The following is a 72,089-nucleotide window of genomic DNA, read 5'->3' as shown; positions in this document are numbered from 1 at the left end:
ATAATGTATAGGAACCAAGATGGTTTCGTTATCCCTCCTCTTCCGGACTGCCGAACAGTTGTACAGCAGTTGGGGCAAATCGCCAAACCAGCAGTTCATGCCCATCTGTAATTTCAACAGTAGTTCAGTTCTGACTTGATGGCGCAGAGCAATAGCAACTGGAGATGGGGGAAAAAACAGAACAATTCCTTGAAACAACAGCCAGTATCCTGAGACTTGGCAATCTTAACTTGGAAGGGAGGGTTATGAGCGATGCGGTCTCATGAACACATGGTGCCATCTTTCGGACAAGGAAACAATGGCTTCTGTGCACTTTGTGTTCAAAAAGTAAGCTACAAGGGATGAACTTCCCTGTGGAGGCTCTGCCATACTGTGCATCTCCATTATCAGCTTTACCGACTCGCTAGATCAGTGAGTTAGATATAGGCTGGGACTTTGATTCATCACTGTGCGTCCTAAGAAGAGTCAGCCTGTGTAGCCTTGGGCAAGCTGCACAGTCCCCGGATCTCCCACCAAAAGTGAATAACAAACTATGTCTGAGTACTGTTATACCTGGAAAACCCTAAAAAGAGTCACCGTAAGTTGGAATTGATGCCATGTAATTATTATTATTATTATTATTCTACAGTAAGAAGAGATGAAGCATGAATTTTCCTTATTAATATGCCAGATGTCCTCTGTGAAATGATTGCCTAGACTTTTTTGAAAGCAATTCACACACACACACAAAAGAATAAAAAGGAACACATCCATGCTCATCATTACCAGCCAAGCTACCACACTTTGAAATAAACAAAGTAATACCTAATCCTTTCTAGCTGCCTGCAAAACCTGCTGGAAAAATAACACTATTAGTGTTTCCTTCTAACAGCCTCTCTTTTGAAACGGAAACATTTCTTGATTTCATTAGTATCAGATGTATTAAGGAGTGGCAGGACCAACATATTTTAGAAAAGGGCAAAAATTGTTTTCAGAAAGGGCTGCAGCTTCTGCACAACGATTTATTGTATGGCAGCCAGAGACTAACATTACCAAATTGCACCACTACACAAGAAGTTTCATTGCATACACTCAAAATTCTTGATTTTGCATTAATCCCTCTTTTGACAGAATTGTATACAAAGGAAGCAGAGCTAGCAAATAAATATTTGAGAAAGCCTACAGTTTTGAAGAAGTACGGAAAAAACTTTGTCTTATGTGCTGTCAATTCACATCCAACTTGTGGCGATCCTAATTAAAGATGCGCCATTCAAGTTTTTTTCCTACTCCAATTCCCAGAATTCTTCAAAGTTTCCCTAGATACAATTCTGGGAGTCCCAGGCCACAAATACATATCTGCAGACATCTTCATTTCACTCACCTTGACAAAGCAGTGGCCTCCATCTAGGCCTTCACTTCCTGCTGCAGTGCCTTATGGGAGGAAGATGCCACAATGTTTCTTTGGCCTGGCAGATTTTCTACCCTTTCTGTTCAAAAGAGGGTGCTTTCTGAAGAACTACCGCTCCCAGGAAGCATTGCAGCAACTTCCTCCAGGAAACAGGAAATGAAGGCCTAGAAGAAGACCTCAACCTTGTCCAGGTGAGTGAAACGAAAGTGTCTCCAGGTATGTGTTTGTGGGTTAGAAGTCCCAGAATTATACCCTTGGAATTCTTGGATAATTGGTAGAGTTGGAGTCCAGAAAAATATGAATGATACATCCTTATTTATAATATGTTTTTAAAGATAGGTGAGATATTTAAAGAAGAGTTTATACTAGTGCCACTTTCCTGTGACTCTCCATGGCCAAGCAGGGGTTTGAACTCAGATCTCCTGAGTCCTAGTCTGTCACACTCTAGCTGCTACACCACACTATTCCTAAAATAATAATAACCTTTAAGAGCAGAAGACAAGGATGGTGGGAACTTTAAAGAGTCCCCAGAGGACTGATCGGTGCAGAAATGCTCCCTGTTGGATAAAGTGAAAGAGAGGAATACAGGAATTGACTCTCTGCAGGGGGAAAAAAAGTCTGGCAGACTGAAACACTGAACACGAGCATATTTTGCATGAATATTTTTGTTTCAGATCCCATTCATTTTAAAACTATATTATTAAATTCAAATAATTCCCCGCACTCCCCACCCCCACCCTCGCAGCTAATATTCCACGATTATAGGCGATTAATCCTGCCTTCCAGGAGCTGAATATCCAAAAGCAACACGTAAAGATTATGGCGAACAATACACAGAATGCATGGGTTTTCCGTGCAATAAAACGTCCTTTGTTCTTGCCTGTGTTGATATTGGCTGCGCTCATTAACAGTTAAGTGCACAGGCTGAAAAGACCAGCCAGTCCACGGACCCCTCATTTATCATCATTTTTAGAAATATCAGTCTATTTCTTTGGATCAGGTCAAAAACCAGGACTAACCCGTTAAGCTTTGTGGTGACATAAAGCAGGTTATTCATCTTAACGGGTCAGCCCATTAATTTGGGTGCGTTTTTGAAAGTTTCAGATAACTAGTCTGTAGCTGTTTTCCCGGGTCAGTTAATCAAGACACACTAGGTCTACAGTCGCTCTGGCTTTCTAAGAGATGTTTCTTCTCTCTGATGTTTATTCAACTCAGGGCTGTGGAATCTTGTTTGCAAAAGCCGGCTAATGTCTTAAGATGGGCCCTGAAAAAATCTACTTGAAACATGACACTATTAGTGTTTCCTTTTCATAAATTTCCTCTTGAAACAGAGAGACTTCTAGATTTCATTAGTAGCTCCCTAATTTTTGTCCGAACAATGAGTGGCCAAAGTAAAATTGGATCCTTTAAAAAAAGAAACAAAATGTAAAGGCCTGTTCCAGAATGAGCTGTTGCTTTTATACAACAATGTGTTGAGATGTTTTAATTAATGTATTTCTAATCCGCCCTGCGTCAACAGATCTCAGGGTGGTTTACAATGAATAAAATCACATTTAAAAAACCTTAAACAATTCAGATACAGTGGTGCCTCGCTTGGCAAGGATAATTCATTCCAGCAAAATCGCTGTAGAACGAAGCCGTCGTCAAGCGAAAGTAAAAAGCCCATTGAAATGCATCAACAACTGCTCAATGAATTCCAATAGGCGAAATACCTCAGCGTCCAGCGAAGATCCTCCATAGGGCGGCCATTTTCCAGTGCCTGTATAGTGAGGAGTCCATCCTAAAACACAGCGGGGAGCCATTTTGCACAACGGGTGGCCATTTTGAAGACCCGACGATCTGCTGTTTTGATTGGTGTTAAGCGAAAAATCAGTTCCCGAAGCAGGGAACCGATCGTCATTAAACGAAAAATACCCATACAAACATCGTTTTGTGATCGCTATAGCGATCGCAAAATACTCATCATTAAGCGATTTCCTCGTCTAACGAGGCAATCATCAAGCGGGACACCACTGTAGTTTGAAACAACTCAAAACACCCAAGTGATGGGCTTTACAACAATTTATCATAATTCTTGCTTGTCTTTTTTAAAAAGCTAAGGTCATTAGCCCTTTTTTAAAAGCAAAGGTGAATTTTTTCAACAGCATTACATTTAACTTGTATGCGACTTCTTATGTACTCTGTTTAGGGAGCGGGGAGAGATTCAGACCCCTCACTGTGCCATTAAACTTATGGAAGTGACTTCAGGGCATTCTTCCTTTCTCCCTTTGAGTCAGCAATTTCATGTTGGTGCCATAAGAGCAAAACGGGGAGATACAATCCCGTCAACACGTGTTGAACTTTTGGGAGAGAAGGTGAGGATTGAAACAAACCCCTCCGTTGTGCGTAGAATGGAAATGCAAAACAATAACCTCCTAGCTTTTCAGATTCCACAAGACTAAGCCTAACACAGCTACACCCATGGGACACTCCAAACCAGTTGTTGCTGTTGTCATGTGCTGTCAACAATTACATGAGTTTATTTTAGTTTGGACTCCAAACCCCAGAATTCTCCATTCTGGGAGTTCCACCTGGCAGATAGTTCCCAACAGCCACTGGGGACATCTTCCTTTTCCAACAGGAAATTAGGACAACGTTTACTCCATTCTGGGTCATGAGGTCTCCTAGCCTTTCTCCAGGTGAGCACAAGTTGGTTAATCACTGCCCCTATATGTTTCCCCAACCTGAATCGCAAAGGGTATTCATTCTCAACTGGAATAGACTGCATTGAATCAGCGTTGACCTTACTGTGCAACAGATGGAATCAACTTGTAGAGGCCCTAATTAAGGGTGTTCAAGGCAAGTGAGATATTTAAGGAGTGGTTTTACCAGTTCCACTTCCCCAGTTGGTCTCCATAGCTGAGCAGGGATTTGTACCCTATTTTCCAGAGTCCTAGCACTTCGCTCTATCCGCTACACCATGGTTACAATGCTTCCACACCAGGGCAAAGGGTTTTTGAAAGATGATAGCATGGTAGTTGGTTGCCTGCAGTGGGAGTCATCTGACGCATTGGGACGAATGGGCAATTTCTGAAAGAGAAAAGGGAATCCAAAGTTATTTCACTTGTCGGAACCCTAAAAACCCAAACGAGGCCACGTAAAATTAGAAATCAGTTTATAAAAGAGTAATAACTGACCTGTGCAATGTAAATTTCCCAAAGTGTGTGCTCATGTTGGCAACAAGTAATAGCTAATGAAGGGGCTTTATGGAGCTGATTAACAAGACCCTATGCATTTTATTAGGCTCATTTTGCTAATCCTGAAAATCAAGGCATTCCAGGTGTATGGAGCCAAGTATGCAAATGATTTCCTTTCGTCTAGCTGCGGATGTCATAAAAAAAAGAAGTCCGCCAAAACAGGGAAATAAAATGCAGCTTGGCTTAAGGTAGACAGATTTGTTATGCAATAGGGAGGGAAAAAGTAACTAAGATGATTCTGGTTGGTTGGTTGGTTGGTTGATTGATTGATTGATTGATTGATTGATTGATTGATTGATTGATTGATTGATTGATTGATTGATTGATTGATTGCCCATCTAGTGGCAAGCCACAACTCTGGGCGGACTCACAATGATATAAACAAATATTCCCTTCTTCTTACTTCCCAGCCATTACTTGTTGAGCAACAGAGTATGGCTCCTTCTTTTCTTTCAGCAGGTTTCCCAATTTCATAAACACCTCTCTTGTGTAAAAATGGACAGAAGCAGAAATCCCCTTTGTATCTGCCTCCCCAAACAGGGGAAGTTCAGGAACTGGATAAGTGAAGAAGGGCAGAGATGGGAAATGATTGTTTTCTTCACTAAAATGCCCAGAACTCCTCGTTTACCACTTATAGGAAAAAAATACTCTGGGGCAAGGTTTATGCATTCACTGTGGATTTAGGGCTTACCTTTAGAGGAAGAGGAAATAGAAACCAATTATGGGAACAGGATTCTCTTCAGAAAATCTTATTGTTGCTTCTCATGCCACTACTGCTGCTAATTATATGACTAGCTCAGAGAGTCAGAGGTTGGGAGTTCAGTTCCCCACTGTGTGTTCCAAGAGAAGAGCTGGTCTGTGTAGCCTTGGACAAGCTGCACAGTCCCAGAAGAAGGGAGTGGTAAACCACTTGTGAAAACTCTCCAGCTAGAAAAACACAGAGAAGGGCCACCATAAGTCGTAAGCTACTTGATGATGTGTTATTATGATTATTACTATATTGCACGTCTTATTCCTCCACATTGCTGGCACATGGGGATGGACGAAAGGGTCAGGTCTTCAAAATTTGCTGGTGGGATGACATGTTTGCCAACACATCGATCTTTAGATTTCAGGAAGCAAATCAGCAGTTATTAGCAATTGTTTTCATCATGGTAACCAATGACTTTGGAATGACTCTGGTTGCTGAAATTGCCATCTTTTCCATGTATAAGAATAAGAATTGAGGGTTCTCTTATACACGGAAGTACGCTGAGGAGAGAACAAAAACAAATGGAAGGGAAAGCAGGGATCAAAGTGATCCTACAAGGCTTTGATCCCTTTCCCCCTACACTTGCTAAGTCCCACTTAGATTTCTTCCTTTTAGGTTAGAAAAGTGGGGGGCGTCTTATACACAGAAAAATATGGTAGCAGAGGATGCTGTCCTGATTTTGTTTCACCATCACCATCTCCATTATTATTATTATTATTATTATTATTATTATTATTATTATTATTATTATTATTATTATTATTATTATTATTATTATTATTATTATTGACAAGGAGCGCTTGGCTTTTTGAGAAAAGTTAATTCGCAGGGCGTCTTAAGTGCAGATCTCCAATCTAAGATGAAGCGCGGTGCTTTCTCATAAGCTTTGGGAACCCGTTTTAAAAGCATATTGGTGCTTGCACACAGCAGGCAATAATGATCCATTATCCGACAAGCTGAGGAGCTAGAAGCAACACATAAATAAAAAGCAATTGGGCCATCTGCTTTGATTTCTGCAGCATCCCCAGAGGATGGAAGGAACGGCTCTGACTTGCGGCTCCTACTTCTTTCCATCTGCCCTTACATTATCAATAACTGTTAAATTATGTTGCATACTGCAAGGGCTGGCAGATATGGATGGGACAATGTAACACCTGAAAAATCTAGACCCCCCTCCAAAAAAAAGGAAAAAAAAGTGCAACGTTCCAAGCCAGCTGTTTATTTACAGGATCCTGATATATTTTCTCTCCTCATATTTCTCTCCTGCTGCCTTTTTTAAAAAAAAAGCGAAACCCAGATTTTCAAGAGACATTCCAGTTTAGCATAAACACAAAAAGAAATTAAGTGCAGCGCTATAGCACCGCACAAGTATTTTATTGTCTTCTTTCTTGGGGTATTTTTTTTTTGGTGGGGGTAGGTCGGAGGGTTGTGTTTTCCTTCCTCTTTCCATCTCACTTTAAAAAGTGATGGGAGCTGACCTAGAGCAAGGGAGAAGAAACAAAGAAGAAGGATCACAGTCCATGAAACTGAGCAGATTCAAAATTATGGGATGGGGGGAAGGTAGTGAGAACATCTGGGTCGGTGTTACTGCTCCCTATGTTTATAAAACATGCTGGAAGGAGAGAGGGCGATGCACTCTGTACCGTTTTTTGGCTGCTCTGAAATCCCGTGCAAAGCTGTAACTTTTATGAAAAGTTAAGTGTTTATGAAAGCTCAGGGAGTCGAGGAAGCCGGACTGAAGGTCAGGCAGCTCTGCTGCTCGGTTAGCAGGCACCGAGTGGAATTGTCTTACCACAAGCTGCAGGAATGTGGCGTGCTTTTCAGCCATGGAATAATTGCATTCTGAGTTCATTCAATTTTCGACCTGTTTGATGGATGGTTGCCAGTCATGCTGAATTGCACTTTGGGGGGTTTTCGAGCGCGATGGTGTGGCGACCATGAGAGAGAGAGAGAGAGAGATTTCTTAACTACTTTTCATTTGCCCTAAGTCTATGGGGAGGGGGTGGCAATGAAGGGCATTAATCAAGGGACATTTTGGAAGATTGCAGGCATCAAACATCAGCTTTATAGATTTTGAAGGGGAGGAAGTCATGAGCCACAAGTGCTGAGTGCTCATGTGGCTGTATATGCAAACTCTAGAAGGCAGGGATGCCAAATATTTTTGTGATTCATTTTTGTGGGAACGGGGGTGGATCTGCGTCTTTCTCGAAACTCTGCTGTGTTTTGTTTTCTTCTGTTTGATTCATGAGTCACCACCTAGTCTCCTATGCTTGTTGCTTTGACAACACTTTAACCTCCTCCTTCTCCTCCTCCTCATCTTTTTCATCATCTTCATCTTTCTCACCCTCTGTTTTCCTGAAGTACTGCTGCATTTAATTCCCCTCCTCTTTGAAAAGATGATTTACAGTCTTCTGACAGGCTCCTTCGTTTGCTTGCTTGCTTGTTTGTTGTTCGTTCATTTGTTCGTTCATTCATTCATTTGTTCCTTCTTTCCTTCATTCCTTCATTCCTTCGTTCCTTCCTTCCTAGGAATACACACTGCTATTTTTAGGTTTGTTCCTCCAGGCTTACTGTAAATCCTGCAAATTCAGTAATATTTGGGATGACGAATTTAGGGTTGCCATTTGTTCCTCCTGATATGCTCTTCCTTTTCTGTCAGGTAGACATGTGAAAAACAGTGAGATCTTTAGAATATGGCCGAAACTGTTTGTGGAGAAGTCAGTTCCATTTATTTTGGGCAAGCAGCCTCAACATTTGAAAATTTCTTAAAATCTCGGGCAAAAAAGCTTTAGATTTTTTAAATCAAATGTGAAAGAAAGTGAAACTGACAGAGAGGGACCTCAGAAACTGGCTTATACAAAATCAGACCCTTGGTCTATTTACCTCAGTACTGTTGACTTTGACTGGTGGCAGCTCTCCCAGATTTCAGAAATGGTCGTGCTTGGCCTTACCAATGTATTTATCTTGGGGGGGAAGAAAATGGAAAATCAGTGGGATGGGAATGGAAAAACTGAAGTACTGTAGAGAGGGCTATGTCTAAGTATCTGGAACCCTGAATTCAAGAAATTCACATTACAACATTGTATAACAGTGCCTTCTTACTAAATATGGTAAGATGCCCTGGGTCCTCTTGAGGAGAAAGATGGGGTATAACTATTTTAAATAAATAACGTAATACTTGCTTTCTGCTAACAGTAAGTGACTGACATTTCATATAGCATGCATATTCCCATCCACACCCAAAGATCTGTGGCACATCTACATTCATATTACATTTCCTTTCACACTAGGATACATTTAATACCACATTGGTCTGTAGCTTACGATTGTGCTGGAACACTGGGGTTGTTTTTACCCGGTTGTCCTGCTGTGTCTTCATACAGAATCACAGAGTGTATTGGGCCATAACTATGCCCCGTCTGATGCTGAATGTCTGAACTTCTGCCACTTAGTTAGGCATCCTTCAGTCTCGAGAGACTATGGTAGCGTGCTCTGTATGGAGGGCTTGGAACAGCGCCTAGTGTGGCTGAGAAGGCCAATTCGAGAGTGACAGTCCCTTCCACACTGAAGACAAATCCAATCTGTCCCCTGTCCGGCTCCCTGGTTTTGCTGCTTTTGTGACTTCCTCTTTGCCTCGGCCTGCTGGGCAAGGGTCTCTTCAAATTGGGAGAGGCCGTGATGCACCGCCTGCCTCCAGGCTGAACGCTCAGATGTCAGGTTTTCCCATCTGTTGAGGTCTATTCCTAAGGCCTTCAGATCTCGCTTGCAGATGTCCTTGTATCGCAGTTGTGGTCTCCCTCTGGGGCACTTTCCCTGTACTAATTATCCATAGAGGAGATCCTTTGGAATCCGACCATCAGCCATTCTCACGACGTGCCCGAGCCAACGTAGACGTCGCTGTTTCAGTAATGTGTTCATGCTGAAAATTCCAGCTCGTTCTAGGACTGCTCTGTTTGGAACTTTGTCCTGCCAGGTGATGCCAAAAATCCGTCGGAGGCAACGCATATGGAAGGTGTTCAGCTTTTTCTCCTGCCGTGCACAAAGGGTCCATGACTCACTGCAGTACAGGAGTGTGCTTAGAACACAGGCTCTATAAACCTGGATCTTCGTCTGTGTCATCAGCTTCTTATTGAGCCATACTCTCTTTGTGAGTCTAGATGCAACATATGGTTTCTGTGAGCAAAGAGGAGAACAGAGAAGAGGCAGTAAACCAGACATTAAGACGGCACCTACAGTCTGCAGCCACTACTATAACTCTTACCACTCTAATATACAAAATTTGTGGATTCGAGTTTAGTGAATTACCAGAACATCTAAGGAAAGAGATAGACGTGAAGGAAGTGAGAAGGAAAGAAGGTTTTAATGTAATTGTCCTGAAGATAATAATAAACATACTTCTATGATTTTATATGCTTGGCTGGAAAATATGAAGCAAAAATCGAAGCACTCACAATTCAACCTATGTAAATGCCTTGAAAAGCTCAAATAATGTATCTTGTCGAACTTGCGAGAAGCCGTCTCCTCCACTTTCCCCCTTATTAGCATGGAGCCTGCCTTCTCTGATGAGTTCATAAGCTGTTCACAGACTGGCAGGATGTAGCAACTTTGCAAGGCAATGTTTAAAGATCTTTGACATCTGAGAAAGCCACAAAATCCAATAATCCCACTTTCAGAACTGCAGGGTGTCCTGTGAGATCAATCTCATATCTAAACATCACATAAAGGCGAGGCGCTGCATTATAGACTGGCCGGTATTGAACACCAGCTAAGAAACAACATTAGCCACTGGGGAAAGTCAGCCTTTACCAGTGGGGATGGAAAAGGATTGTCAAATTCATTCTGATTATTTTTTTTCAGCCTGAAGATTAAAGCTGCCCTCATTTTTTCCCTCTGCATTATTGATACAAGCATGTTTTGACATCACTTTCAGTTTTATTGAAATGTGCCAGATGCATTTTATGGCATACATTATGATGGAAGAGTATATCTGTTTTCACAGTACATCAACAATGCTGGTATCTTCATCAAGTGCTCTGTAATCTCCACAGAGACACCATCCAGTTGAACATGCCTGAAAAGTACTGTATTTTTCTGTGTATAAGACGCCCCCATGTATAAGATGCTCCCCACTTTTCTAATCCAAAATTAAGAAACCTAAGTGAGGATTAGCAAGTGTAGGGGAAAGGGATCAAAGCGCTGCAGGATCGCTTTGATCCCTGCTTTCCCCTCCACTTGTTTTTGTTCTCTCCCCAGCTTACTTCCGTGTATAAGACGACCCTCAATTTTTAGTCTAAAGATTTTAGACAAAAGTATAGTCTTATACATGGAAAAATATGGTATATCCCATGGCGTAGACTCTGTTGAACTCAGTGAGGTCTGTTTGCAAGTAAACTTACAGCGTACGGATTGTGCTATACTGTGGTGGAACTGGTCAGTGGTTCCCAAACATTTTTGACTCCGCCCTCTTGATTTACTGACCACTGGCCATGGCTCCCCTTTCTCGGAGTGGCCATCAGGGGTCTCTCTGCCAGCAAGGGCAGGACCTTCACACCCCAAGAGTCCTCCCATTTCTTACCCCACCAAATATGAGGGTCCACCTTCTTCCAGGTCCAGATGCAGGAAACTCATGAGATCACCCAACAAGCATCTCCACCAGGGGCTATAGGGATAAAGAAAGGAGAGGCAGGCAAACAGCTTCCACTTCCAGTTTCTGTTTGACATGGAGCTATGGATAGTTCCTCTATAGCCTTCAGAGGATCTTCGTTTCATCTCTTTTTCTGTGGCACCCCTGGCTGGATTCTGCAGTGCCCCACAATGCCATGGCACACAGTTTAGGAACCTCTGCACTAGGTCATTATTTCTGGATCAAGCTACAGTAAGCAATATCATTAGTCTACATTTAGAATCCCTACTTCCTTAAAAGTGAAAAATGACTTCTAATGGGAACTTTTTTTCACCTCTGTATCTTGCATTCTGGTGTCTTTTGCTTTGTCACTGGAAGGTGAACATGCCTTTAATTTTCAAGTCTGTTTGTCAATGCATTTACCGCCGAGGAAATCATACTGAGAAGGAAATAAACCAGGCTCGTCATAGAGAATACACATTTCTAGTAACTAGAATCCAGTTTAAACTTTAGGTACACTTTTAAAGCCTCAAACTTCTTCAACTAATTCTGCATTTTCTCTGCTGTGCTTTTTTGGCCAAATATAGGAAGCCAATTATTTACACATACTGAACTAATAATGGTAGCTTCTTACCACTTAAAAAGCTACACATGAAAGCCAGTATGATATACAGTGGTGCCTCGACGTACGAACTTAATCCATTCCAAAAGATGGTCGTAAGTTGAAGCACCATTTCCCATAGGAATGCATTGAATCCATTACAGTGGGGGTGGGGGTGTGAATCAACAAAAAAATAAAAAAACAAAACATTGCAAGAACCATCTGAAATGCAATTAATTCATTCCAGGCAAAGGAAAACCCTGCAAGACCCATTGAAAATGGGGGGAAAATCAAAAGCAAACAACCCTTGCAAGACCCATCAGAAATGGGGGGGACCCAAAAAGCAAACACCCTGCAAGACCCATCGAAAATGCAAAAAGAAAGAAAACCAAAAAGCAAACAAACCCCGCAAGACCCATCGGAAATGCGAAAACCACCCCTCAAAAAATACAAAGACTGCAAGACCCATCACAGCACAGAAACATAACTCCCCCAGCCCAAAACCACACTGCAAAGCCCACCCAGAACAGGCAGTTTTTAAAAAGCAGAAAGCAGCACCTTACTAGGCAGTCCGAACCCTCCTCCAAACGCACACTCTCTAACCACTGGGGCGAAAGAGTTACAAAGAAGCAGCCTCTTTGCTGCCAGCGGTTAGCAGTTTGAATTTCCTGCCTTTTTCTTTGCCTTTCTTCCGATTGTAACTTGAAGCTCTGGTCACAAGTCGAAGCAAAATTTTGTGGTCGGAGCTGGTCGTTAACTCAAATTCGCCATAAGTCAGGATGTTCGTAAGTTGAGGCACCACTGTAATGCATTGGTTCCCATCCTTGGGTCCCCAGATGTTCTTTGACTACAGTTCTCAGAAATCCTGGCCAGCACAGCTAGTGGTGAAGGGTTCTGGATGTTTTAGTCCAAGAACATCTGAAAACCCAAGGTTGGGAATTAAGAGTATAGTAGATAGAGAGATGGACTAGAACTCAAGATACCTGAGTTCAGATTCCCTTTTGGTCATGAGGGAATGGTAAAGGCTCATCATCTGCATAAACCTAAAAAACCTTACCAAGGTCACCATAACGCAGAAAGAACAACATTGTTTGCACTAGGGAATCCTTACAGAATTCTACATTTGGTTCCATACTTAAAGATTTTCAAGTTATAAATATTTGGTCTTATTTCCAAAGTAAAACACTGCACTAAGAACTCTCCAGTTGTCCATTTTCTAAAAAACTCCGTGTTCTGTGTAGAAATCTGGTTCCTTTCTTCCATCCCTACGCTATTCAGCTGTCAGCTTCTTCTCTCCTGCCCACCAGCTCACCCCATCTAAACAACTAGAGATGGACATGAACCACCAGTTCAGCAGTTCATGCCGATTTGATGGATACCCAAAAAGGTGTTTGGTGGTTCAGCACCCTGCCTCCACTGGTGGCCACCCACTCAGAGGCAGCGCCCAGAGGAGGCAGGGCAAGGAAGCTGGGGTGCTGCTTCCAAGTGTATGAATGCTGGAGGAGGGTAGGGCAGCCAATCACCAGATACCCGTTCAGGCATCTGTGAAACCAGCACGAACCAGTGGTTGATGCCCAACTCTCTGAACAATCTATGCAGCTTTCTCATTTTACCTGTTGCAACACAGCTATCAGATTTTGTCAACTTACACAGAAAGTCATTTTTGAAGAGTTGCAGAATAATACTATGAAGGCTTTATGTCATTATCCAGTTGCAACATGCTCTAAACGTGGCAGGTTTGCACGATGCATATCTGTATCATGGAAAAGAGGTGAGAAAGAGAGAGAGAGATCAAGGAAAATGAATTTTCTGATGTTCTTGCTACAGTTCTCTGGTTAGCCAGTCCCTTTCAGCATATAGCAAAGTCGATCAAAATTATGTATTAAGGTGGGTTTTCAAATTCTGTTTTCATCCATTGTAATGATTTTTACAAGCTGATTGCATTTGCCTCTTCATTCCATGACACAAGTCAATAGATATCCAATGGAACTGTAGTTCATTTATATCTGAATTGATGATCTGTCCCCCATTAGCTTGTGTTTCTAACACATTCTGATACATTAGTAAATAGGCTTGTCTGATTAATCATTAGTACATGAAGAGAATTAGCCACCCTGTGCCAAATGGAATTATTGACAATGATAATAAAACCCAGACCTGGTAGCCGAAATTTCCATTTGCAAACTGGGTTTGAATGACAGTAAGGCTGTTCTGTTTATGTTGTGGACAGAACATCCATATATATATTTAAAATAGTGTTCTCCTTCTCTATGCAAGCATGTGGACATGGGCGCACAAAACAAGGGTTGAAGAGAGAGAATGATCCAGAATGAATCTTGGTTGAAGGACCCCCAATGAAATCAACAGAACTTGGTTTGGTGATGATGCAACTTATTCCTTTGATTTCATTGGCCTAGATCCATTTGGTAGGCTCAACTATAGAACCATTGAATCAGTTGCCAAATGGGGAATCAACATTTAGTTAAGACCACCTATGCCAGCTTCCAGGAAAAGTTAAGCCTAACTGCAGAAGAATCCGCCAGCTCTGATATCATGGGTTGCATCCATGCCAGGTATTAGCCCAAACTTTAACATAGCTATCCAAGGTGCTGAACTTTCAACATAGGGTTCAGTGCTTGGATGGCTCTTGTAAACTTCAGGCTCAAACCAACAGCAGATTCCATACTTCACTGTGATGAGTAGAACCAGTCTCAACTGTTCAAATGAAATTGTTGATCTCTTCTAGAATGGGCACTTTGAATCAATGAGAACTTTGTTACTTAGTGCCAACTGGTCAATTTCAGCTAGAACTAACAACTGGATAGTTAGGAAGTTTGGCCATTTGTATAGTTTTAGTTTGTTCATTTTCAATCGGGGAAAGAAAATATTTATTAATCCATCCTTTTCAATTTCATTGCTTTATTTCTTTCTAATGCATCCCCATTACCTTGTTATCTTCTCTAACTACACATTCTTGCAAAGCTTGGCTTTATGTCCGCTTCAATATATTATCCGTATTAAGAAAAAGAAGTGGCCAAATGGTTTATCTTGTTTTCCGAAGCGATTTATGGAATTCCGATGCACAATAATTTTGCAAAAAATCACAATCAAATGAATAATTAGCCTTGTATCATGTCTTGGATGTCGCAGGGGGTCTTTGTGCCATAAGTCAAGGAGATGTACCCAGTAAGGTCACCGTTCTATCATTTAAAGCTATTACTCCATTTTGCTGCAGTCTCACCCATTAGATTTAAAAGCACTCCAGCAAGATTGCCAAATGCATTAAAGTTAGCTAAATGATAGCTCTACACAGTGTAATCTACCAAAACCTTGTGAATTGCGTAATTATTGTTTATGCAGCAGTTTTGCTGTATGCAGAAGATTTGTGACACATATGCGCTGAATATTTAATGCCTGCGCTTTTTCCAGAGGTGGTGAAATTCATAAAACAGCAAAAGCCTGACGAGAAAACTGGGTATGATTTTTTTAAAAAGACATCCATTTACCTTCTAATAAGTTCACAAAATATCGGATACCAACGGTGAAAACACGTGAGATACGGAGTGAGGGTTTTAGATTCCTTTCTTTTTAGTTTTCAAGCCATGATACCTACGGGAATGGTTTCAAGATTTTTTTACTATGATCTTGTGCTGATGACAGATCAAAGGCCCTCAGTGATCTTTCTTAAGTGCTAGAGGGAAGAATGGACATATTTCTTCTACAGGTTGGGTGTTTTAAGCTGAACCCAATGTTGTATTGTCCTACACAGATGAGTAGTAACTTCTTAGAGCTTCAACACAGTGGGGATTCTAAGCCCTGCTTGGAGATGTCAACATGGACATTGTTACACACAAACTATGAACTCAACCACTGTCCCTTAGAGCAGTGGTCCCCAACCTTGGGCCTCCAGATATTCTTAGACTACAACTCCCAGAAGCCTTGACCACCACCTCTACTGGCCAGGATTTCTGGGAATTGAAGTCCAAGAACATCTGGAGGCTCAAGGTTGGGGACCACTGCCTTAGAGAGAAAGGAGCTTTTTTTGACACAGAATGTCACTTTATACCTCTTTGGACCATTGATCCATGCATGTAGTGCAGTAATGTCTATGTCAACTAGCAGTGACCCTCAAAGGCTTCAGATGTGTTCTCCTTCACATTAAGAGATTGAGGATTGAACTCGAGTCCCCTTAATGTGCAAAGCATGTGCTGTCTCACTGAGCTAAATGCAAATAGTGCACCCAAGTCTACTATTAACATACGAACAACAGGACTGAATCCTCTTGGAAAACAGGATCTCCCAACTTCTGATGGTGTTGAACAAAACAGCAATAGCAGCAGCAGCAGCTACTGGCCTGTGGCTTCATGCCTACAGCTAAGACAAAGTAGCTTGTGTTAGATTTTAGCTCCTGGAAGTTACAAATAAGAAGGCAGCAAATACTATGGCCTAAAAGATAAAAAATGTTGACTTATCTCTCAGCAATGGGCTCAATGAGTCTATAGCAGACGAGACCAGCCACCAGATTGAAGGCTGCATAATTTTTATAGTTTGAATGTTTTATTCAATAAATCACTAGAGATGTGAAAAGATCTCACCACTAGCAAGATTTCGGCTGAGATGGATTAGTGGCTTATCTTGCCATGCTGAGACTATCAAGGATTCAGTGACCCCCCTTCCTCCAGGAGCCAGCCTACCTCCAGCTCAAGAGCAGGACACTATCAAGCGCTTCCCCCTATTCTGCTTACGCCATCTTGCGTACACAACTAGTCTCTGGTTGTCCTTTGTAAAGCTACCCATATTCACAGAATGGATAAGCACATGCGAGCAACCCATCCAAGGCTACTCTCTTTCAGTGCTGCTGTCCATTTTACAGAGATGTGCAAAGATCAGTCTCAATAGGCAAAATCTCTACAAGGTGAACCAGAAATAACTTTGCTATCCCATGGCAGGAAATGCCTTGTTGGTTCCTTCCTTCCTTCCTTCATTTGTTCGTTCATTCATTCATTCGTTTGTTTGTTCCTTCCTTTCTTCCTTCTGGTATTTTCTTGGTTTTTGTGAGAACAAATAAAGTCAGGATTTGCACCTATACCCTAAGGTCCTTGAAAGGAGGCCATTATAAATACATAGTCAATTTTTAGTCTTAAAAGATAAAATTTACTGTAATGAAGCAAGCAAAATGGTCAAGTGCCACACTTTCAATATTTGAATATATATTTAATAATTTAAATATATATATATATAGAGAAAGTGTTTTTGATTTGGAGTCTGCCCTTCTGTTGAAAGCTCTGCCTTTGATACAAAGTCTCATGGATCCAATTTTGAGGAGATTTCCCCACTTCTTCAACCCTTCCCCCTCAGCAGAGTTCCCCCATCTCATGTCACAGAGATGGAAAATTGGTTGCCAAGAGTTAGGAAGGGTAGAGAAGTCTATTTCCTCCCATGATACTGCAGGTCCCTAAATCTGGATTCAACCCTCCCAAAGGAGGGGATCCGAAACACCTTCCCAGAGGAAAACTAATATTTGCATATTGATATTTGCATAATTACATTTGTCTCCCAATAGTCAGCTGTATGCCAACTATACTTCAATGGAAATAATAGTAAGACTGTTGGCTGATACACAGCTGTATCTTACATCCTCTGTTGCACAATTTGCTCTGGCAGCTAAGAAGCTGAGGCTTCAATTTGTTAAGCTTCATAATATTACATAAATGTTGAATATAGTGGCTTTGATATTATACACTATGCTGCCATTCCCAGAATGGGTTTATTGACCCCTGCGGCATCCTTTTGTCTTAACAGTTTTTATGTAAGTGTGTCTTTGTAAAGGCCTATGGCCAGAAACAATAAAGGTACAATGTGTGTATATTTACATTTGTGATGAGATGCTCCTGTGGACCTAATTTCTCAACCTAATTTCTCAACACATAAGTGCCTCCCCCCCCCCCCCATAATGTCTTAAGCATTACTCTCAGACAAGTTGCTTTTTTGGCTCTTGGGATTGATGAACTCTGAGAAATGCAATCTTAAAAAAAAGTAACTTTCCCAAACTGTGTTTTTAACAACTGCCGAGACCTACATTGCTCCTTTTAGAGAGCTATTTTAACTTACCATAAGCCGACTGGATATTGATCCATGCAGTGTAAGTTTTATAAGTACTTTTACTGTTTCAAGTTAAATGCTCTCCTCCTTCCAATCTCTAGAAGCACAGAAGAAAGAGACTCATTGTCCTATGGCAAAAAAATATTAAAAATGCTTCCTATATTTCAGTTTCCCTAGCTGAGTTCTGGGAAGTAAATAATACTAATAACATTTTTTTTCAGCACGCATCTTAGCAATTACTGTATATTATATAAACACTGGTATGTAATGTACCATAAATCTGTAACTGAAGAAATGCTAACCTGAAATAAACTTGTTTTTAATAGAGCAATGGCTGTCCTTGTTATGTGTTTCCACTGGTTTAGGGTCATGTTTCTTGAGCATTTGCGCTACACGTTCAACGTCCCAGCTCGAAGGCAGCCCAGGCAATTCTGTTTGAAGGCTGCTGAGAAGCTCTGCACCTAATAAGGCAAAGGAAGCTCTTCATTTTTCTGAGAATTGCAGAGCTGAAAGGGACTCTGTGGGTCATCCAGTCCAGCCCCTGTCAAGGAGGCCCTGTGGGGGAATCAAACTCCCTATCTCGGACTCTGCAATCAGAGACCTAAACCACCAAGCTCTCCAGCAGTTCTTTAGCTCTGCTCATGACTTTGAAACACAACATTCAAGCACTGTTGGTTAGCTCAGTGGTTTGGAGAGCAGAGTGTGAAACCAGAGGTTGGGAGTTCGATTCTCCACTGACGAGGGCTGGATTCGAGGGTTCATAAGGTCCCTCTCAGCTCTTCAGTTCTAAAATTGCTATCACCATTATGACTATTATTATTGCTACTATTACCGTCGTTGTCGTCGTAGTTGTTATCATCATCGTCATTATTGGCTTCATAGCTGTACTTAACAACTGTGGTGCCTGTATGTTACATATAAAGCATTAGAGACACAAGAATCTACCTAGTTTGTTTTGTTGCACTTCTTTGATTGATTGATTGATTGATTGATTGATTGATTGATTGATTGATTGATTGATTGATTGATTGATTGATTGATTGATTGATTGATTGATTGCACTTATGTGCCACCCATCTAGACATTGTCTACTCTGGGCGGCTCACAACAGACAAGATAAAAACAATTAATATATAATTATAATATATAACGTCTCTAAACCCTACTTGCATTTTCTTCTGTTCTTGATTTAATATCAGGTGGCAAGACTTGTGTTGGTTTGTGTGTGTACATGTGCAAAATTGTGTGCATTTTAGTGCTTTTGCTCACCTATGTATCGTTCAATACATTTTTCTCAATGTGCATACTTTCCTCCTTGACTGATATGCAGTCCCTTTTGTGTACATTTATTTGCATATAATCCAAAATGTGGAAAACAGTCAAAGGACCTGTTAAACCTGTAGCTGTGTCTTCCCTGTGATAGTGAGGAGGTAAGACACACACATTTGGAAATAGATGTCCATACCAAGAACCAGATAAATGCATACACTTGGTACTGCAAATCTCTTTTATATCTCTAGAGTGGATTTGGGAAGGCCTGGTGGGCATGATGCCACTCTCTTCTATCATATGTTTCATGAAGGGAAGATGTTTTGAAGATGAGAACAAAGGTGAACTAGAGCTTTCTTCTTTCTTTTCCTTGACATTCCAACCAAATTCCTTCCTTCCTTCCCTAGCAGTGAATCTTTCAAGCAGCTGAAAGACAGAATGGAAGAGATCATTTGTTCATCTTAGCTCCAATTTGCCATTGGGTAAAGAAGTCAGTGTAAGCATTTGATGAACTTAATGTCAGCATAGTTCTTTCACTGGATCCCATTCTTTCTCACCTAGGAAGAAAATTCATTTTGAATGTACTATCTCAGGTGGCTAATCCTCCCATATCATAGGGAGGTGGAACAGCAGGAGACATTAGTTATGAGCAGATGAAACCTCATGCTGATTTTTATTAGTAGCTCAGAGTATCTGAAACACAAAGGTCAAAATCCTCTTGCATAATGTATGCCTGCATAAAAGGAATGATGTCACTGGTGGTACCAGGGTCTCCTTTTGGTTTCCTCATTGCTTCAGATTTGCCTCCTTGTGTGCAAGTTGTGTGCAGCCCTGAATCAAAGAAGGGATTCTTTAATTGGTGGCAATTTTCTGGCTGGCAACCTGAGTGAAAGAAGGGACTCTTTAATTAGGGGCAATGTTCTGACTGACAGTGTGCAACTGAGTGCAAAAACCAGTTCTGTGCAAGCCCATTAAAGCTGCTTAGAACTTTTCTGCTCTCCAGTTATCTGATTTTTGGTTTGCACTACATTTTTGCCATAGAATTTTGGCTATTGTTTTTTTTAAAAGGGCCTACGTTTTTCATTAGCAAGGGATTAGTATTGAATTGTGCAAGTCCTACCAACCTATTTGTAATGGAATGAAACGGCCAGGCTGATGGCCTTTTAAGTGTTTTTTACATATTGCGGCAGAAAAGAGTTTGTAAATGATTTATGAATCCTTTGGATGTTGCCAGAGAATATTTTGGCCTCTTATTACTTCTTAGAACTCGTTGACTGGGAACCTTTAAACTAATTTCTTTCCACTCATATTCTAAATTTCGTTTTTCTTTTTTTTAAAGTTGCAAGTATTTTCATCCTACTAATTCCTTCAACCTACAGTGGTTGGGGTGCCCTAGAGATATTAAACAGGCGATAAATGTTGATGACAGTTATGTTTTCTTTGGGTTGTGCCTTTTTTTTTGTTACAGATGTCTGTGAGTGAAACGAAATATTAATTTGACTAAACCCATAAGAAAACAAAACAGAATAAACCAGAAAGTTCAGGCCGGCTTGAGAATGCTTTATATCTCCATTAACCTAATACAACCATATAATTTGATACCTTGGAAAAGTCCAGAAGAATATTAATTCTGTACAAATGCGGGAAGTCACATGACATACTTTGGGGAGAAATATAGTCTCCATAGATTTAATTCCGTGCAAATGGTTAGACGTTATTGCCTAAATGAAATATTCAGAATGAGAGGTTATGGCTCACTGCTATTTTTATGGAATGCTGCTGAAACAGACAGCTTCTGATGCTACATCAAAGATGAGCTCTGTGCTAGATAGACATATAAGGGAGTATACAAGAAGAGTACACTTCTCCCTTGCATTGCACGAGTCTGGACAACCAGTTCTGATTATATATTGATTTTTTTCAACCAACCAACCAACCCATCCATCCATCCATCCATCCATCCATCCATCCATCCATCCATCCATCCATCCATCCATCCATCCATCCATCCATCCATCCATCCATCCATCCATCCATCCATCCATCCATCCATCCATCCACAAACCAACCAACCAATACTGTGCTCTTGGCCACCCAGAATCCCATGAGTTCAACACTGAAGGTGTTATAGTGGTCTACTTGCATGTCAACACAACATCTCTGTTTCAGCCTCTAGATCTTCTAACACATGGTACACATGGATTCATGGTACTGCATGGAAAGGATTGTCAATGGTATGGAAGAGAACCCCTGTATTCTCCCTCCTCCCTCTGTGACATCTTAATGTTTTGTAGTTACATTTGGAATGGTGTAAGAGTTATACATGGATTTTGAACTCTACGGGGGCCCGGGGGCCCTAACCCTAGCATTACCAAAGGGAGACGTGTACTCTGTAATCTGATAAAGCAGAGGATACCCATCATTGCCAGGCAGGTGTATGACTGCTAATCAATGCTGGTGTTGAAACAAAGTCAGCTGGAAAGGATGCTTCTCAGCCTTTTGGCTAAGATCAAGTGTAGAAAGGATGCTTCAGTGCTGGTGGGTGTTGTGGTTGGGAAAATTGTTTGGTCCAAAGAAAAGAGATAGGAATTGTCCTTCTAACTCAGTATGGTGAACTCTGACTGGCAGCAGAGTTTGGGGCAAGATCCTGTACTAATGCTACCTGGAGATGCCTATAGAATCTCCTTATGCTGCAGCTACTTGATCGTGGAAACTCACTGGAGGATCCCAACAGCAAAACCAGTCCTTGAATAACTCACTTACTTTGAGAATCCTTGTAGGGTCACCAGGTGTTGGGTGTGACTTAATGGCATGTTGTGCATTATTTGATATGTATTGTTTCCAAGTCACTTTTTTCATTTCCAGTCACAAATGTTGTCTCCTAGATGTTCTAAGACTGTAGATTTGTGAAATGAACTTTAGCTCTGTTGTGAACCCATGTGGCCTTGTGTATGGATTCAGGAGATCTGGATTCAGATCTCCACCTGGTTATGGATACTCACTGGAGGATCGCAATGGCTAAACCATTCCCACAGCTATAAATACTCAACCACCCAACAAACAGCAACAGATCATGGACAGAGTTCCTACTTCTGTTCCTCTGAAGATGCCGGCCACAGAGAACTGGTGAAACATCAGGAAGAACAACCTTCAGAACACAGCCAAAGAACCTGAAAAACCCACAACAACCATTCCTTAAATGCCTCACATACATTGAAAACCCCAGGAGGTTCACTAGATGTTGGATGTTACTTGATGGCTCATAACAAGCATTGTTTTAGGTCCCTTTTCCTGCTCTTGATCCATCAGCTACAGAAGAATAATACAGCACTTCCTTAATGCATATCTTTCTTTCTCTGGCATTTATTACTAAGTACAAAAAGGGACATGGTGGCGCTGCGGGCTAAGCCGCAGAAGCCTGTGCTGCAGGGGCAGAAGACCAGCAGTCGTAAGATCGAATCCACGCGACGGAGTGAGCACCCGTCGCTTTTCCCAGCTCCCGCCAACCTAGCGGTTCAAGAGCATGCAAATGCAAGTAGATAAATAGGGACCACCTTGGTGGGAAGGTAACAGTGTTCCGTGTCTAAATCACACGGGCCATGTGACCACGGAAGATTGTCTTCGGACAGACACTGGCTCTATGGCTTGGAAACAGGGATGAGCACCACCCCCCAGAGTAGAACACGACTGGACAAAAATTATCAAGGGGAACCTTTACCTTTACCTTTACAAAAATCTAAAATGCATGTATGACAATGCATATGTCAGTCACTAGAAGTGTGAATTGCATATGTTGGAAGACCAAGTTTAACTAGGCTGCCGACGGCCATATGACAGATTAACACTGATTCAGCACATAATAACCATGCAAACCTGAATCTATTCATTTATTTCAAGCACATGTGAACTGTGGGAAGAATCTCTCTTATAATCTAGTGTTAGTCTATTCACTGCATCATAAAATTAATTTGTCTAATTAATGACATTAGTCCTTTTATACATGCATAATTCATATTAATTGATACATTGCCCCCTCCCCCCCAAGAATACCTTTCGGAAGAAAAATGATCCCATTAGGGTGAGTTTAATCCAAACCAAGGCTGACAAAGCATGGTTCTTCCGAGGCTTATCTTCAGCTTCGTTAATTGTCATAAGCATTCTAAATTGATTATTCTTACATTAACATAGGACGTTTCATTTATCAATGTGTTGGCTGCAAAGGAAATTTGTCTAATGGATTTGGTTAGTGCTGCTAAATAAGTATGTTGGGCCATTTTTTCACTATGGCTCAAGGGTACTCAGAGCATATTAATTTGCTCATCCCCACCCGAAAAAAAAAACACCACTCCCCCCAATATATATAGAAATATCATACAAAATGAGATTTCTGACACTGAATAATTTTTGTGATATTCGTTCCGGTGATAATTGAGTGTACACCCAGTCACTTTTTTATTGCTTGTCCGTTTGGGAAACAGTTTGATAAACAGCAAATGTTAATATTTCTGATGAGCGATGCGAGAGAGCCTTCCGGGGCTACAGAGGTGCCCAAAGTGTAGGGAGAATTAGTTAAATATGCATTTTAAGGAGCTGCTCGGAGGAACAGAAATTATAATGGAGTCAGCCAATGTAATGTACAGCCCTGTGGTTAACGTTTTAATAATTCATCCATAGAAAATCAAGTTTACGGCCGGCCGGCCGAGGGCCGTAGGAAAAAGCATAAGATTTAAGTGAAAGCAAGGGTCTTCCAAATTTGTCTTCCTGTTAGGCTTATAATAATGCCTTTTAAAATGTATGTATAAACAGATAAAATTCTCTTCCCAAATAATCCATCTGGCTTTCATACAGAACTGCATAGCTGTTGGTTGAGCAATAATTTCCACCAATGCTACTTAGGACATGACATGGAACATGTTTGATGCGTGCGCTCTCAACGATGCTGAAGCTTTTCTGAACTCACCTCCTCCCTCTGTGGTCCACTCCCAATTTGTTTGTTAATTGTGGGCAACTGTTGTGGCCTGGAAGTGCTGAGCTGGATTCACACAGCTGGATTTGTCACTTCAGTACAAAGAAGCCTTAAGCAAAAGGCTTTCAGGAGGCGGATGAGAAATCAAAAGCCTTCTTTTGCAGCCTCTTGGCCATCTCATTTAGGACTCCTTGTCTGTGAACTGTCTCTAGACTATGGAAACAAAAAGAACACAGAAGAACCCATTTTGAAAAATTCTGGGATATCCTGATGAGCCTCAATAAGAGGAAGAGGAGGAGGAGGAGAGGACCATGATATAGAGCAGTGGTCCCCAACCTTGGGCCTCCAGATGTTCTTGGACTTCAACTCCCAGAAATCCTGGCCAGCAGAGGTGGTTGTGAAGACTTCTGGGAGTTGGAGTCCAAGAACATCTGGAGGCACAAGGTTGGGGACCACTGATATAAAGGGACATTGACCAGGCGTGGTAACAAAATCTTGGAAGTTTATAAAACTCCACATGATACCAACCCTGAAGAAGACAAGCAGAACATTTACACCGAAAGTGCTAGAGAAGATAGGTGGTTTGAGAGAGGAGTCAAGGAGGCCATACATGTGCATATAGAAAATCCCTCACTCAGCAGGGGTGGAGGCCTTAGATACAATCTGTCTCCTATTTATCAAGCTCCCCTTTCGTCTGTCCCCAGAAACATCAGGACCACACACCAAAAAATCTACTGTAAATGACTGTTAAAGTCCTGTGACGAAGGGTAGAGAAGAACTGCAGAAGAGAGATTTTCACTCGCTCAGCCCCATCCTTTGTCCATCTAATGAGCCTGTTCAGACCAGGGGGAAGTGAAACCAACATGGAGGATATATCAAGACTCTCCTACCAACTCTCCTCACAATGAAGAAGCTACTTGGATGCAGAGTGAAACGTTTCAACCTAATAAGAAAGATATCCAGTTGCCATGACTCAACTTCCAGATACAAGCACTCTACTCTGTAATTATCCCTGCTTTTAGTGTCTTTCTCAGCATGAACATCCCAAGAAATAAAAGGGAGGTACTAGGTTGGCCCCAATCCAGTAAGGCAGGAGTAGTGGATGCATCCACAGCTGTCCTTAGGATGTTTCTCCCTTCTCATTATTAACTCTGACACATGTTAAGGTCCCTGCTGGAAAAGGGAGCACCTAGAATGAATCTACAGTTCTGTTCTTCCTCTTCTCCCCTGTTTTAATAGAGTTGATGGAGCTGATGCTAATACAGTTGAACATCCTTTAGATCCTGATACATACTAGAGTATCCCACAAACAATTTGGGTGTAGAGTGTTTTGTGGCAGTCAGAAGCAGGGACTTACTCTAGTGTGATTTGCTACACTAAGCAACAGGATTTTAGCCAATGTCTCCTGAGAACAACAGAAAATTCTGCTTCGCTTTGGTTGTGCTTTCGAAACAAGCCTGGTTGACCTTCAATTTGAAGCAAAAGCACTGTTTGATTTGGAAGCATCTTTGATATTAATAGCTCTACAAATTCTTTAAAAGACAAAAAGGGGAGCACACGGGCCTCACATTTGTGATCCAATGAATCGGTCGTTCCCCCTTATAGTGCAGAACAAAGTTATCAGCTTTTCTGCGCTCAAACCTTCTGCATCTAAAACGCCATTGAAAGATTATCTCCTTTCTCTTGTTATTGTTCCACACCTAGGCTACTTTCAAAGGGAATGATAGCCTACTACCAAATAAGAGTTTAGTCCAAATAAAAAATTGAATTTAGCCTTCCTGTTGACAAGTTGATGGATCTCTGAGCTCTCATGACTGAATTCTCTGTTAAACGTGTTCCCATTTATCATGTGCTAGATTGCTCCAGAATCAATACCCACAGAGGCCTTTCTCCTGCGGATGTTTCTCTCCCTCCCACACCTCTTAAAAACGAACAGCTTTTTCACCATCAATTTTGTCCACCCAACAGAATTAGCCGAATGTTTTAACTCCTGTTCCAAAGCCCTGCTGAAGATGACATTGGTCATTCGCTGGAGATACATTGGTGCCTTGCAAGACGATTACCTCGCAAAAGGATTAATCTGCAAGACGATTAGTTTTTGTGATCACTGTTGCACTTTGCAAGACGATGGTTTCCTATGGACAGTTTTTTCAAGATGACGATTTTTCCCCATTGGAATGCATTAAATAGATTTCAGTGCATTCCAATGGGGAACCGCATTTCACAAGATGATGTTTCCTATGAACGATTTTCGCAAGATGGCGATTTTTGCATTGGAACACATTAAATGGGTTTTAATGCATTTCAATGGGGAACCGCGTTTCACAAGACAATGTTTTCGCAAGACAGCATTTTTCATGGAACGAATTAACATCGTCTTGTGAGGCACCACTGTATGTTGTTAACTGTTCATGGCAAAAATATATATACAAGAGGCAAACCTTTATATTCTCATACCAAGAAAAATCCTTACTAAAAGGCATGGGGCTTAGATCTACAGTAAAATAATAGCTCAAGATTCAAAGGAACTAAAGCAAAATCATAGAGCTTAGCCATTGCTTTAAATATGAAATCTGTTGCATCTTTTTCTTATTTCTCATTTTCCATATGTGGAAAGCATCGTTCTAGAAAGGAGACCTTCTGTTTTACATGGAAGCTCTCAAATAATTCTGTGAAGAGTAACATGTAGAGGAAACCCTTTTTCCCAGACCATTACTGTACACACAGCAAGAATAACAGACAAGGGCGGGCTAGCCTTCTACCTCCTCCTCACCCATTCACAATAAGCTTTTCCTGAATGTCACAGCCATACCCAACCCGCACAGGGAGTATGTCTCGCTGAGTTGGCAGGAAGAGAGAGACAGAAGAGCAAGGCTCTGAGAACAAGAGGCAGATACGATAAGATCAGAGATAAGAGCAGTAAGATGAGAGATAAGAAAGATGCACAACCACCCACTGTTAGAAGATCTGAGGCTGTGGTTTAGAAACTTGGCCAGCCAGAGTCTCACAGACTCTGGTATCAGCTTAATCGACACTTTTCTCAATTTGCTGAGGCACCCTCTTGTTCTGGACATCGAGACTTTAGCCCTGTATGTTCTGGTAATTAGTACACATGTGTGCTTGATTATTTTGATTATTTTTCCTATCCCCATTCAAAAATACCAGGCACAGTCAATCAAAACTATTGACAAAACATTAACTGGCATTATACAGCAGACACGAGTTTTAACCAGAAACCTAAGCATCTGTCAAATATTGACACAGTATATATGCTGTTCCTAATATTGCTGGGTGGTTTTTTTTTTTGTAGCTCTGATGATGTTATTTCTGAAATCTGCAACTGATAATAATAATAGCAGTAATAATAATAATAATAATACACAGTATTATAAGCAGTTGCAGATCTCAGAAATCACAGCATCAGTGCTACAAAAATGGCAATATTAGGAACAGCAAACATATTGTGCTGATATTTAACAGATACTTAGATTTTTGCTTAAAACTTGTATCTGTTACATAATACCAGTCAATGTTTTTATAATTTTGGTTGATTGACTGTGCCTGGTGTTTTCATGATGATGATGATGATGATGATGATGATGATAGTAGTAGTAGTAGTAGTAGTAGTAGTAGTAGTAGTAGTAGTTTTAAAACAATGCTTATGGAAGGCTGATGAAAACACCTTCTTTCATGGAACAAAGTTGCCCTCACTATCCATCATAAATAGAAACTAAGCGAAAATTAACAAAATCCCATGTTATGGTTGTGTTTATTAGTGTTTGCATACACTTGCTGTCAATGACCACTAGGCCTCTTTCTGGAATGGGAACTGATAATAATTCACACATGCAGGCAGATAAATGGCTCAATTCTTAGTTACAAGGAACTGCTGACAGTGATTACTGATACTCATTTGCGCTCTGCACATTATCTGAGGAAGCTAACGCCATGTTTGGTGGGCCCTTCCATTCCCCTCCTCCCCGCCAAGCACATCACTCACTCCCATAATAATAATTATTAATTATGTCATGATGAATGCAGAGAGCCACGCTGCTTTATGACAGCTATGAGGACGAGGCACACAAACGAACTGATAAATTACTTTGCAGTTCTTAATGACAAGCGCAAGCCATTCCTGGTTCTTCTCAAAAACTGGGGAACTTGACATAAATCTTTGTCACAAATCAGGTGACTCGAGACTAGGACTTCTAGCGGGTGGTGGGCAACCCACCGTTGATATTGGAAGTACAGTGTTTCTTCTTGAGCGCGCATGTTAATCCTCAGACGTGAATATTAAGAACATATGTGGCTCAGGAATTACTATGCAAGGTAAACACAAGAAGGATTGCCTTATGCTGCCGAATGTTGAATTTGATTCCAACCCTCTCTGTGTGCTATGGTTTTCTGAATATTTCTGATTTTTATCTTTAACCTGCTGTGTTGTCACTCATTCTTCGGTGCGCTGAACCTTATGTTCCGGAAATCACGAGTTCTCCTGGTTACAGGTCAAAGAACCATATTTATGCAGCCAGAATCAACACACAATCATAATAATTGCAGCTACAATCCATAGTATGTAAGCAGAGTGTGTCTTTCAGGTATCTCCCATTTCCAGTCATGCTTCTATCAGATGCCACTCTGTTATTCAGCCCATTGTCTCCTTCAACTTCCTTCCTCCATTTACCTTACCTCTAGGCACTTCTCAGCCTCTCTGCCTCTTTTCACCCTTCCCATCAAAATTCCACAATCACTTCATGCCAAGATAGCATGCATCTTTTTTTTCCTTCTAGCAAAACTGATCTTGCAAAGAACATGCAGTGTTTGTTAACATTCCATAGCTGGCAGCTTTCTCTTGAGGAATTAAAAATAAGGCAAAGGTGTTATGATACAACAACCACTCAAAATTGGGCATCAGCAAGGTTTTTGTTCAACCAAATCATCATCATCATGGGCTATCAAGTCAACTCTGACTTACGGTGACCCTTTCAAGGGTTTTCTGGGTAAAGAATGCTCAGAAGTGGTATATTCTTCTGTTTTTGGGGGGGGAACATCCTAGGACTGTGCAGCTTGCCCAAGGCCACACAGGCTGGCTTTTCTCCCAGGAAGGCACAGTGCGGGAATCAAACTCCCAACCTTTGGGTCCACAGCCAGATACCTAAACCACTGAGCTATCCAGACAGCTACTCAAACAAGTAGAAGGAAAACATTAAAAGAAATAGTACTGATTTCATTTCAGCCTTTCTTTGCTGTCCGCTCTGCTATGATAATTCCATATTCTATCTCCTTTAACCCATTTTTTCCCATTTTTTTCTTTGGTTCTCAAGATCTGTATCTCCACCCACACCTCTTTGAGTACAACAATTTTTGGTAATATCTGTCAAAGTTTCCTATAAACTACCCAAGGGGCCCACCCGCCTGTCCCTTCAATTCCGGCGGACCACCTCCGCTGGCCTCGCCATGGATGCCATTGTGATTATTTTCATGTGTGTCATACCGTCACAAGTTAATTTGCTAACCTTCCTATTCAAATTAATATTTAGCTTTCTCGATCTTTCAAGCTGGAACAAGGATGGCGGAGCAATCTCATGTTTAGATCTCGCAGTCACGAGAATGTTCCTTGTTCGACCACACGCAGAAATCACAATAAATACCATCTAATATGTTTACAGTAATGGAAGGATGAGGTTAACTTCTGTTTTTATATTGATAGATTCAGCTGGATTTTAAATACTATTGTTTACAGTGAGTTACATTTTTGTTTTTGTGCTTTCCCCCTCCAAATTAAATCTTTCTTTCAGCCACTAACCCCAGGGATTTGATGTTATACAAAATATCATAAACAGAATTAGATAGCAGCCTGCGCTTGATCCTCATTAGACATTTGTGTGTATACCAGAATTATTTCCCCCCCTAGAATATAGGCCAAATGATCATCTTTCTCATTTATTTGCAAGAGCCTGGATTATAAAAGTTTGTCCCAGCAAATTCGCCCTGTTTCCACATGTCTATAAAAACAAGGAGGTCATCCGAGTTAAAAATGAATCACAGTGTTTCCAACTGAATCCAGCAGCCAGGCGGCTTCTCCCCAGGATCCCCCCTCTTCTTTCTCTTTCTTTTAGGGGGTGGGGAAGGGAAGCTTACCTTTCTATCTGTGCCACTCTTTAGAGTCAATGATCTTCCATTGCTGGGAACGCCTTGAGGAATTACTTCTGTAAAGACTTTTAAGTAGAGGCAGCTACTGTCTGCAACACTGACCACATCATTTTTGCCTGCTGGCCAGATGCAGCAGAAGGAGCAAAGATGAGAAGCTTTTTTTCCCTTAAGCCTTGGTGAAAGGATTGCTAATTTTTTCCTCTTCCCTCCTCATCACTTTTTTCCTTTTGTGCCATGCCATTTTTGAGGGAGCAAGCCTCCAAAGCAGATACTTTCTGCATTTTAAACTGGAAGCTATCGGTGGCATTTTAAAAAAGATAATCAATCAGTCAGTCGATCGGTCAATAAAATTCCATCACACTAAAGCTGTTAACTAAGTGTCCTAAGTATTTTAAAACCAAATGTCACCGAACTGAAAGAGCACAGCTTTTGCAAACATTTCAGCCACTAGTCTGGACAATGGTCCCAAAGTCCAGGACCTTAAATTAAGCTCCTTCCTTCCTTCCTTCCTTCCTTCCTTCCTTCCTTCCTTCCTTCCTTCCTTCCTTCCTATGTGATGCTGAGCTTCATATTTGTATCCCCTGGGATATGAATACGAAGCTCCTGTGTCTAGTTACATGTTATCATTTTTAAAATTTAAAACGTATTAACTTTTTGTACAACAAGATGGCGTTTATTCTTCTTCCTCGGTAATGTGTTTAGCATCCAGGATCAGCAGCAAACTCCATTGTTCCCCTGTAGCTATGATAAGGACTATGGTTTAAGCAGTGGTGGCTAGTGACTTGAATAGGGGGAGCCCCCATGTATTTGGGGTGACATGCCCCCTTTCCTGGTCTATGAGCTGCCCATTGATATAAGTGCATTTATCCTGTAAAAATGAAGATGATTGGCATATTTCTTTTTATTATGACTGTCAAATGATCTCATTTTTTGTTTGTTCCCCCCATCCCCACCCAGTGATGCCATTGACCCCCCCAAAAAAACCCTAGCAACATTTAACACATTTCTGACATGATGCATCAATATGTCAACATATCCTCTCTTTTTTTGTTGAAGGAGAGAAAAACAGCAAGTATCTGCCATGCCCTTAATCAGGACAATTATACTGTCCTCAGTTGATGATGTGGCTCTACCTGGGCTCAATTCTACCAAAGGCGACTCATTCAGCAGATAAAATCCCGCCAAACACAACTGTGAGGCTGAGAGTTGCTTGCTACATTGCTGCTGTCATAATTCCGTATAACTGCACCCAGCGGACAGATTTGCTTGAGATCTGTGTCAACATTTCACCGAAGCGTGAAAAAAATGTTTCGCCAGGGGGATTCCGACCCCGTGAATTATGACCTGATACGTCCACTCAACCCGGTTTGGCGAGGGATTGCGTTACACGGAAAAGAGATGGAAACCAGAGTGTTCACAGCTACCCGTCTGTCAACAAGTGATAAGGAAGTGATAAGTGTGCATCATATTCCTTTTTTCCTTTACATAAATCGGTAAAAGCATCCAGAACATTTATATACAGAAGTGCAAAGCGTTACAGCATGCATGGCTTGGCCTCCAATCCATAACGTCCTTATTAGCCTGCTAAAATGTATAAAGTGGAGTGCTATATGAAGTCCAACCTACCAATGAATTTATTCTTTTTTTTTTTTTGGCCTTGTCTTTGTGTTTATCTCTGAAACGTTCCCCCTAAAGGTTTTGTTTTTAAAATATACGTTGGTAAGAGGCATGCACAAAGATCGACATATCTGTTGTTTGTGTGCTGTCAAGTCAATTGTGACTTACGGCGACCCTTTTTAGAGTTTTCCATGTAGAGAGTACTCAGAAATTATTTACCCTTCCCTTCCTCTAGGGGGCACCCTGGGACATTGCAGCTTGCCCAAGGCTACCTAGGCTGGCTCTTTTCCCTGGAAGCACAGTGAGGAATCAAACTCCCAACCTCTGGCTCTTCCAGGTACCTATACCATTGAACTATCCAGTCAGGTAGACATAATTAGGAAAACCACATTTATTTCTAATCTTATTCGCTCACTATCAACATGCTGTAGGTGTGATAGAAATGTCAGCCATAACCTTCCAAAACAGTTTATTGTGATGCCTTATTTAACTGTACTGCTCTGTGGGGGTGAGACGAGCCAAACAGCTGGAGGTTATGGGGTGGATGCGTGTTTGGGGCAGAGTGAACCAGGTCAAGGAGGAAAAGCTGATTTTCCTTTTCTGGTCCATGCCTTTCCTCGTCATCGTCAATGCAGCCGCCTGAAGTTCTTTTGGTTTTAAAACCAGATGTAGAACACTCCACACTATCCCCAATCAGCCACATCATGTCTAGTTTGGTCCTATCATCACCTAGGAGTTGTTTGACCAGATGTTAAGACCAGATGTTAAGAGATGTGAAGACCAGTGACAAAATTCTTCATTTTCAACAAGCAAGACAAGATTGGTTGACTCCATGTGTCAAAACAGTGCTTCACAAAGACCTCAGAAAAGTTTTTGCCTTCAAGGCTAAAAAGAGATGAATTCTATTATTTTTCATTGAGGATCCTTCTTTTTATTCAAAACATATCTTCACAAAATTAGTGGGTCACTCCCCCACTTTTTTTAAAAATGAAAACACGCAAACAGAAGGATTGGCCAGCTGGAAACAACCTATGACATGTTTCCGATCTTTTGAGGTCCATGTAACAAAATGGTGTGTGTGTATGTGTGTCCAAATTTGATATTTTTTATTATTTATGAAAGCATTTCTTTAGTACTTCTGAGTAGACAGAGGCCAAAAAGCAAAACGCAACCACAAAAAGAATAAAAGCATTCCTTAAAAACAGGTGTTTATAAAAAAAACCCAATTATTTTAAATTAAAGGCAGCATTGTTTGAAAACTGATCCTCTTTAAAAGTCAACTTTCGCACAAGTTTTGCATCCCAGAGGTTGTTTGGCATAGGAAATGTGCCATTTTGTGCGGAAACAATTCTTAAGAAAGACGGGGCATGGTTTTGGAGACCTGTAGGAGATACCTCATAGGCAAAGAGAACATTTTAATGGTATCTCATTCTTGAATGCAAGGAAAAGATGAGCCATACTTTGCTTCCATATCTAAAGGAACCAGCGGTTACATCAGAACCAAGAATAGGAGGACGAATATTGCTTCACAGAACTGGAAAGATCAGCAACTTGTGTCGCATTTTAGATTATTTATGGTGAATATCTGTTCTTCTCGACTGTAAGGCATCCTGGAGCACATGTGCCAATTATTATGCATCTGAAATAACCAAGAGAAAGGTGTCTTCACATCTCGATTCAGCTCTGAATAATTCAGCAGAATCTTTTCATAACCATCTTGAATGCTAAAGGGCCCTAGGAGATATGGCAGATGAGCTGGTAAAAAGAAATTAAGGTGGTAGCGCTGCCTGCGTGTTAAGTTCAAAAGTTCGACCAGACCAGATGGGCGGGATATAAATCAAATAAATAAATAAATAAATAAATAAATAAATAAATAAATAAATAAATAAATAAATAAATAAATAAATAAATAAATAAATAAAAGTTGGCGAACTGCTAAAAGCAGCCATTTAAAGCAAGTTAAGGAAGAATACTATGCATGAAAATACACACATGGTCAGAAATGGAGAATTAAATTCCCAGGGCTAACTGGGACCTTTCTTTCTGTTCAGGAAGCTTGAGCAGAGCTAGCTAAAATTCAAAGCCTTCCAGTTAAGCCGTTTCTCCCAGATGAGCCCCATTTAGAAATCTGGGAGATGTCTGTCTGTCAGGTAGAACTCCCAGAATAGAGAATTAGAGGATAGAAAGTCGAACCCACTCCGTCCCTAATGGAAACCATAGTTTTGTGTTAGATTGGGTCGAAAGGCCATCATCTCCATCCCTGTCATCTCCTGTGACCTCTGAAGAAACTTATACAGAGCCGTGCCAATCAGAATTGGCCATCCTAGTCTAGCTGGACCAGCGGTCCGGCTGGGTGTAAGACAGCTTCTTATGTTCTTCTAATCAACACCATGTCTGTGCTATTAAGCTAGCGTCGTGCTCCTCCATCTTTCAAAACTTGCTTGGCTGAAATTTTCTTTCAGTGGAATATTCTATTTACCAAGAAGCCCCACGGCGTTGAAATGAGGTTTTGCTTTGACTCCGTTGAGCAACTCAAGCGACGGACGGCTTGATTCGAGGGAAGCGTCTCGGAAGAACGGAAACTCATGTGTTAATCAAGCTGGTGGCGGAAGCTGTCGTGAAGCTTTGTCAGCCTTGCTTTACGACGGGAAATCACCAGGGCCCTATTTGGGAGCCCCGAACAAGTTACAGGTGTTACGGGTGTAAAACTTATTGCTAGTTTAAGGATTTAATTGGGCCTTTCCGTTTCCATCATTGGGCGCTCCGGAGAGGAAGGAAATGCCCAGCGGAATTCATTTTCCATTGACTGCCGTTATTAATCTGCTTTGACTGATGCTAGTAAGGGAATTAAATCATAAATGTGGTAGGCGTTCGGTCGGATGGTGTCTCGGCAATAACTTCTGGCTTGTCACTTTTGAGTGACAGGTGGAAAAAGATGGCATATTTATGTGGGTTTTTCCCCTTGTATATTATTATTATTATTACTGCTTAAAGATCTCAATTTATCATCATTTGTCAGGATGCATTTCTCTCTTCATTTCCCTATTAATATTAAGCCTGTCATAACCAGCTACAGGAAGAGATAGTTACTTAGTACACAGAACAGATGAAGGATGCAGGGGGAGAAAGCCACGTCCTTTCAGATCAATAATGTGAAGTGGCGTGGGATGGGGCGAGCCAACACGTGGATGTCTACTGGATTCTACATTCAGTGTGGCTACGTATCTTCCTTTACAGAAGATGGTCTTCTCTTTGAAGGCATCTACTCATTTCAGGATGAGAATCCAATTTTCTTGTGCTCTGAAGGAGAACAGCAGATGGAAACCTGTAGGATTCTGTGCTTAGTTAGGGTGGCCCCAGGTCTGAATACAGGTCTCTCTTTGAGATGATCTGATCATCCCAGGGTGGGGAACTCCTGGGTCAGGGGCCGAATCTGGGGTTCCCCAGGTAGTGTTGCCCCTTTCTCTACAGCACCCTCATTGGGTGGCTTCCTGGCTTTCGTGTGAGTTTTACTCCCAAGGTTTAGTGAACAGCAGTAAGAATTGAGAATAAAATAAACTGGCAGTTTGGGTCCCACCTTGGGCTCATCCCAGCCACAGAAGGAGGCCCCCCAAGATCTTCCCTCAACAGAATTTGGCCCTTTGGCTTGTAAGCACCTCCTCAATTTTTCTCTAATTTTCTCTCCAAAGTCTGTTTTCAGGCTAAGCAATTTTTTAAAAGAAAACAACTTATCCCTCATTAACCTTAGACAGAATAACTGATGGTGAAGTATGGTGGGAGATGTAGTTCACAACACCTGGAGGACCACATTTTGCCCACCCGTGCTTTAAAAGAGAGCCAGAACTAAAGGTTGTACATGACTCTGGCTTTTCATCTCCCTCCCTGTGAAGCAATCATATTCACAACAGTCAACACTCAAAAATACATTATTAGCTTTATTCATCATCAGTAAATTGGCTTGTTGATTCCTGAAATGTGGTTATAGATCAATGGCCTTTGCTTTTCATGAATGGATACACCTTTGTCATGACAGAGACCCCATGATTTCAGTAGCTGCCTTCAGCTGCTTTCATGTGTCAATTGTCGATGATCCCACACCCTCAGATAATTTGGAAAAGAAACACAAAGAGCATCAGGAGTGGGGTAGTTTCCCCCTCACCTGGTATCCTTCACATGGACTGCAGCTCCCATCATTCTTTCCCAGTGCAGTGTCTTGCTCATGCTGACTAGGAAATATGGGATTTGTAGTCAAGCAGCTCTAGAGGGCGCTGGGTTGGAGAAAGCTGGGATGGAGACTAAAATGGACTAGGAGGCAAAATTTGAACAAGGTATTTCGGTGTTCATACCTTGTTTCCAATACCTGAAACCTCAGGTTTAGAACGGGGGAAGAAACAGAAGTTTCTCCAAGCATGTACAAAGTGCTTCCTTGCACAGTCTCTCTGTTGGTCAGGTTTCGAAATAGGATCACGTCTTTTAAGAAGCAGGCCAACTGTATTTGGATCAATTAAGTCAAGAATGGGTAACCATGGAGGGCCTGCTTCCCTTTGGGCCTCCAAAAAAGTCTCCCCTCTTCCTCTTTTCAAAAGCCAGAAATGGTTGGATGGTCATTTCTGGTCAAGGGGAGGGCAATGAGGGCTTTGTTTCTGCGCTAACCACAAAGCAAAGCACACCCTTGTTTACTTCTGTTCTTTTTAGGCTATTCCTCTCCATGAACAGCTAGAGAAAGAGGAAGGAAGGGTGAATTGCCTACACTGTTCCCCAGGGATGGGGGTTCATGAGTCTCAAGTCACTGCTGAGTCTGTCTGAAGTCACACAGGTGATGTGACTCTAACTCGACTTAGGTTGTGTTTTTTTGGGACTCGTGACTCAGACCTGTTTGTCTGAGTCACATTGTTTGTTTGTTTGTTTGTTTGTTTGTTTGTTTGTTTGTTTGTTTGTTTGTTTGTTTATTTATTTATTTATTTATTTATTTATTTATTTATTTATTTATTTATTTATTTATATCCCGCCCATCTGGTCTGGTCGACCACTCTGGGCAGCTTCCAATAAGGTGTGTACGAAAACATAAGAATTTTCCAAACAGTCCATAACACATATAATAATAAAACAAATAATAAATGAAAGAAAAAAGAAAGAAACAATTAAATATTGACAGGAGGGAAGGCCTGAACATACAACCATGTTTTTAGTTGACTCTTAAAAGTGCCCAGCGTATGGGCCGCACGAATAACCAGAGGAAGGTTATTCCAGAGGCGAGGAGCCACCGCCGAGAAAGGCCTGGTTTCGTGTCCTTTCCTTCTGGGCCTCCCTCGGCATTAGGCTCCCCAGCCTCACCTCCTGGCTCATGCGGGTGATCCGGGTAGATCTAGGTGGGAGCAGGCGTTCCGCCAAGTGTTGGGGTCCTAAACTGTTTAGGGCCTTATATGTAAGCATTAACACTTTGAAGTCAATGCGGAAACGGATGGGCAGCCAGTGCAGCATGGCCCACTGTCCCCGCCCATGTGCTGGCCTATCCACTGCCTGGCGCATGTGCAGTCCAAGTCTTTGGGGACCAGCCCTGAGTCCTAAGCGTCAGCAAGACAGGGCAAAATGACTCAAGATTCAGACTCAAGGGTCCCAAGGCTTGCAAACATCTCTGCTGTTTCCACCTCAAGAGTTCAACCATTACCTCGACTTCAACGTGTTTCATGTTCTGCCGTCAAGAGGGGAAAAGCCAAGTGGCGATATAATCGCTTTTGATCTCTGGATTCAACCTCCTTGGCTGTTTAAAGAATATTTCATGACTTCAAGTTCTTTTGAAGTTAGGCTGTGGTATAAATTACTAGCGCAGATATAAAGTCGCAGTTGTGACATTTCGTTAGAGTTTAATTACATGAATCATAAAATATTGCCACAATTTTCCAAACTGTTAAACCTTAATTAATACAAACCCACAGGGACCACCTCGATGGTGCTTAATATGTCAGGATCCGTACCTCTGCCAACGCAGTCCGTACGGGTGAAGAAGAGCTTTACAATTTGCCAAGAGTGATCAATTATTAGAAACGAAGCCCAGCAAATTAATTTAATATAGATGAGGTTGTACAAGGTTTGAGTAATTCTTTTTAATTACCTATATGTAGGGTGTTTTTTTTTAAAAAAAATACATCTCAGCAGTCTTGAGCGAGGAACATTTCTTCTGCATAGAAATTAATTAATCTCATTACCATGTGGTATTAATATGATTTTATCACACAGTTCTGGAACAAGAAGAGAGAAGAAAAAAACCCACCACATACACCAGCAATCCATAATGAATCACAGCATTAGCAAGGAGATATCGCTACATTAATTTCAGGACAGAAGTTCATCGCTAATTTACTCTGAGGTTGCCGTAGTAAAAGTGAGTTGAATAAGCTTATAATTATGACATCTGTTTCTTTTCAGGTAGCTCTTTGTAAATCAGTGACAAAGGAATAGCAGGTTTAAATATGTGTTAACACTCCGATAGCATATATAATTGCAATATGGCATTGTGTAATGAAGATTAAATTAGACTGTAGTGTACCTGACATATGCAAGTGTATAGCTGAACTACACTTAATTATGGTGGGAAGAGAGCAGCCAGGATTTAAAAACACACACACACATATATATACACAAATTCAGTAAAACAAAGCCATTTTGGAGAGCAAAAGTTGGGGAAGGTGAGCAAATCTGGAAGGGAAAAAAATCTGGAACCCATTGCTTTCTGTGCAACAGTTGCTTTTCAAAGCTTTTTTTTTTTTAAAATGCATTTTACAGTATCTTATCTAATGTATGCCTTTTCTTTTTCAAATTTTCTTCTCAAACTTTCCGAATTCCCAACTAGAGATGGGCAGGAACCAGGAAAATGGCAGTTTCTGATGGTTCGTGGTTTGTCAGAAAATTTGTGAAAGTTCGTGGTCTTCTAGGTTTGTTTCATGCTCAGCTTTGTTCCAACGGTTTTCCAGTTCAAGCTATCTCCCTCAAACAGAGCTGGGAGACATTAGTTCCTTGAGCCAAATATCATATTTTGCATATTAGCATTTCATGGGTTCTGCACAGGATTTCCCCACCCCGCCAAATTCTAAAATGTTGAAGTAACCTTCTGAAGCTTATTTAGCAGCCTAAGATTTATAAGCAAAAATGTGATGATATTTTGCATCTCACCCGTTCATCTTTGGCTCCACCAAGGTCAAATGCAGAAAGGTCTCCCCACTAAGATGACTTCTAGAAGCTTCTGGCTAGAATTTAGGCCAATGTTCTTATTGAAAAACATCTGGAGCATTCAGTTTCCATGGCTCACAGTTAATCTATGCTCAAAACCTGTGCCTGGGTTTTAAGATCCCCAGCTGATCAGAACACATCCGATGGTGTTCCCTTTTCCTTCTTCTTCCAGATTTTGTCTCAACGGCTGAGAGTCTTAAGACATATAGCTGCAATCCAGCTGTGCAAATCATCCTGTAGAGTGGAGAGAAGAGCAATTCAATGGAATTCCTTACAGCAAGAGGTGCTACTCCTGCCAGCTGGGTCGAGGGGAGTCCCTCTCTCACATGATTTCATATTGTCCATTCTATACGGATCTCTGCAGAAAATATTTAGACCCTTTTTTGGTTGAAGAAGAGGAATGCTTTCGATTGCGTCACGCAGAGGTATATTCTGTCAGCAGGGGAGTCAGTTATGGTGGAGAACGTGGTGGCTTTTTTGAACCAGATAGCGAGGAGCCGCGGACTGAGACAGAACAATTTTGCAGATCCAGTTAATTAACACTTTGTTTGTTATCTTGTATATGTGATTTGTTTGTGTGTGCCAATAAAGGCTCTGACTGACTGGGTGAGTGGGGAGAACAGATAGAAGAGGCAGAAACATGGCGACATGATAGATTTCAAGGCAGGAGCAGAGCTTTAAAGGCAAAGCTTTCTGCAGATATTAAGTGCTGATCATTCATACTAGAAGACAGTAACTAGAGGTAAAAACAGAGGTGCCCTCCCCTTTCTCTGTGTGTGACGTCTCAAAGAGCGAAAGAGTATCGCCTACTGGCTGGTTTCCCCAGCCCATTCAATAGTCTGTCTGAACCAGGAGGTCACACGCCGTTCTTCCCAGCCAGCTCAGCAGAATACGAGAAGTGGAGGAGGAAAAAAGCAGCTGATGGAAATCCTAGGGAAGAATTAATTGAGGTTTAGCCCATGAACCGAATCCCCTGCTGACATCAGAACCATAGTTCAATAGTAGCTTGTGCAACTGTGCTAATGTATACCAGCCGGGAATCTGATCTCTGTTTCCTCTGTAGATGGGGGGGAATCTGCAGACTGGCCAAATGTGATTCCCCATAGAGCGGGGACATATCATGGTAATGCCTAACCGCATGGTGAGTGGCGAAAGGGAAGGAGATAAGTAAGCATTCCCCATTAGTTCGCACTATTCGATGTATTTCTCCAAATTACTTTTCTGCCCAACAAGGCTGCTGTATATGATAAACACCTTCATTGAACTTGTCCTTGGTCTGGGGTCCACAGATCTCATGGCCACTCTCCCGCTTTCCAGGCAGATGGATAATATCTTGGGGTGAGCCGAAGAGGAGAACGTTGGAGCTGATGGTGCATGGTGGCTTAAGAGCCGGTATCCTACTCCATATTTATGTGTGTGGAACTCCCAACGGCAGGAACTGCTGTCGGGCTCTAGCGTGGCGCTGGTTGCGTGTCTGGCCCCGCGCAGCTGGCACTTTGCCAGACGGCCAGAGGAGCTTCTACCGTTGGAGCGCTGTGCGCATGCCAGCTTTAAATTGCAGAGGGGCCCTATGGATCATCAAGTCCTCCCCTTGTCAAAGAGGTACAGTAGGGCAGTGGTCCCCAACCTTGGGCCTCCAGATGTTCTTGGACTACAACTCCCACAAGCCTTCACCCCCACCTCTGTTGGCCAGGATTTCTGGGAGTTGAAGTCCAAGAACATCTGGAGGCTCAAGGTTGGGGACCATGGCAGTAGGGGATTAAACTCCCAACCTTTGGCTCCACTGAGCTCTGGAGCATTTCATGTACATATGTAACAGGATAGTGGCCATAGTGTCAAATGCATTAGCCAGATAAGATTCTAGGTGTGAGATTCTCCAGACTTTTCAAGGCATACAATGCATCATAGTCATTTAAATCGGTTCACAGCACCATATTCAAGAATCAGATTATATTCCAGAATTTCTGATCTTTGCACTCAAGTTTCACTGAAAACCCTACCAATGTGTAAAGGCTTCCCAGAGGGCTGAGAGCTCCATAATCTCTCTGTTATTGTATATCCCGGGGAGAAAGCTGGTAATAACAACGAACGAGCAAATGCCATGTGCGCTTTACATGAGTATGTTTTCATCAGGGAGATGCGGAAGTCTACTTCATTTTCTATTGCTTCGAAAATAAGAAGTTGTAGCCAAAGAAAGGCTTGAGCTGTGTGAGGAATAACTGCTGTGTCTCAGAAAATGAAATGGTGATACAGTTCTTTAATGGAGCGGGAAAGTCAAGCACCTGTTGAGTGGAGGAGAGGAGGAAGAAAATATAAAAGAAAGCAGGAAAACATGTAAAGGTAGATACACAAATGCCAACACTCTGTAGGAACATACAATTCATCTTAAACATCTTGAGATGTTTAGATGAGTTCATAGGAGGATTCCATTAAAAGAGGGAGAAATTGGTAGAAAGTATAGACAGAACTGGTGCTTATTTCTAAAACAACCATGTAGAAAGCGATGAGCAAAAAGCTGGGATGGGTATAGGCAAAGATGTTGGCAAGATTTTGGGTATGAATCCCAAGTCGGAGTCTTTGATGCTGAGTCCTAAGTCCTGAACACCAAGTCCGAGTCCCTATGAAAAATAAGCTTTTTTTCCCCCCAGAAAAAGGAGAGGGGTGGGTGGGTTCAAAGTAGTGAGTTGAGGCCAAGTTATTGGGAAAAATAAACCTGTGTCAAATCTGAGTTGAGTCACCAGCGTGACTTGAGAGTGAGTTGTGCAACTCAAATTCCCACCCCTGATTATAGGGAAGTGTATTTCAGATCAGCATATGCCGTTCTTCAAAAGAGAGAGAGAGAGAATAATTGAAAGACACAAAATCTTTAATCATTCAAATGGGAAGGAAAAAAACAAAAACACTGTGGTTGTTCTCAAGTCACCCAATCTACTCTGTGCCTGAATAAAAATACTACACAGATTAGGGCCAATCCACCCTGTGCCTTTTGGGTGACATTTAAAACCGGTTCTGTATCCAGGTCAAGGATGGTATTTTTGTGTGTGTGGTTTGCTTTGAAGATCCCATTCCTGCAGACAGAGAAATAGAAATGGCAACTCCAGGTCACAGACCGAATGGTGCCACCAGGGTGGAAGGGCAGCAGAAGCCTGCATTGCTGGGCATTCTGTTTCATTTTTGTTTCCTCTTCCGTTGATGCCCTAAGGCAGCCACCAGGAAGGGAGTGAGTGAGGGACTTTAAAAGGGCAATGGGCACAATCATTTTTGATTCCTTCTTAAAAGGGCAATGCAGGCAGCCCTTATTTCTCCAGTTTCCATCTTTTCTCTTCTCTCTTGCCCTTCCTGTTCCATGGGTCTGAAATTAAAGGTGCTTCAGCCACAAACTTCCGGTGATTTAATTAATGATTTTGCAGCATTGTACATTAACGTACAAGTAGGACCTGGAAAGATCAACTCATAGGTAGTTGTCTATATTTGAAATATGATATTTTTCCATACCCTTTAAGATAGGAAGCTGTTTTATACTGAGCCAAACCATTGATCCAGCTGGCCCAGTATAGTCAACACTGATTGATGAAAGACCTCCAGGTTTTTAGAGCAGAATCTTTTCAACCATCAAGTCAATTGTGTTTCATCAAGTCAATTCTGACTTATGGGGACCCCTCCAAGGTTTTCAAGGTTTAGCACACTCAGAGGTAGTTTCCCATTCCCTTTTTCCGGGGGTGCCCTGGGACTGTACAGATTTCCCAAGGCTACAGAGGTTGGCTCTTATTTCAGGAGACACAGTAGGGAATTGAACTCCCCAACCTCTGGTTCCACCGTCAGGTGCCCAACTCACTGAGCTGTCCATCCACCCCTGCCTGTAGGCATCAAGAGAAGAACCAATGAGCTTCTGCATGCAAAGCAGAGAACTACAGCCAAAAGGATCTTGGGCGAAAGCCTGCCTCCTTTTCCTGGTGCCATCAGAATACAATATTATGGGAACGTGATGGAATATTTTTCTTGCTGCTCCTGGGTTCTGAAACACCTTGCCCAATGAAGTGTTTCTCTTTTATCCATTTATTATCAGGGAAAGACTTTTGTACTTCAGCATTTTAAAAGGTTTCAACTGGTTGGGTGGCATTTTTTTTAAAATCAACGTGCTTCTAAATGTGGTTTTAATGCATGCCTACGTTTAAATTTAATCGGTCTTACTTGAATATTATTACTGATACCTTCTTGAGTGCTATTTTTTTTCTTTTAGCAGAAAAGAAAAGTAGAAAGTAAAGGTTTAAAAAATAAAATATGCAAAGGAGAACAGCCGACGTCATGGAGATTTCTGGACTGGGTATTCCATCCCAGATAGCAAGACGTTCCTGCAGTCCAGAATTTGAAGTTTGTTTAAGGCCAGGAAACAGATCGTTCTGTTTATAATCTGTGCGACATGATCAGAAGACTCGTGAAGTTCCCACATTAATGCAGACTTTTCTTTTAGCACGTTCCGTCTTTAGCTTGCATAATTCACAGAAAGTAGCCTCCCTCATGGGAGTTCTAAGCCTTGATATGCTTTGATGAAACCGATGGATAATAACAGTCTGGAATATAAAGTGCAAACCATCAAATAGTAGTGAAATATTCAAGTCGGAATATCTTCCTTGTATGAAGTTAGACATTTTGCTCCTTTTTGATGGGGGCTGGGCAACTGTGGTCTCTTTCTTGAATGAAGCTACCATAATTCCTCATCGGTGGCTGTTCAGTCTAGTGCTAATGGAACTTGCAGTTTACAGATATCATTGTCGGTGCTAACACATCTTCAAACTGCTTCCATTTATGGTCGTCTTAGAAATCTGTAGGGACGTGGTGGCGCTGTGGGCTAAACCGCAGAAGCCGGTGCTGCAGGGTTAGAAGACCAGCAGTCATAAGATCGAATCCACGCAACGGAGTGAGCTCCCATCACTTGTCCCAGCTCCCGCCAACCTAGCGGTTCGAAAGCATGCAAATGCAAGTAGATCAATAGGGACCACCTCGGTGGGAAGGTAACAGTGTTCTGTGTCTAGTCGCGCTGGCCATGTGACCACGGAAGATTGTCTTTGGACAAACGCTGGCTCTATGGCTTGGAAAAGGGGATGAGCACCTCCCCCTAGAGTCGAACACGACTGGACAAAAATTGTCAAGGGGAACCTTTACCTTTACCTAGAAATCTGTGGCCTTCAAAAGGTCTTACTGCCTTGCTCAGGTCTTGCAAAGTCAAGACTTTGACTTCCTTTCTTGAGTCAACCCACCCCATATTTCATCTTCCTCTTTCCTTGCGGTCTTCATCTTTTCATGGCAGAATGAGCACTGGAAGGCCAAAATCAATAACTCCTGCTCTGTCACATTATTTGATAGTAAGGACATGGCCTTCCCCCCTCTCCTTGGATACCATCTTGAATCTGTGTTCTGTTTTCCTTCCTGTTCCATGTCTGCACTGCCTCTGGCTTGGAAGCTCTTCATAACGGCAGCCGTTTACATTCTCTGCTAGTCTGTCAAACTGAGTACAACCCCATGCCAGTGATCAAAACAGCCACAAGCCACAAATGGAAATATTAGAAATGTTGATGTGGGCTGCCTTCCCACAAAATATAGCAAATAATAGTTGGTATTTTTAACGGGATGCGTCAGGAACATTTGTCATTTGGCATCTCAGGAGGAAAGCCTGTGGGTTGTGGGTTCCAGAGATGAATAATTTCTAGAATCTATGCTATAGTTTTCTGTTTTAAGTGCTATCAAGTCAATTCTGACATGTTGACCCATTAATTACCCTTCCCTTCTTCTGGGGGAGCCCTGGGATTGTCCAGGTTGCCCAAGGCCACCCAGGCTGGCTCTACTAACAGGGAGTACAGTGGGGGATCAAATTACCGACCTCTGGCTCCGCAGCCAGAGACCTAAACCACTAAGCTATCCAGCCAGTTACTCAAGCAAGCAGAAAGAAAATACCGAAAGAAATAGTACTGATTTCATTTCTATCTCTCCCCTTTAACCAATCTTTATTCCATTTTGATAACATCTTCTCTTTGGTTCTCAAGATCTGTATTTCCACCCACCTCATTGTGGGTGGAAATGTTGCTTCTTCGAATACAACATTTTTTTGTAATATCTGTCAAATTTTCCTATAAACTAGCAAAGGGACCAACCCACCTGTCCTTTTAATATCCATGGACCACCTCCGCTGAACCAGCAGTGCTTCATCATCATCATGATCAGCAGCAGCAACAGCTTAGAACTGCAGAGCTGGATCATCACGTCCGTCCCCTGTCAAGGAGGCTCAGTGGGGGAATCAAACTCCCGACCTCTGGCTCCAAAGCCAGAGACCTCAACCCTTCAGCTATCCAGCCAAATATAGTAGGTGGTCAGAAAATACCCATATGCACGGAAGAGCTTTTTGCAAATCTGATTTTTGCATCTTCCATGGATCCTTAAAAGGCCTAGGAGCCTAGCTGGGGGGGGGGGAAGTTGGCCCCCTTCTTTGACAAGGTCTTTGAGAAGCAATCTTGTGAAGTCAAAACAGATTCCTTTATACCTCTGCACTTGGCAGATGTTGAGGAGAGCTTTTTTTGTCTGTCGAAACGAAAATCTGAGCCAAGCTGCAGGTGTTTTTAGTTTATCACAGAGAGGAAATGACTTTTTTTACACCTAATTTAATCTGAAGCTATTCGCCGTTTTAAAACGCACAGTAACAGTGACCTTTCTAATGACTAACACATTGCAGGTGGTCCTCCTGCCATCCCAGTAGTTAATGTTTGCTAGTGCCGAAAAGAAGGGGGGGAGGGAGGAGAGGAACGAAATGTTCACCCTGATCCTGTTGTCTTCCATTTATAGTTTCAAAACAACAGCTGGCATGGGAAAAAAGAAAACAGGAACCCGCCATTTAAAAGCTCCTCAAGACCTGCCATCAACCCCACCTCCACCCATTACAAGGACCTTTATTCATCTCCCTCTCTTTTTATTGTTTAATGAACAAACCATAAATCTTAACACATGTCGCAATCCAAACACGTCTATTAAGTTCCAGATATTATGGGTCAAATCTGTCAAATCCCCCCACACAAAAGGGGTGGTTGTGAAGACCTCCTTCTACTGATTTCCCCACTTTTTTTTTTTTTTTTTGGTCAATAAAGACTTGATATCCACCACCACCCCTGTCCTGGTGGTCCCATGTACCACTTAAAGTGTTGTCTGATTTAAAGGAAACCATATGCTGTAATTTTCTATCTTTACGCAGCACACGCTCAATTTTCCACACTTCCCACAGCCTCCTTCTCTTCTGCTCCTATTTCTGGCAGCCTTTGGAGAAAGGTCTCGTTAAGATTTTCTTCAAATGAGAGAAAGTCCACAGAGCTGGAAGGGACCCTATAGATAATGGTGTCCAGCCCCTGTCAAGGAGGCCCAGTGGAGAATCGAACTCCCAATTTCTGGCTCCACCGCCAGAGACTTAAACCACTGAGCTATCCAGCAGTTCATCTTTCTTCAGATTCCAGATCCTGCCCCAGTACCTATGGAAAATAAACGTTTGGCTGGGGAGTGGACAAATCCAGAGTCTGAGGCAAGGTGATCTCAGTGTGGCTTGCTGATCAGAGATTGTTGTTGTTGTTTAGTCCTTTAGTCGTGTACGCCTCTTCGTGACCCCATGGACCAGAGCACGCCAGGCCCTCCTGTCTTCCACTGCCTCCCGGAGTTGGGTCAAATTCATGTTGGTCGCTTCGATGACACTGTCCCACCATCACGTCCTCTCCTTGCAGTCCGGGGGACTCTCAAGAGCCTCTTCAGCACCACAATTCAAAAGCGTAAATTCTTCGGCAGTCAGCCTTCTTTATGGTCCAGCTTATGGTCAGATATGGCCCCTCACAATTATTAAAATCTTCCCATCACTCCCCAGGGCACCTGCTCAGCCTCTAACAGCTGTCTACCCCCTTCTGTAATGAATTCATGCTTATGGGATGGAGGAATCCATTTTGTTCTGGGCCACTTCCTTGTGTGTTTGGTTGTTAAGTCTGTTCTAACTTACTAATTAACACAAGGTACGGCATGCAGCGGTATGATTGCAAAGTAGCAGCCCATGCAGCAAATGTGTTATGGTCTATGTTGCTCCACAGAATTTGAAATCCAGGAACTAATTAGTTAGTTTATTGCATCTCACCATTTATCCAACATGCTCAAGGTGGCAAATATTGCTCGTCGGTCTCAGTTTATAAGTCCAGTGTAGTATCAATCCGATTGGTCTTTCTCAATTAAGAGAAAGGCCAAGTGGACTAAAATTAGCCAGTGAGCTTCCAAACTCAACAGGGACTAGAACTTTGGTCTCCCATTTCCCACTCAGTATCCCTATTCCAATTGTTTCCTGCAATCTCAAATCCTGTTCCTTTTCTGAGTTTCATTCTTGCATACTCTATGATCGGAAGCCCTTGCACCTATATATAAAATGCAAAATAACTAAACTGTACACATTCATTATTCAGCTACGGATAATAAGTGCTTTTCAAAGTTGATCAGAGGAGTCTCATTCAACATTTCCCTGGGGCTGCCTTGACATACTCACAAATATTTTACATTTATGAGAAGTGGCCTATCTTCACATACTCTCTCTCTCTCTCTCTCTCAACCTCAGCGTCACCCTCTCTTTTTATGTCTTACTTGGCTAAAGCAGTTGAAAAGCAGTTTTGTCTTGAGATACATTCAAGCAGAGCTTTATTGTCTTGAAACTAAAGCTTTTGAAGTTTCTTCCTATTCGAGACACAGGAGATACTTTACATCAAAGTGGAGATATCCGGCTGACCTAGTAATTATGGCAGCTTAATGTTACCCAGTTTTTACAAGCCTGCCTTTCCTTGCTGCAGCATGCATTTAATTTCCATCAGCAACCTCAGACTTTATTCAGTCCATCTATACGATGTTCTCTTCTCCATATATATGAAGGCAATTACAGTTCATCTTCTAGAGCAAGCATGGGGCACCTGAGAAGATTATAGAGACATACCCACCCCATTCCCAAGTTTCCCAGCCTCCAACCTACCAGTTTCAAAAACAGATATGTTTTTGAAAACATATATGTTTTCAAAAAACAGATATGTTATTTCTGGTTTCTTAAAATGTGATTTCTTCATAAAATGAAGTGTGTCTTGTGTTTTAAAGAAGAATCACAGACCCTGTTGATTTCTGGAGGTGTGCGTCTTCATGTTTGGGATAACAGTTTCTTCTGAGAATCTGGGACAGCCTCTTTGAACTGCTTGATAGAGCAGTGATTTAGATCTCTGGCTGTGGAGCCAAGATTGGAGGTTCGATTCCCCACTATGCCTCCTTGGCAAAGGTAAACTCAATGATCCATAAGATCCCTTCCAACTCTGCAGTTCTAAGATGATTAGATTTTTATTCTGTTATCTCCGGCCCAAACAAAAGGCCTTGGTGGGCCATCTAGGGGTTATGGACCAGTTCATTTTCACTTTTGTGTTGGGAGACAAAAGTGCTATTAACAGCAAATAAGGAATGAGGAGGGAGATAACAGGTCAACTTCACTATTTCATCTTATATACATTATTTATTTATTTATTTGATTTATATGCCGCCCACTCTACCCAAATACAGCTGCTTAGCACAATTGATCACACCAAAGTTAGACCCATTGCATGAATGGGGATCTGGTGAGTCCACTCATTCATGAATGTCATGGATCCAAATGGGCCAACTCTAACTGCAACTGACTTTAGCATCATAAATCACAATCATGTATAGGCCCATTTGAAGCAGTGGCATTTATGGAGGATCCGACGTGCCAAATCCCCTTTGATTCAATGGGTCTACCCTAGTGTGATTTACTATGCTAAGCAGGAAGATTTCAGCCAATGACTACTTACCATATACAGTGATGCCTCGCAAGACGGAAATAATTCGTTCCGCGAGTCATTTCGTATTGCAAAAAAAATTGTCTTGCGAAGCATGGTTTCCCATAGGAATGCATTGAAATTTAATTAATCTGTTCCTATTCACCTTGTGAAGCACGGCCATAGAAAAAATTGTCTTGCAAGTCACAAAAAAAAATCATAAAATGCTTTTGTCTTGCGAGTTTTTCATTGCGAAAGGCATTCGTCTTGCGGGGCATCACTGTAAGTCGTAGAATAACTATGGGCTTCCACTCTAAGGAGATATAAAAAGTTTCCTAGCTGATGACCTTCACCTCAAAAAGAAGATGTTCTTCACAATTTGGTGCTCAGCTCACTGAAAAGGTGAACTGGGGTGCAGTTTTATCTCTGAATTCAACACATTGCAAGGGCGATGTACTGGCATAATGGGTTGTAAGTATTAGAAGTATTATTAGTGTGACATTGAGTTCTTCCACAAGAGCAATGCATATTTGGGGTTGACTATTAATGCTTTGTAAGTAATAATTTTATCATGTATTTAGTTTTAGTAATATTAATCATCCTCCCAATACCAACCCTCAACATCATCACTTTGCAAAGTGTTTTGTTGTGTGTACATGCACACTTAAAACACTCCTGTGCACACACACACATTCCAGTCTCTGCTTTACAGCTTGTGTTGAACTGTAACAGAATTCATTTTCTTGGCAGGTAACCAAGCTACACAGATACGCCGTTCATTCCAGATGCTCAAGTTTTCCTCCGTGGCCTGTTGCTAAAAATGGAGGATGTCAAGAAGGTGGGTTTCTTTCTTCATACCTGTCTACATTTCCATCTCTTGGCACTAGGAACAAGTGTGTGTGTGTGTGTGTGTGTGTGTGTGTGTGTGTGTGTGTGTGTGTGTGTGTGTGTGTGTGTGTGTGTGTGTGTGTGTGTGTGTGTGTGTGTGTGTGTGTGTGAAAAGGATATGTTAGAAAATATTTCTACCATTTTCCCTCCCCAGTCAAATGTTACAACCTATGTCAAAGTAAAAACACAGTTCAATCTCTTTTCAATTCAGTTTACATTGGCCAGAATACTATTTGTTACACATGTTAACGTAACACAAAAAAATGTGTGTACAGAGTTGCTTGAGTTGGCACACAACAGATAATACGAACGTGAACTTTGTAACTTGCTGCAGTTTGACACCAAAGGTTACACTCTTATTGTTACTCTGGCATAAAGTGATAAAAGGATTTTGGCTCTAGGTGTTCAGTGCTGATATATTAAACATCTGCAGGAAGCAAGTCCTACCTTGTACTCTGAAATTCATTAGAAATGGGTGAGCATTTCATTTAGATCATTGTTTTGTTGAGAACCAAGATATTTTAAAAACAAATTATTAAAAATTTGTTTTTTCTAAACATGGAAGGTTTTTCTTTTTTGTTGTTATATATTTTTTTATTAACATGGAAAGAAGAGAAGTGGATGATTCATCCACTTAGGGCTTTGTGAGTATAGGTCATAAAGTTCACACACAGAAACTCTGTACAAACGACATGATCCTCTGTTGCTGTGCTGGTGGATATGCTGAGCTTGATAAGATATTGACCTAAGAGATCACAATTAATCATCATCATCGTTATCATCATCTTAGAACTGGAGAGCTGGAAGCATCCCAATGGATCATTGAATCTAGTCCCTGTTGACGTGCAGTGGCGAATCGATCTCCCAATATACATTCAAAAAGCTCCAATACTTTGGTCATAGAATGTGAAACAAAAAACTATGGATTGTTACAGCTGATCATCTAAGGGGCTAATCATGGGAAGGTTAATTCAGGAAGTGAAGGTATCATGGTTGAAGAGCATGAGAAAATGGTTTGGATGGAACTTAACCGTTCAGAGCTGCTTCATCCCAAGTAAGAATAGCCGTAAGGACACCCAGTCTTTAGAATGAGAAAAAAAAAAAGAGAAAGAATACTCATATATTCATATTTGTTTGCTCTGTGCTGTCTGCTCCATACCTGTTGCTAGTTTCTTTGACCTCATCCGGAGGTGGCATGTTCACGCATGTCCAGAGTGGTTTAATAGTTCCGTATATCTTTATTCATAACTGCACAAGTTGTAAACTACGTTTTTTAAAAACCGTGCGAGACAGCTCTGTATATATTATATTACCCTTATAAAATCTTTCTAACCCCATACGAATTAAAAGATAATTAGGGTCAAAATATATAAGACGTTAGGGCCAGGCATGTTTTGCAAAATATCGTGAAGGTCCATTAATCCGAGCTCGCCTGCCATTGATCTCTTGCAGAGCGAGTTTCTAAACTATCCCTTTAACACCTTGTAAACATACAAACATCTCTGTGCCCAAGGGGAACGTCAATATGTTTTTCATCCATATTTTAATTTCATCTCCAAAGTGCTGGCTGCATAAAAATTAAGTCAGCTCACAAAAAACTCATTGATTTCCTTGGGATAAAACCCATCTGTCCAAACTAATTTAGAAACTCACTCCCTCTTTTTTTTTTTCCCTGAAGCTGTAAAGTTGGTCATGCAACAGTGAGGTCATTATGAGCATCCTGTATGTAGGAACTCGGGTGTAATTTTAAGAAGGTTCGTTTTGTTATATTTACTGTATTTAAATACAGCATTACTTTCTCTCTCTCTCTCTCTTTCTCTCTCCCCCCCCCCCGAAAAAAAAAATGAGGAACAAAAGCTTCACTGTGAACTGTATTGAAAGCAAACCAGAAGCTGTGAAAATTGAGATTGGTTCTTTTCCTTGTGATTAATACACCTTTCTGCCAAAATTGAAACTTCTTAACTGAGCTCATTTAATACAAAGTAAATGAATTCTGCCCTTTTGGATTTGATCTGCTGGCTAAGCTCTATAGATAAGGGTCTAACAGTGACTTGCTTTCATTGCAGACAAAGGATGTTTTCATAAAAAGGTCACAGCAAAGGTCTTTTATATTGTGATAGCAGGAAAAGGAAATCGCATATTAATGGCAATTCATGCTATGGTGGTCCATTGAACATGGGGAAGCTGCTCTCCTCCTTTCTTCAAAAAAAGAGGCTTCTGTAGGCTTTTGTTTGTTAAAAAATTGTATCTTCTGAGAGGTCAGTTTCTTTGCATCAAACTATGTTTCCTTACATGTCGACAATACACACTCACACAGACTATGGTTCTGCTTAGGAGTGTTACGATTACAGTAGTGTGTGTGTTCATGCTGATCAGCATGAACCCACACAATTCATGCTGATCAGCAAACGCATCTACCCAGAATACCCAACAGCCCAAAATTCTATCCACCCAGAATATCAAGTAACCAAACACCTGATGAGTCACTAGGGTAAAACATGGAGACCTCCGGTTATTTTGTGTTACGGGATCAATGGTAGGTTCTTGTTGAATTGCTCAGAAATGGCCTATAAGCTTCAGTGGAGATGTTCTTGAGACAGTTCAAAGCGCAGTCTTGTCTCTGTCGCCATCTTTTGAAATGAAGTTCTCGTTGGAGGCAACGGCTTAAATCCAAACCATTATTCCCAGATTGAGGAGATCTATGGAATAAATGGCTAAATAGTAAGTCAACCCTGATGGACATCTCATTGATTCCTTGGATCTACTCTACTTGAGATTAGGAGTTCAAGAGACTAAGATTAAGGGACTAAACACATCTTGATATTTGTCTCAACCGGAGTAGAGTCAATGACTAAAAAAGATCACTGTACCTTTTTTTGGTGGTGACTTACTGTTCAGCACTTCTTTCAATAGGTCTGCTTTTGTTTGTACTATGGCTTCAATATTTCCGGACTAGGAACACAGAAGGGATCTTCTCTTCCTCCATTTCTCATTCCTCATTGTCAACTTGATCTTCTGCTCCTCATTCAGAATCAACCTGAGCCGAGTTTGAGATGCGGCTAGTACAAACTCCCTACCGACTCTGTGTAAAGTAATCCTTGGGTTTATATAAACTACACATGTGCCACGCTTAACTCCCACTGGAGTGTGACAAAGGGTAGGTGGTGGCTGGAGAGCATTTTGTTCTGTTTTGATGCGCAAGTGGCTGTATTTTTGTTCACCCAAGCTTTTGAGAGGTGTTGGTGTATCTTTGCTTGATGAATGCGTATATTTAACTTCACATCAAGTGATAGACATCAAGTGTTAAACTAGGGTGATACCTTGATTGAACCACTAAAAAGCTTTCTCCACTAAAGCTTGCAATTTGTTTTTTATTAAGAGGTTCAATAAAGTTATCATCCTACTCCTGCATCTGTGCAATCCTAAGAACCACACAATGTTTTCCTAATTAGATCTGGACTATATATTGGCATTAATTAATTAATTAATTAATTAATTAATTAATTAATTAATTAATTAATTAATTCATTCATTCATTTATTCATTCATTCATTCATTCATTCATTACATTTCTATACAAATGTACAGGAGCACTGTGAAGCACTGCTCTAAACAGTTGACAACAACACAATGCAACAAAACTCAAACAATTGCCATAGATATCTCAAATAAACAAGCAAAAATTACAATATCTAAGTACCTTGCATATTCAGAGAATTCCATTTGGGGATGAGGGAGTGACAATAACCTTCAAATCCCAGCATCCTGAAAGTTCATGAGCATCGAAGGTGAGGCTGAGCAGACTTGAGGGACCGTCTCCTTGGGTCTCATCGGTATCTTCAGATTTCTTGCCATGTCGTCTTATATGTCTCTGATTTGATTGCTCCAGAATCAAATCTTGAACCATTCTTACCAGACCTATCACACTTCAATCGAGACCTCTTCCAAATAGACCCAAATCAAGTAGATGCAGTTCTGATTGTGGGACATGTCTGAATCACCAGCCACACCCTACTTATTTCCATTGAAACACTTTTATTGCACTCTATTTCAATACAGCAGTTTGAAATCTTTCACAAAGGTGCCTACCCCAGCCACAACCCTTTCATGGCCTCTCTTTCTCTCTTGTTGTTGTTTAGTCATTTAGTCGTGTCCGACTCTTCATGACCCCATGGACCAGAGCATGCCAGCCCCTCCTGTCTTCCACTGCCTCCCAGAGTTTGGTCAAATTCATGTTGGTAGCTTCAGTGACCCTGTCCAACCATCTCATCCTCTGTTGTCCCCTTCTCCTCTTCCCTTCACACTTTCCCAACATCAGGGTCTTTTCCAGGGAGTCTTCTCTTCTCATGAGATGGCCAAAGTCTTGGAGCCTCAGCTTCAGGATCTGTCCTTCCAGTGAGGACTCAGGCTTGATTTCCTTCAGAATGGATAGGTTTGTTCTTCTTGCAGTCCAGCGGACTCTCAAGAGTCTCCTTCAGCACCACAATTAAAAAGCATCAGTTCTTCAGTGGTCAGCCCTCTTTATGGTCCAGCTCTCACTTCCATACATCACGACAGGAAAAACCATAGCTTTGACTATGCGGACCTTTGTTGGCAAGGTGATGTCTCTGCTTTTTAAGATGCTGTCAAAGTTTGTCATCGCTTTCCTCCCTTTCTCTCTAGGACTGGTCATTCAAGTGGCTTTCATATTATTTCAGTTCTTACATATACACCGTCTTTGTGATTAATAGGGCGACGGCAAGCAGAAAGAGAGGTACTTCAAGGGCTTGAAAGATCTCATCATCTTCTTCAAATGCTTGGCTGGTTTTAAATGAGGAAGTCGCATGTCTCCCTAGCATGTCCTGCTCTCCTGGTCTTTCAGTTTTGCAACTTTATTTTTAGAGTGTCATCATTTGCAAATGCCACAGAAGAAGGAAGGAAAAAGAAGAAGATCACCCCAAGAGGCCAACCTGTGACCTATTTCTATATGGCATTTAGTGTTAATTATTAGCTACAACTTAGGAGGGAAAGGGATGTTATAATATGGGAGTCATTACCATGAAGGCTTATGACCTATATTGCCCATCTAATGTGTAATTGAAGACAGGTTGCTCAGAGGAAGAGACGTAGCTGTAACTATTTCTCCTAAAACAGAAAACCTATATATACAGTGACTCTTTTGATATTTTTCTCAGTCTTTTAAAAAGGTTGGCTTGTTAAATTCATTCACTATGGGCATCATCTTTCTCTTTCCTTCTGGAGTGGCATTCGCTGTGGGTCAGAACTTGGAGTCCAAATGGCTAATTCTCAACATGACTGGACCCATAGAATCAATGGGATTTGCACAAGTGTGGCTTGACTTTTCAAGAATGAATTTGGTGGGTCTACTGTACAATGACCAATTGGATCTGGGCCAATAATTATCAGTATTTATTATTCCCAGGCACATCTCATCTTTCCTTAAATAAGTTCCAAGTGGCGTGCAAGGGTCCCTTCCTTTCCACTTCAGCCTTATTGCTAACTTGTGAGGCAGACCAAACTGAGAGCAGGTAGCTAGCCCAAGACCGCCCAGTTTCATGGTTCCATAAGGATCAGAACCTACCTGTTCCCTTTCTCAGTCCTGCACTCTGGGCCCTTAAACCACATGAGCCCTCATGTCTCCGAAGTCCACACCTTAGTTGTCCGGCTTCTGCTGATGTTATGATGCTCATAACCTCAACCTTGAATTTCAAGACTGAGGAGGATGGACCAACCAAGGCTGCCGTATCACTATCTAAATTAAGCTCCAGCCTCTGGGAATAGTGGTGAAAAGGTTGCAGAGCCCCCTCTGATTTCAGCAGCTATCCTGTCCTGCTTTTATCTGTCAGCCATGCAGTTCCTTTAGTAGTCATTGGCCAATCAATGCCCTACATCCCGGAAACAATTTGGGAGGCAAAGACTTTGGAATTTGTATAGAGCAAGTTGCTCATTTGGAATTGTCCATGGTACTGCAATCACCTAACTACCTTGCCCCTGTTATATTTTGGGGGGGGAGAACACTTTCCAGTTTCGTTTTGCTGTGCCTACAGCATCCTCCACCCCAGGTATTCTTTTTCTGGCGATCCATCCAGCCCTTGTTTTAGCGCATTCACACAAGCATTGTGTTGCGGTTTTGAATGTGAGCAGTTCCTGGTTTTTAAGAATGTAGCCTCAGGGATTGTGGGAAATACTAAGAGGAGTATACCTATTGCAATAGGAGCACACCGTTTGGCTAGAACAAGATAGCTGTGCTAGAATCAGCTTCTGTGGTCCTCGTCCCGAGTGGATGGAATTCAAAATATGGTGGTTATTAGAAGATGGGCACAAACCAGTTCATCCAGGTTTGTATTGTGCTGCTCCTCTCCTCCTGCTTCCTCTGCCCATCAGTCACTCAACAGGCCTAGCTTACTTGCTTTTTCCATCTCCCTGGCTGATTTCCCGGTCGTGAGCAAGAGCACTTGAGTTTACAAGAACTGGGCAGGGCTGTTGAGGATAGGACATTTTGGAGATGGCTCATTTGTTGGGTCGTCATAAGACGGAGGTGGGAGGGATGTGGTGGCGCTGCAGGTTAAATAGCAGAAGCCTCTGTGCTGCAAGGTGAAAAGACCAGCAGTCGTAAGATCGAATCCTCATAGTGGAGTGAGCTCCCATAGCTTGTCCCAGCTCCTGCCAACCTAGCCGTTCGAAAGCATATAAATGTGAGTAGATAGGTACCACCTCGGTGGCAAGGTAACGGCATTCTGTGTCTAGTCATGCTGGCCACGTGACCACGGAAACTGTCTATGTTTACTGGCTCTACGGCTTGCAAACAGGGATGAGCACTGCGCCCTAGAGCTGGAAACGACTGGACGGAATGTCAAGGGGAACCTTTACCATAAGAAGGAGATGAGTAATGGAACTACAGGTACCCAGTAACTATTAAAGTAAATAAAAAGTCTACCACAAAAAGAGTGATACTTCAGTTAAAAACTTAGGTATGCATTAGATTTAGGAAAAAAACTGTTACTGACTTATCTGTAGGATGGCCACTAAAGTGAACACAGAGACATTTCAAAGTAATATTAAGAATGGGAATATGGCAACTCATGTACTGTATGCCAAACATACAGTAAAACCAGCGTGGCAGCAGGAGCATTCAAAGTTTCTGTATCTCCAGCAGTATTTCTATTTGCATTTTACAAAAATAGATGGCAGCAAGATTTTGGCAATGCTACAGAATAAGCTGGGCTGTTTATATTTCACATTGCCTTGTTTTAGAACTGTTGGCTCATTATGATACTGCAATGACTATTAATATATTAAATATTGCACTTGGAGAACCGTCTGGCATTTTTTGACACGTCTGCAACATTTTAATGAGAGAAACAAAAAATGAAGGAAAGTTTTCCCTACCTAACTCTTCTCGGGTGGGAGAGAGGCACAAAAGTGAGTAACATTTGATAACTATAGTGTCAGACGCCCAACACTTTGTTCCTCATTTAGTCTAATCAGTCACCCCAAGTACAGTAGACTCATTAAATGAGTCGTTCAATAGTGAACCCACAGTTCTAAGGTTTTCTCAGTGGGGTTCAATAACCTGAAAGTGTTATTGTCACAGCTTCATAGCTGGGTCAATACCAACCCTTTAGAGGCACAGGATGGAATTGAACTCACCACCTCTGGCTCTGAAGCCAGATGGTTCATATTGTCATTGACTCTTGGAGGCATCTTTGACTTGGGCTTCTACATCCATTTCTCACAGCTTTGATACTTTCCAAGAAAGGAACTGTGAACCAAAAATGAGTTACGGGTCAACTAAAAATGGCAAAGAGTTTTGTACGCATGGCTCAAGGGAAGTCGTTGGCCAATCTCTTAAATGATGTGGCTTTGAACCCCACACAAACCCAAGCTGCAAAGGCTTGCTGCACCTCATCCAGATATTTGAGTCCATTCACATTTCAAAACCATGAACCCTCTACTTGTATCTCTTTCCAAAGATGCTATTGTTGGCATTCTGCTTTATTTTTCTACAGTGAGGGGAAGGAAGGAAGGAAGGAAGGAAGGAAGGAAGGAAGGAAGGAAGGAAGGAAGGAAGGAAGGAAGGAAGGAAGGAAGGAAGGAAGGAAGGAAGGAAGGAAGGAAGGAAGGAAGGAAGGAAGGAAGGAAGGAAGGAAGGAAGGAAGGAAGGAAGGAAGGAAGGAAGGAAGGAAGGAAGGAAGGAAGGAAGGAAGGAAGGAAGGAAGGAAGGAAGGAAGGAAGGAAGGAAGGAAGGAAGGAAGGAAGGAAGGAAGGAAGGAAGGAAGGAAGGAAGGAAGGAAGGAAGGAAGGAAGGAAGGAAGGAAGGAAGGAAGGAAGGAAGGAAGGAAGGAAGGAAGGAAGGAAGGAAGGAAGGAAGGAAGGAAGGAAGGAAGGAAGGAAGGAAGGAAGGAAGGAAGGAAGGAAGGAAGGAAGGAAGGAAGGAAGGAAGGAAGGAAGGAAGGAAGGAAGGAAGGAAGGAAGGAAGGAAGGAAGGAAGGAAGGAAGGAAGGAAGGAAGGAAGGAAGGAAGGAAGGAAGGAAGGAAGGAAGGATCCAAACCTCCGGGGGGGGGGGGGGAAGCTCACAAAACTACTTAAACCATCAAAAGAAGTAAACCAAACTTCCAATAAAAAAATCTAAACAATGAAAATTGTCAAGAAGTAAATGGCAGTTTGACAGTCTGTGAAGCTATTATTAATGCTAAAAGTCAAAGTAAATAACAGTGCAATCCTCTACGTTTTTACTGAGATATACAACTCACTGTGTTTTATGGGGCTCATTGGCTTATTCCCAGGTAGCCAATGCAGCCCCATTTTTCTTGATGAACTATCTTAGTGCAGAAAAAGAGATTGCCTTGTGGATACCCCAAAGTACAGCTTGACAACGTCTTCCTCACCTGGGTCTGTTTTAAGATATGCTGGCTGTGGGTCCTTTTTAGGAATTCTTACGGCTGAATAACTCAGTGAGTTGGGTATCTGGCTGAAGATCCAATGATCAGAAGTTCAATTCTCCACAGTTCCTCCCAGCCTATATAACTACATAATTCCAGAGAATCCCTAGAAGAAGGGCATAGCTCAACAATTCCAAGTATTCTATCCCTGGGAAACACTGGAAGGGGCCATCTTAAGTCCGAACCAGAGTTAGCCCATAACACATTGCTGCCGGATGGTCAGAACAAAATGGCGGTCAAAATGCTCTCAACGAAGTTATCCCAGCAGCTCACCATTGTCGCCTTAGTAGAGGCACACACTATGTTACTTTTCTTAAGTAAGGCCACATTGAACGTTGTCGTTCTTGAGGCAAGATGTGTCTGCAATGGGGAACAGACGGCAATGGGGGTGAACAATTGGCTCCTTATGGTTTTCATTTCAAGCTGGCCAGGTCAGGTTATTACGCAAACTAGATAATTCACTACAATCCAGTGCAGTTAAGCACCTCATAAACGTAATGCTGAGCTTTTGAACCAACAGCATGTATTTTTTTCCAGGAGATTTGTCAAGGATGTGAACTCAAGCATTTCTGTTGACATCAACCCTGCCCTTCGTGCGTCGTCTTTCTTCTTCCATCTAGTGGCTGCACACACATCCTCGCATCCTTCACAGAGCAAGGCAGAGTTTAGAAGATCATTGTCATTAGAGATCGTTAATTTGAGAATAAAACCCCTTTGGATCATCTAATATCGTTGCCACTTGTGAACAGAGATGTAGTGAGGCTGTAGAGTTACCATAGGGAAACATTCTGGCCCAAATCTAGTTGACACTCCCAACTAATAAAACTAATAATAGTAACTAAAGAAGGTGCCTAGGGACACAAGGATTCCTGGAAGTGTGGACTCACCTTTCCTCAGCTGATTTAGCCCAGTGGTCCCCAACCTTGGGCTTCCAGATGTTCTTGGACTACAACTCCCAGAAGCCTTCACCACCACCTCTGCTGACCAGGATTTCTGGGAGTTGAAGTCCAAGAACATCTGGAGGCCCAAGGTTGGGGACCACTGATAGCCAATCTACTGCAGCTGGGATTACTAACGGAATTTAGGCCAGTGACAAAATATGCATATTTGCTGAAATGTGATGGATGGATTTTAAAATAACAATGTAATAGTATATGAGCTATCAGTAGAATATATTCACGTGTGGTTGTACTGTTTTACATGTATTGTTTTACAGGACATTCAGCCATGAGCTCAAGTTCCAGGAAGCCAGATTTCGGTTGAATATCAGGAAAAACTTCCTAACTGTTAGAGCAGTATGACAGTGGAACCAACTTACTTCGAGAGGTGGTGAGTGCTCCAACACTGGAGGCATTCAAGAGAAACCTGGACAACCACCTGGCAGATATCCTTTGATTTGTATTCCTGCCTTGAGCAGGGGGTTGAACGTGATGGCCTTAGAGGCCTCTTCCAACTTCACATTTCTATGATTCTATTTATTGTATTTTTTTTAACATCCATGTATATTATCTACAAGGCACCTAGAGTCTTCTCTGAGGCATTCTAAAAATGGAAAAACTTCTGGTCCTACTGAGACTAATAAAAATGATAGTACAGCAGGATTGTGGTATCTGCAGGGGATCGGTCCCAAGCCCCCTCTATGGATGCCAAAAGTGCTATACATTGCTTGGTTTATGCCTCCCTCTCATGGTCAATTCTAGTAAATACACCCTGGAAATACATATAAATAGTATTTTTCTGGGTTTTTTTATTTAGTATTTTCAGGCAGGAGATGAAGCAGTGGGTACTGGTCCTATGGATACTGTAATGACATGAATCCTCATCCTCATTTACTCCAGCTTAATTTTTCTGAAACAAATTATTATTTTCCCAAGACATCCTTGGTATGATCCAACGCAGTAGGGCATAATCCATAATGCCTTTTTAAACTACATTTCCCAGAATCCCTCAACAAGCATGGAAGTAAAAAAAAAAATGGAGCAAACTGAAAAACTTGAAAAGGCATGAATTTCCCTGTTGCTCTTTGAAGGCCTTCATTCCTTTCTACTCCCTGTGTCGGTGCAGGTGGGTTTGCTCCGTAGGTTGGAGTACAGCCAGAGAGCAAACAGATCCTCTGAAAAATATGAGTTGAAATCTTTTTTTCAGAGAAAAGTGTAATGAATGTGTCATTGAGAAGGATGGATGTGTGTGTTTATATTGACGCGTCAATGACATCCACGTTTAATCCTGCAAAATTATCGGTAACTGACATATGATTATAATCAAGCAGTTCTTTGCCGCACACTCTGTAAAAACACATTGATTTTATAGCTCCCCGAACTGATTACATTAATATCTGTGCATAATTAGTTTGCACATTACTAAATTACTGACAGATTAAAAGTGAAATAGCGCAGTTCATACTCTGCCGCATAACTGCCAGAGAGGAAATTAATATGGATTCAAATGGTCCTTAGGGATGTATGTCAAAGAGGCAGGAATCTATAAAGCCTTGCTAGCATTCGGAAATTTCTATCACGCCAACCTGTTCGCAGGCGATGCTTTTTCTACGTCTGCTTTTAACGCAGGTGAAATGTAGTCCAGGAAATGATGCTTTTGCTGGTTTTGGAGCGGAAGAATGCTTTCAATTTTTTTTTTAAAAAAATACATTTTCGATGGCTGCTTTCTGCGGTTGTGAAAGCAGACACGAATCCAAACTTGTGTTAACACAAGCATGTTTGAAGCGCTGCTAGCTGCATCGTGTACATTGCCAGTAATTTGCTCCAGATGAAATTCCAGCAGGAAACTTATTTGCTTCTGTATCGTGACCATGGCCAAATGAGTGGGGAGTTACCTCAGCTGACAGGGGAGGCACAGTAGCAGCAAAGTGCTGTATTGGTGAAAATACAGCTGAGATAAAATGCTATCACATTTGGGAATCCTGATAGAAATGTAGCTTATCATCACCATTATTATCATCTTAGAACTGAAGAGCTGGAAGGTCCGTTCGTTCGTTCGTTCGTTCGTTCGTTCGTTCGTTCGTTCGTTCGTTCGTTCGTTCGTTCGTTCGTTCGTTCGTTAGTTAGTTAGTTAGTTAGTTAGTTAGTTGGTTAGTTGGTTGGTTGGTTGGTTGGTTGGTTGGTTGGTTAGTTGGTTAGTTAGTTAGTTAGTTAGTTAGTTAGTTAGTTAGTTGGTTGGTTGGTTGGTTGGTTGGTTGGTTGGTTGGTTGGTTGGTTGGTTGGTTGGTTGGTTGGTTGGATTAGTTAAAAATATTTTTATCCCACCTTCCTCCTTCAAAAGCAATGAAGGAGGCTTCCATTATTAAAAAGGCAACATTTAAAAGGTAAAAGCAGTAAGTGCACAAATATTAAAAAGGAATGAAACAAGTATTGCATTGCAAAGGGCAAATAAAATCAATACTAAAGCACATTCCAAACAACAACATAAGAATCCAATTAAAAATCCCTCTCATACCACCAGTCATTAAGGAGAAGCCAGTCTGAAGAGAAAGGTCTTTGCCTGCCTGTGGAAAGACAGCAAAGATGGGGCCAGGCTGGCTTCCTGTGGGAGGGAGTTCCAAAGTTTGGGAGCAGCCACAGAGAAGGTCCTCTCCTGTGTCCCCATCAATTTTGCCTGTGAGAGCAGTAGGACCAAGAGGAAGGCCTTCCTTGATGATCTTAATGTCCTGGCCAGCTCATAAAGGGTCTATGGATCTTTGAGTCCAGCCCAGGGGGTGGGAGGCACAGTGGCAATTCCAATGGCCAACCTCTGGCTCCTAAACCAGATGCCTTAAACCACGGAGCTATCTAGCAATTCTCTGAGCTATCCAATTATGAGAAGGTTCACCCAGATGGGCCATAACTAGTTTATTCTTCAGTTGACTGTTATCGTAAATTTACAGAACAATTCTGATTGAAAGAAATGCCCACTCTAGAAGGTTCAGATCATGCTCAATTGTCTTTGGCCAGTGGAAATGACCTTTGCTTGGCATAATGGTCTCCTACCCATTGATCTGCCAACATGGCAGTTTCCCAGCTAACTGCTCTGTTCATGAAGATCCACCAACAGAAAAGCCAAACAAGGGCAGAGACGGGTAAGCAAGGGGATTCTTCTTGGTCTTCTTTTCTCAAGGCTAACTAGGGCCAGTTCTTTCCGTCCTTCTTGAAGACTGGTTTCCAGTCCCCTGATCATCTTTGCTGCCCTTCTCTTAGTTTTTTCCAGTTCATTGCCATCCTTCCTAAAGTGTTCTGTCCAGAACTGGACACAATACTCAAGAAGAGGCCTAGCCACTGGCAAATAGAGGGGGTCTAGTACCTCGTAGGGGTCTGGAGATGATATTTCTGTACTATCCTGCCCAATGTCCTGTCTGAGCAACCTGAATGTTCAACTCTTGACGAGCGAGCACGAAGCAAAGACAGCCAACTTGTAAGCTATGGGAGAGCAGAAAGGCTTGAGGGATCAGGAAAACATGGGGATTATGAGGAGGTGCCTCTTCACTGCCATTTCATACAGAGATTGCTGTGTAGCATCTACTTTAGTTCAGACTTGACAATGAAAGAGTAAAACTTCAGAGAAGCACATGAGAGGGAAACAGAAAGCTGCTGATACTTCATTTTTGCAGATACAGCTCACAGCACGTCAGAGTGTGTGCGTTATAAGCTGATCATCTATACCCATGTTCTGTAGGTATTAGTTACGTGGTGTGAAGAGGCATGGTATAATTTTAAAGGAGCTAATTAAATACAAATGTGATGCACAGCATTAAAAAAAATTTAAAAAATCTTTCCAAGAAAGCCAAGAGCAGCTTCGCTTGTTCTAAATCCTTAGTCCTCTGAAACCAAGACAATGAATATTCAATATTTTCCCTCCCCACATTATATTCTCTTGAAATGCTATTGATTTGCTTTATTTTCCCAACAATATCCTGACAGGCTTCCCAACGTGGATTACTCTAATACTTTGATATTCATGTTGCTTCTGTCTTCACCAAGCATGTTGAAATTGAGAGGGGTGGCAGAAACTGAGGGATGGAGCTCTCCCAAAGACGTGTAAATCTGGAGTTTGTGAACACCTTCTTGCTGTATATGGGCCCAATAAGATAGTAGATTCCCAAGGCAACGCCATAGCTGTATGTTCTAGTGGAAGGGGGAAGAGTGGAGAGGTGATGAGAGTCGTATCGGCTGAGCTAATGGCTACCCAGATTTCAGCTCCAATGACTCGAGATGTGGCAAAAACATTAAAAGAGGACAAGATAAAGAATCAGGTCACTGAGTGTGAGCTGGAGCCTTAGAGAGTTGAGCTAGACAGCTGAGTATGGTGGATACTGATGATCAGAAGGCTCTACTGAATTATTCCTGTCTTGGCCGACTGGATCTGGCATCTCATTCTTTTGTGGTGGTCAGCCAAAAGCGTCTCTCTTTCTGTACACCGTATACACAAAAATAACGGCCACCTGTGGACCAGAAAAAAAAGAGTACAAGGATAACCCCCAAAAAGGGAACGAAAGAAGACACTGAATAAAACTGTGTATGGTATGTATATACAGATACCAAATTGGACATGATCTAGAGTGTTTGAACAGGATTACGATGGACTTTGCTCCTAGAGGGAAGACAGTAACCAGATGATTTGTCTACCTAAGTCAGCTCTCCCAGTTCTACTCACTGTGAAAAAATAAAACTAAAATAAAAGACACAACGGAAGCATTTGAAAACCATACTCAAGGTAACAGACTATCTAAAAAAAAACCTGGTGGCCTAATGGGGTCACCACTGGCCATGAGAATGTTCCAAAATTCATCCAGAGGTGATGCTTTTCTCAGGCCTTCAAAAAAGATGCAAAGAAGGTGCAGTCATTCAATAATAATTCAATACCCTCCTTTCCTCGGGCAAGATGTTTAAGAGGAGGAAAAGGATGAGGGGCAGCTGGGCCCCCCGTTTTTGTTGTCTGCATGTTATTTCAGGATGTAATGATGAAGGGATGATGCACATAAAGAAACAAGTGCCGTCAAGTGATCCAGGGGCGTTAGTTAGATTTCATTGGTAGTGCCCATAGACCTGGAAAGTTAGAAATTTATGATCTTCCATCTGAAGACAATATATTTTCCCCACAGTGGAGTCTTTGAACATAATTTAAATGAACAAGAAGTTGGCCATGATGGAGCCATGGACACCGTCTTCCAAAATCTGGAAAACATCATGGAACTCCACCATACATACACATTTCAGGTGTATCTGTTGTACTTCAGGTGGCAGATGGGTGTGGAGGAAGACCTCGTGGTGGAGGGCAGTTATTGAGAGGTTTCTTAAATGTCTTTGGATCAGAACAAAGGGCTATCTCATTCCCTGAAGCCTTCGCTCTCGGTGACCAACCAGAAGCCATAATGTTCTCTTGGGGGCATCCTTCAGTGATGGCTCTTCAGACAGAATTGTGCAGATGAGAGCAAAGTTGACTTGCTCAGGAGCAGAAGTGACACCTTCCAACAAATGTGCCTGATCTTTCCAAAATGCACAAGAAAATGCTTGCGCCTCCTTAAGTGGAACAAAATGAATAAGTACCAATTGTATGGAGCAGGCATCTTCCCTGCCTCCTTTCTTCCAAGAAGGCCTGATTTCAGATCTGTGCACTCTCTCCTCCCCCACGAGCTGTACTGGGAATAGCCCCAGACTAAGTAACAAGCATAATGACCTATAGAGGGGGAAAACATGCTATCGGCCACGTTAACTGCTAAAGAGCAATCTATGAGCCTTGACTTTGAATTAATTATCTCATTAACCGCAGCCATTTGAACCTGATCTCAGCAAGAAGGTCAAAAATAAAAAGACAAGTGGCCGCGAGTCAGGAGGAAATTTTCAATGCGTCGTGAGGATGCAAGGATGTTTTAAAGCACTTTGGAGAACTGCTTGTCAAAGAGTAGTCAGGGGGTGGTAATGAAGGGGTGCAGGATCCCTCGGGACACAATACATGCCACTGCCTCATGGGGGAAGCCAAATTAAAAACACTTCTCTTGTGGTGGCACTGTGTATCTTGGTGCGTGGTTGTTTAAAGTCCTCATTGAATTCTGGGATCTCATTGATTTAGGCTGCTTTGACATAGGAAGACACAGTGACTAGGAATTTGCAAGCTCTTTGAGATCCCTCTCTTCCAGTATGGGGTCAAATGAAGAGCTCGGAAGCATTCCTATTTTGTGCCCATCGTGAGAATTTCCAGGATCCTCTAGAAAAGACAATAATGCTGGAAAAGGTGGAAGGCAGCAGGAAAAGAGGAAGAGCAAATACAAGATGGACTGATTCCCTAAAAGAAGCCATGGGTGCAAGTCTACAAGGGCTGGGGAGGCCTGTTGGGGACAGGACATTTTGGAGATCTTGCATTCGTAGGGTCGCTGTAAGTCAGAGGCAATTTGATAGCACACAACAACAACAAATTCCATTTGCTCACTTGTTTTTGATCAAGGTCTCTACAATTTGCACGCAATGTCTGTGTACAAGACTTGTATCCTTTTCCTTTGAGAAACAAAGCTACACAACTAGCAAGCCCAGAAGGAATCAGTGACAGCTCAAAAGATAGCAGTAACCCATCCACTGCTTCTCATTCCTAAAAATCTATGAAACCAGGCAGCTGTTGTTATGGTTTTACCACAATTTGTATTATATTTTGGGGAAAGTCCCACTGATGCTGAGTGGAAATCCCTCTTTCTCTGCTTTCCAAATGAGGAAGGGAAAACATGGTGTCGCATTCTTGTGCACAAAAATGAGGCACTTGGGAATTTAAAACTTAATTTAAATTTCAAGTTTAATTTGCATTTTAAGCCATAGTGTCGAGTATTGTATGAAACACGCAGCCTCTCAGAACCTCCATTAGGAGGTGGTGCATTTGGGCTAAGCCAAATTGTTTGGCTGTGCCCCACTGTTTTGACAGGGAGACAAAAGTGCATGGTATTGTTTTGATGATTTTAGAGAAGTGGGGGCAAGGAGAGGGTGAAAATAGACAAAATTCTCAAGGGCACACACTGTCCATGGCTACAGGCCTCCTTTGCATGGCACTGGCTAGCACAAAACATCTCCAGCAGATAAAAGGAGACCATGAAACATGGCCATCAGTCTGATTTGCTTTTTTTATTTTATTTCTCTTAGCTTTGCACCTGGTTTCATAATTTCTTGCTTGCATAGACATCAGATGGCTTAAGCACCAGTCACATGACTTGGAATGGCCAGTTTCCTGCCATCTCCTCAGTAGCCACAGTGTGTCCTTCTAGTTGAGGGACCTAACCAGAGTTAAGTGACAATTGAGTGCAAGGAGAGTTTTTAGCCATCTGGAGCATAACAGAGCCTGTACATCTTGGTGTACTTTTCCATCAAGAGCTGTGTCCAGCCCTGGTTAATGACACCGCAATTGTACCAAAAGACAATATAGAGTAAAGGCATCGTTGGCTAACATGTCGATGGCACATCTGGTCCTTGCAACCTCACAGAAACTATAATATAGTGGCTGCAGATGCAATTTCCCAGGGATGTTAGCAAGTCTTTGGTCTGATTCCAAAGTCTGAGTCTGAGCCTTTGATTCCAAGTTGCAAGTCCCAAGTCCCAAGTCAAGTCCCAAGTCCCAAGTCCCAAGTCCAAATCCCAAGTCTGAGTGCCTATGAAAAATAAGCTCCCCCCCTCCGCAAAATAGGAGGAAGTGGGTGGGTTTGAAGCCACAAGTCAAATCCGAGTCATTGTTGGGGAGAATGAGTTGCATTTGAGTCAAGTCACTGATGCAACTTAAGTCCGACTTGATAGTGAGTGCTGTGACTTGAGTTCCCCTCTCTGTAATTTTCTTCCTTTCCTTGAGAGCAAATCTAGTCTACCTTCTCCCCGGCACCAGAGGTGGAGGTCACCCGTCCTGTGTCTGAAGAAGGTAATTCATGAAAAGACGCCAGCCATTTTGGCAAAGCGGTTCTGGAGCTGTAATCCAAAAGAGTTACTTTTTAAAAACGTTGATGTTTAGGACTTACAAATCGGGACAAGGAAATCAGTTTGTAGTCCCTGTCAGGTTTCTAGGTCTTGATCCTGAAACATACCCCATCCTATTTCATTGACAATCCACAGTGATAAACAAAATAGAGAACAAATATTCCAACTTAAACACATTTTAAGTACAGTATGCATTCCCAATGGATACTTATTAGCTCACTTTGTATTTTTAAAAAATGTACATTTTAAATGTGTTTCAGTACACTATATGTTTCTTGAGCTGAGAAATGATGACACCTGGGGAATGAGAAAACCAGGGGAGAATTACAGTGGGGTCTCTACTTAAGAACTTAATCCGTATTGGAAGGTGGTTCTCAAGTTGAAAAGTTCTTATGTTGAATCTGCATTTCCCATAGGAATGCATTGAAAACCATTTAATCCGTATCTGCTCTTTTCCGTCCATAGAAACTACAGTGGAACCTCTACTTAAGAACTTAATCGGTTTTGGAATGGTGTTCTTAAGTTGAAACATTCTTAAATTGAAGCAAAATTTCCCATAGGAATGGACTGAAAACCAATTAATCTGTTCTGGCTGTTTTTTTGTTATGTAGAGGTGCGTTCGTACATTGAAGCATTAGTTCCCATAGGAACTAATGCAAAGCTGGTTAATACGTACTCTACCACTAGGGGGAGAATTTTTTTTAACCTAAGATGACCTAAGGTTAAAAAAAGAGCAGGAAAGTTTTTTTTTCCTGTTCTTATCTTGGATTTCTGTTCTCAAGTAGAAGCAAAATTTAGCAAATGGAGCTGTTCTTAAGTTGGATTGTTTTTAAGTAGGGACGTTCTTAAGTAGAGACCCCACTGTAAAGTCCTGTAGAATCAGATCACTTTGCATTAGAACCCATAAACACTAAACTTCTCAAGGCTTGTTTTCAGAATATGAGGAGGGAGTTGCAGCATCAGAAGGTACCCTTAAAGGATGTGATCATGTTGGACCAGAACAGAAACCTTTGAATAGAGGGATGTCATCCCTAGTTAGAATATTTGCTGACATTCCATTTTGTTATTGTTTAGTCGTTTAGTCGTGTCCGACTCTTCGTGACCCCGTGGACCAGAGCACGCCTGGCCCTCCTGTCTTCCACTGCCTCCCAGAGTTGGGTCAAATTCATGTTGGTCGCTTCGATGATGCTGTCCAACCATCTCGTCCTCTGTCGTCCCCTTCTCCTCTTGCCTTCACACCTTCCCAACTTCCAGGGAGTCTTCTCTTTTCATGAGATGGCCAAAGTATTGGAGCCTCAGCTTCAGGATCTGTGCTTCCAGGGAGCACTCAGGGTTGATTTCCTTCAAAATGGATAAGTTTGTTCTCCTTGCAGTCCAGGGGACTCTCAAGAGCCTCCTCCAGCACCGCAATTCGAAAGCATCAATTCTTCAGAGGTCAGCCGATTGTGTCAGGGGTCCGGTGTCTTGATCAGAGATTCTAGACAAGCTTTCAGAAAGTTGGAGGTCTGCTTTTAGAGATTTGGGACTGGGCGTAGTAGGTGATGCTGTTTGTTTGATGGTTGGCATCCATTGCGTCATTGTTGAACCAGCAGATGGTGCTGTGCAGCATGTTATAAAATGCCACAGACCAGAAGCATTGGACTGAATGCAGACCCAGTGATTAAAACTTTCTCATGCAATTCCTTTGCTGAAACAAATGTTTGTTGAATTAAGCAGTAATTTCCTTTGGTTTAGAAGACTATTTTACTGGCAATGTTTTGGGTATTTAGATGTTAATATGTGCCCTGTGTTGGCTTTCCTTCCTTCCTTCCTTCCTTCCTTCCTTCCTTCCTTCCTTCTTCTATTTTCTTAAAATGTTTAAAATGTTTAAATTGAAAGGAAAAACAATACTAAGAACTGTAAGTAATATCAGAAGTTTAATTTCCATTTTTGAATACAGAGAAAGGCAATAGTTTCAATGTTAATTTTGTGAGGATTTTTTTTAAAAAAAGCCAATGATTAATAAGATGATTGATAGAACACAAATGTGGCAATATGAAAACACCGTATGGCGAATATTTGCTAAGGGGTCTTTTACTGGGCCTCTTATTTGAGGGAATGAGATTCAAAGGTTGTTTTGTGTATTCTTATAATTGAGCTGCTTTGTAAAGTTGCATTTGTTATGATAAAGAAAGTGATGGGAGGATGAAAATGCAGATAATTTGAATTGTAGATGGGAGCGTTCCAAGCTTTTCAGTTTGCCTGTATTAGTCTGTGACAAGTACAATGTTTTTTAATGTGTGCCATAAAACAAGCTTTCCTCAGAGTAAACAAGTGGTTGTCTGTATCCCTCTTCAGCAACTGGTTAGGGTTATATGTATACAGCTTTGTTTCATGGATTCAGGACCCCTATAAAAAGAAAGCAGCCTGCACTAAATAGATTCTGATTGCTGAAATCTTTAGCCAAGGTGGATTATATAGAAACGTGCAAAGATAGAAAACGATTCTTTGCAAGGGATCAGATTAGAACCCGTCGATTAGCTTTACTTATGTGCTGCCTGTGTTTTGTTCTTTCAAATGTGACTGTTTGCTTTTCGTCTGAATTCTCTGCAGCTTTTAGCAGCAAACACAAATCTGGATATTTGTGTTGTGCAGAAGTGGACATTCCATGCAAATTTTTCATAGCAGTTGTTTGTGGATTGGTACTATGAACGTAACATATAACCAACAGATAGTTAAAGAATTGTATAGTCCCGTACAGAAACAATATATGAACTCTTGGCCGGGAAGGATGTTACTGTAGCAACTTTAAACGCTCACTCCAGCCGTTTCTTTTCAGAGAGTAAGAAGGGGGCCTTTGAAAGTTAGACCTTTTGAAAAATTTAACAGACGTGTATGGCAAAAGTGCAAAATGAGGGCTGCAATTATTGGAGTAAGGGAAGAACAGTCTAGAATTTATTAAAATTAAACCACCAAGAATTAGAATAATCCAACTCTTAAAGCAAATTGATGCAAAGTAATGACTACAATATAAAGTGTGTTTGCAGTCATTCTTCTGCCTTTCCCCCTCCTTTGGTTACAGTGAAAGGCCTGAAGTAAGAAACTCTGACTTAACCTGAGGTAAAAACTAGACACCATTTTACGTAAAAGATGTAATTTTTTTATTACCGTATTTTTCGCACCGTAAGGCGAACTTTTTTTCCCACAAAACAGGGGGGTGGAAAGACTGTGCGTCTCATGGAGCGAAGAAAACAGATTATATTTTCCTGTTTTCTTCCCCTAAAAAATTGGTGCGTCTTATGGAAAGGTGCGTCTTATGGAGCGAAAAAACTGTACTTCTTTCGGTTGTGGTGGTTGCTAGACATGACCCATGTGGGATACGATACATTCATTAGGTATATGATAATCAGTTGGTGCCTTATTTGATTTCACAGGAGTAAAATAAAGGTTTGTATGTCGCTATACTGTTTTGGAAGGCTATTGCAGACAAGAAAGCAGTGGCCCAATTTTTTTTTTGGGAAAAACCTCTGCATGTGTAATCAATATCTCCTTCAAAAGCATATCTTTGCTAAAGATGAATTCCGTACAGCAAAATTCAAGCGTTCAGCAAAATATTTAAATTTCACAGCAAATAATATATTTTACCGCTTTCAAGTATATACATCAGTAAATATAGGAGTATTTGGAAATAGGTGTATGCTCGCTAGAACTGCCACCCTTCACTTGAAGCAACATTACAAAACAAATATGTAGGTGCTAAGTATTTTGAATGCTAAATTTTCTGACAGAAATTATAGGCAGGACCTGTTGAAACAGTCACAAAGGGAAGTGCAAAATTGTTTTCTGAATTGGGGGGGGGGGAGTACTTGAGAAATGAATACACCAGCTGTGAGATAGAATTATGTCTCTAATTCAAAACGGAATTGTATTCCAGCTTTGAAACTCCCTTCTAGCTAAGGTTAGGTTGGTACCACCAACCCTTCTAACGTCCAACAGGCCGTTCAAACTACCGTATTTTTCAAGCCTTGAACTTTTTCTGTTGCTTTTCACTCCCTTTTCCAAACAATGCTTTGTCCTCTCTTGCTTCTTTACTGCTCCATTTGAGAAATAACAGGAAAATGGTGTAGTCATCATCAGTGAAAATATTTGCTGCTGCTGATGGAAGCCTGAACGGATGGAGTGATTCCAAACAAAATGGATCCTTGTGAAAACGACGCAACCGATTTCGAGGGGAAGATGAAAAGATTATGCCCCTCCAAAAAAAATCATGGCACCCTTTTCCCTTTAAAAAAGTATTTCGCTTTTCTAGACAGTTGGGAAATTCTGCCTAAGTGAGCAGTGCCCATTTCTTCCTGAGCTCTCTGGGTTATTTCACCGCCTCTCCCTTCATCATTTAATTTGTATGGTTTCCAAATCACCCTGATTATCATCTATTAGTACCCCTGGTGACAGAGGGCAAAGCTCTGTTGTATCACAGTTAATAAAGCAGAAATGCCAGCCTAATTACCGGGGGAGATAAGCCACACAGTCGAGACGCAGCTTCTGCAAAGTTTCGCTGTGGCCAATTCTTCTTAAGAAATAAGATGC

General features: G+C 41.7%; 1 long non-coding RNA gene across 1 annotated transcript; it reads left to right on the top strand.

Moving 5' to 3' along the window:
- The first annotated feature begins 24,381 nt into the window (after positions 1-24,381).
- On the top strand, positions 24,382-49,625 carry LOC144584392 (uncharacterized). Its single transcript, XR_013538605.1, has 3 exons — positions 24,382-32,042; positions 37,943-39,357; positions 49,513-49,625. It is a non-coding gene; the product is annotated as an uncharacterized LOC144584392 (long non-coding RNA).
- The last annotated feature ends 22,464 nt before the right edge of the window (positions 49,626-72,089 follow it).

Source organism: Pogona vitticeps, chromosome 10, assembly GCF_051106095.1.
Source record: "Pogona vitticeps strain Pit_001003342236 chromosome 10, PviZW2.1, whole genome shotgun sequence".
Classification (NCBI taxonomy): Eukaryota; Metazoa; Chordata; class Lepidosauria; order Squamata; family Agamidae; genus Pogona; species Pogona vitticeps.
This window is presented reverse-complemented; position numbering and strand designations above follow the sequence as displayed.